The sequence below is a fragment of the Polypterus senegalus genome, chromosome 6 (genome assembly GCF_016835505.1).
Source record: "Polypterus senegalus isolate Bchr_013 chromosome 6, ASM1683550v1, whole genome shotgun sequence".
In the NCBI taxonomy this organism is placed as follows: Eukaryota; Metazoa; Chordata; class Cladistia; order Polypteriformes; family Polypteridae; genus Polypterus; species Polypterus senegalus.
The window spans coordinates 103,640,079-103,712,167 of NC_053159.1; the positions used below are offsets into that span (position 1 = coordinate 103,640,079).

The window sequence follows — 72,089 nt, forward strand, 5'->3', positions numbered from 1 at the left end:
GCTTCTTTATAGTGCTGGGATGCATGGAGTTTTGGCCTAACCCAGTGAGAAGCACAAACATCCAAGTAACCAGCCACAATTACTCCCAGTAGGCAGTTTAAACTCACCACTCAGTATGCTTTTGAACTATAGGAGGACCTGCAGATCCCACACAGAAGGAACCAAACCCTGCACTGTGAGGTCCGACCATAGAACCATTGAACTCATCGTGTTAATTTTTCTTTCAATATCTAACACTTTCCAGCAGGAATGGATGTAATAGAAAGAACTTTTTGTCTGGTCAATATGTTGATGCTAAGGAAGTCAAATTGTATCACTGTTGTCACATGTATGGTGAGGAAACAGAGTCAAAAACAAAACTCCATCAATCAATATCAGCAAAATGAAGGAGATAATTGTAGACTTCAGGAGAATTGTAAGGGGCTGTGCACCTACTGACATTAAGGGGGTTGCTGTACAAAGAGTGAGACACTTTAAGTTATTTTTATTTAAATAAAAAAAAACTTATCTTGATCAAGAGGCTTGATAATCCTTACATTTTTTGAAAAAGATTAGGAATTTCATTCTGTCTCACCAGAGATAGTAATCTTCACAGAGACACAGTGGAGCGCTGTCGGTCAGTAGGCATCTCTGTCTGGAATGGGGACAAAAATGGCCAAGTTTGTAAGCTTCCATCCGCACAGAACATTTATGACATGAGATGCCTGAAGAAAATATTTTTACTTTTATTGCTGAATGTCAGGATATCCTTCTATATAAAAGCGGTCGGGATTGTCCTTCCATCCCGTGAGTGCTACGCAGGCGCGGAGTTTCACACACGCCCCGTCCATTTTGCAATGCACGATGGGATTTGTAGTTTCATTTTTCCAGGTAAAAGATGATTTTGTACTCCAGACTGTGCGATATCTTCTTCTTCTTTCTTACTATATAAAAGCGGTCGGGATTGTCCTTCCGTCCCGTGAGTGGAAAGCGTAGCGGTATTCCGCTTATCACAGACTTACTACTTGCAGCTTGAGGTACGAAGCGACGCGATGTGAGCAGAGTTCTGGTGCTCCCATCATTCCCTTGCTTTTGTGCACGATGCGCTGGAAAAATAGACAAAATTATGTCTCTTGAAATAATTAATGTTGATGGAGTACAAATGCCTCACCGCGTAGTAAATATCAGGGGGGTTCAAAAGGGCGACCTCAATATAGAAAAAAAGTTTAAATTTCATCATAAAAATAACAGAAACTACGAGTATTAAAGTAATAGCGCTCAAATGCAATATAACGAAATTAATGAGTTTGTATAAAATATCAAATTGATCTACATATTGAATTGCCTTAAGAAGTGGTCAACTTAAAAGGCAGGTCAGCCTAGTGTAGATCTAAAATCTGTACATATCTTCCTGCGTTAATGGCACCCTCAAAGATGTACAAGTTACCCAAGCCACAGGCACAGACACACTCCCATACCTTTACAAATGCTAGCTTTTGGACCTGATGCTGATAACTGCCTGGATGGTCCTTTTCCTCTTTGGCCTGCAAGAAAAAAGTAGTATTTAAAATGAAGGTGCTACTGTCCATCTCAGATGAATCCAAGCCCAGAGAAGTTGTTGGCACTTCTGAACAGTTGTTATGTGCTTTGCACAGTAAAGCCTTAACTTGAAACTTTGGAAGCAGCTGTGACTCACAAAGGTACAAGAAATTATTCTCGAGTCCATGTCATGATGGCCATGTGATGACTAAGGTAGCAGAGATCACATGCATTCAGAAGTGGTTTTCAGCTTTGGCCTTAATACACCAATGTTTGACCTGATTCCTTGAATCTTATATTTATATTGAGCACTGCAGAAGGCAAAATTCCCAAATTGCTGCAGATTTTTTTTGGTGGAATGTTGTTCTCAAAGTGCTCGATTATTTACTGGTGCATCTGCTGGCAAGCATCGACTCATCCTTGCTCTTGAAAGACTAGGCCTTTTCTGGTGGCTCCTCACTGTATATGCTAGAGCACTAGTTCTAGTTCTCAGCAGTTTAACATCTCCTGGTAATTTCAACTTGTCACATCATCATTAGTCCTAAACTACTGTGCCCCTACATTTTTTGAAACGTGTTACAGGGTTCAATTTCAGAATAAATGTCAGTCACTCAGTCATCATTCAACCTGCTATATCCTAACACAGGGTCACGGGGGTCTGCCGGAGCCAATCCCAGCCAGCACAGGGCACAAGGCAGGAACCAACCCCGGACAGGGAGCCAGCCCACCGCAGGCCACATACACACACACCAAGCACACACTAGGGACAACTTACTGACTGTGGGAGGAAACCGGAGCACCCGGAGCAAACTCCACGCAGAGAGGACCTAGGATGCAAACCCAGGTCTCCTTATTGCGAAGCAGCAGCACTACCGTGCCGCTCCAGAATAAATGTACAGAGTGGTCCAGATTTAATTATGCAGATCCATATTGTCTGGAAGACTTTGATTTATGTGGGGATGATTCCAGTTTGGTGCAAATATGATTCTTCATGTCGTCAGTTCGCACACTTCTCGATGGTCCAGGATTTTTCGAGTGATTTTCTACGTAATAAACTTAATAAGTTATAGCGTAATGAAAATTGTATAATTAGATCTGGACCACCCTATATATCTTCCAAAAGCAATGCAAGAAATATCTTGTCTTAATACTGTTTCTGTTTGAACACTCGTCAAAGTAATCTCACAAATCGCTCCTTTTTGTTTTGATCTGCATTTTCCATACCGTCTAATTTTTTTTGGAATTAGATTTTTTTGTAATGTGCTGTATTATGATTTCATTTTTGATTTTTCCTGCAGCAGCTTGACTACCAAAAAACACTTTTTGTTGTGCTCAAGTATAATGATAATAAATTGAACTAATTTTAATTGAAAGTGAGTTGTGGTGAGCTTTGTGGTGCATATTCTAAGAGCCCTAGGTGCTGTGCCATGCTGCCTGCCAGGAACTGTCCTAGTCTTACTGCAATGAGAGACTCGCTAAATTCTGAGCTTCAATGCTTCATTGTGGCCTGCATATTTCAAACCAGAGTGCTGCAAGACAGGATATGCATACAAGGTTGGGGATTTTTTTTTTCTATTTATTATTTACAGTTGATCACTTCCTCAGACTTTTTTCCTTCCAGCTGAAGCTTTAATGGGGCTTTATTACAAGTAGTACTAGTCATAAGACATCTAGTGAGTCAAACCACTAGAGGCCTGGAAGTTCCCAACTCAAGTCTTCTGAAATTAAGGGTCAGTAAAACAAATGGCTGACATTTTTTGTGTTTCCCATGAGAAATTGATATTAAGCAAATTCAGTGTTTAGCGTACTAGGCAAAGCCAATTAATATTTTCTGAAAGTTATTACAGTATCTCTTTTAAGAAACTATGAACATATTGCAGAAATGTTTGTGTTCACTTTCATCAATGTGTGTAACCAGAGAGTTTATATATATATACTCAGCAAAAAAAAAAATGTCCCTTTTTCAGGACTGTGTATTTCAACAATAATGTTTTAAAAATCCAAATAACTTTACAGATCTTCATTGTAAAGGGTTTAAACAATGTTTTCCATGCATGTTCAATTAACCATAATCAATTAATTAACATGCACCTGTGGAATGGTCGTTAAGACCTTAACAGCTTACAGAAAGTAGGCATTTAAGGTCACAGTTCTAAAAACGCAGGACACTAAAGAGACTTGTCTACCGACTGTGAAAAACACCCAAAGAAAGATGCCCAGGGTCCCTGCTCATCTGCGTGAACGTGCATTAGGCATGCTGCAGGGAGGCACGAGGACTGCTGATGTGGCTAGGGCAATAAATTGCCATGTCCGCACTGTGAGACTCCTAAGACAGCGCTACAGGGAGACAGGAAGGACAGCTGATCATCCTCGCAGTGGAAGACCACGTGTAACAACACCTACACAGGATCGGTACATCCAAATATCACACCTGCGTGACAGGTACAGGATGGCCACAACAACTGCCCGAGTCACACCAGGAACACACAATCCCTCCATCAGTGCTCAGACTGTCCGCAATAGGCTGAGAGAGGCTGGACTGAGGGCTTGTAGGCCTGTTGTAAGGCGGGTTCTTACCAGACATCACCAGCAACAACGCCGCCTATGGGCACAAACCCACCTTCGCTGGACCAGACAGGAGTGGCAAAAAGTGCTCTTCACTGATGAGTCACGGTTTTGTCTCACCAGGGGTGATGGACGGATTCGTGTTTATCGTCGAAGGAATTGAGCACGTCTGGAACCTGTTGGATCGCAGGGTGAGGGCTAGGGCCATTCCCCAGAAATGTCCAGGAACTTGCAGGTGCCTTGGTGGAAGAGTGGGGTAACATCTCACAGCAAGAACTGACAAATCTGGTCCAGTCCATAAGGAGGAGATGCACTGCAGTACTTCAAGCAGCTGGTGGCCACACCAGATACTGACTGGTACTTTTGATTTTGAGCCTCCCTTCATTCAGGGACACATTGTGAAACATTTTTAGTTTATGTCTTATGGTGTTGACTCTTTTAGTGTTCATACAAATATTTACACATTAAGTTTACTGAAAGTAAAAACAGTCAGAGGACGCTTCTTTTTTTGCTGAGTATATATATTGTGAACGGAACCTGGGCTCAGACAGGCAGACATGTTGTTTTTCTACCACCACACGTTTTTTTACAATATATTTCTAAGTCAACAGTGCACACAAACCCCTTCAAGTCCCCAAAAGTCCAGGCCTCTCTCACACACTGCCTTTCTTCGGGCCGCCTCCACTCTCGCTTCTCCTGCTTCGTCCTACTTCCACCCGACTCCAGCCCCGAATGAAGGGAGGCAGCCCCTTTTATCCACACCCCGATGTGCTCCAGGCGCTCCCCGCCAATCTCCTACCGACACGCCCCCGTGTGGCAGAAGTGCTGGCTGTATCCCCGGAAGCACTCCTGGTGTCCCTGCTCCTCTTCCCCCAGCACTTCCTGGTGTGGCAGAAGTGCTGAGGTCCAGGGTTCCCAAGGCATCGGGGCGCCCCATGGCGGTGATCACGGGCCCCTACAGGGTTGGGCTTTCAAGCCCTCTACCCGTGGCCCCCAAAGCAACCAGGGTGGCAGCCCCCATGTGGTCCAATTATATATATATATATATATATAATTTGCTAAAAAGCAAATACAAATGCAAGGATACAGTACAACCATCTAGCTACCCAGCTGCAGGCACTGTGTTAACTTATTCCATCATATGTTACTGAGTAAAACAAAACACAGAACAACACACTTTAAATACATTAGATGAACAGTACAATAACATCACAGTCAGTCCAATTTGACAGCACAAGGAAAATGCTGGAAAAGCAGCCAAGGGAATCCAGATAACTCAAGGTGTATTCTGATCTCCTTTCAGGGTATGAAAAGAAGTCATCTGAAAAAAGACTGACCTACTTGGAGGCACAGACCTCTCAGTCAAGATCAAGATCAGACACAGAAGTCTCGCCTCTTCCAGTTACGTATTGTTGGAGACCACAATAAAAGAGGAAGCCTGATGCACTTCCGTACATACCAAAAACTGGACCTTCATCTGAAGTTAGTAATAAGTAATATGAACTAGAGTAGAGGATCCCACCCCAAAGAATGTGAGATGGCATTTCAGGGGGTGCAACAAAGATTTTATGCACAGTGTTAAAAGTTTATTTTCTTGAGTTCAGTTTGGCTGGTTCAATTTAAGATTCAGAAATTAGAAATTTGACTTTTTCATCTTCAAATATGATATTATTTTTAAAGGGGGGTGCAAAGAAAAATCAAACATTTTTTAGGGGTGTGAGGTATAGAAAAGGTTGGGAACAACTGAACTAGGGAGATCTAAAAGCACACAAGTTCCTAAATTACTCAAAATGCCCACTAGAAGGGGAAAAAAAACATCAAAACCCAGCGATTCATACAAAGGGCAATAAAAAATCTTTATAAAAAAATAAATAAATAAATAAAAACATATTTAACGTATATAAATTCCTTTTTAACAATAAGCTCAGAAGAGTACAAAGTCGCAAAAGGCAATATGACAAATATGAAATCCAAACTGTATTCGAAAAACTGAGCAAAAAAGGGTCAAAAATTCAGTAAATTCCCAATAAGCACAATAATCACAAGAAACACTCTCCAACACCAGTTCATTGACAATGAACCGCAAGGGACTGTGGGTTTTTTTAAGCCATTATAAGGCTGAGGGCAGCCCCTTTGACAGTGATGTGGAGGAGACCCCATCTTAGAACATAAAAGAAGATGCACAGGTACACAGAAACTAAATGACCAACAGATTTAACATAAACAAAGGAATAAAAGATGAACAAAAAACACATTCAAATATCATTTGACCCCTAGCCAGGGACCAGGACCCCCATCCTGACAATTGAAGAAGGTTTCTGCTGTACTAAAATTAGAAAAGTTATAGGGGTAGGGGACAGGCTGGACTCAGTAAGCTTAAATTAAAGATAAAAGAACCTTGAACTGTAATCATGAAGCACCCCGGACTCTGGTAACCTTGGTCTGTTGATTTTGTAGGATTGCTGTTTGGGGTTTAATAACCGCACACCCTCCTTTTTACACTACCCTGACCCCAAACACTTGCCAATGACTGAATAAAGCTGCACTTTATAATCAACAGAAAGTTTCCTTAGAAGTAAAAGGCCACAAAAAGAAGTCAGAATCCCACCTCATGCAGCTGTCACACTTCCTTTTATACCATTGTGAATGTCAAAAAATGGGCATGGCCAGTTATTTAAAACAAGCATAACAGGATCCACCAGGCATGTATGACTTTAGAAATGAAAGGGAACAGACGGCAAAGGAGGCGCGATCAGCACTGCATGTCAAGCCATCAGTACAGAAGAAACTGGAAGAAGGGCTTTGTAATTTCAAGACAGGCGAGTCATTTTGCTCACAAGATGGAAATGGAAACAGTTTTAGTTCTGATGACAAAGCTTGGGCACAAAGAAGCAATGCAATTTAATTTTCTATCAAAGAAACAGACATTTTCAAGTTCAGGTAATTTTATGTATAGCGCATGTATAAAACAACAGAAGTGCTGCACAACCCCCAGAAAATGACCATGGCCCACGGTGATTGTGCTTTAGGCCTTCTTGAAGACCAAGCCAGCATGTATGGTGGGAAAGTGGTCTGGAGGTGCATACGCCCAAAAACCATGATCTTGAACCTGAAGGGGGTCATTTCTGTTAACCAGCCGAGTACATTTAAGAAAAAAGAAACCATGGAACATCATTTCGTCTCCTTCTGCAGCCTACCTAATCTAATTCAGAGTGCAAGGGGGGCTTTTTATCCCAGTGGGACTGGGTACAAGTCAGGAACCAACCCTGGAGAGAGTGCTAGTCCATCACATTGCCTGTTGAATGCTGTAAATTAAGGAAGCTGTGTGATGGTGCAGCTCAGAAGGGACAACTAACAGCCCAAGTAAAAGACAAGCAAGTTAGGGTCAGGTGTACCAGATTGCAGTTTAATGCCCTTTGCCATTTGTATCCTCTAATAAGCACCTTGAGATTGAGAAAGGCGCTATATAAATAAAATGTATTATTATTACCATTACTATTAAGAATCAAATTAGTATTAAGGAGATAATTATAATTTGTGGGTAGTATATATGTGTGCCTAATTATATGTGAACATGGGTAGAGGCACCATGGGGAGAGTTGCTGCTTTACAAATCCTGTGCTGATTGTTATCCTCATGCATTTTCCTCCAGGTCCTCTGAATTTCCTTGCATAACTCCGCAGATGTGCCTATTAGTTTAACTGGCAAGTCTGAATTGGGTGGGTATATGTCTGACTGGACCCCCATTCTGAGTTGGCCCCTGCCAAGTGCCTATTGCTGCCTGTCATCCTCAGTCCTGAACTGGATGTTACAAGTGGATTTGAGAATGTTATGGCAACATGTTTGTATTCACTACTATGTTTAATTTAACCTCTGCTTGTCATCAAGTATACCAAACTGGACTTGTCAATGTATTTATATTAAATACATTTTAGGAACAATGTTGACTTAAGGCAATGTCAATTGTTGCGTATATCAGATTTGCAGACTGCAGATGCCGATCACGTCACTGGACCATGTTAATTTACACGACTGATAATGGCTGCTTCACATCACCATTAACTGACTTCATGATGACATAGCAGCACAGTTGAGCACGTCCCTTTATCTGACAACCAATAACCTTCAGCGTGACAGAACCAGTGCCGTACAAAGGGTTAAGTTTGGCTGCAATCCTGGCCCTTTGTCTATTCTATCGAGGTATGTAAAACACGAGATACCAAACAAACAAGCTTCTCCTCTCTTAGTGAGGTCCAAAACACCAGGGTTCCTCATTATTGGTTGTGCATTATGCTTCCCGATGAGCATTAATCGGCTGTCAGCTCTCACACACCCAGAGTCCACCCTACACCTAAAGACACAGTGAAACCTGTTTGATTTTGTTGGAGCAAGTTGTGAATGAGCCGGAGTGAGTTGCTGGGCACGTCACATTAGGTGAGAGCTTCACGGGAGTGTGCCACCACCTGGCTGAGACTCACTAAGATTACATAAATGAAGGCTATGACTGGAAATCACCTGACATGGCCACACTGAATTGCTGAACTAGTGTGGTGCTGAGGTGTCACCCGTTGCATGGCTGTTGTGTGGCGGGTGCGGCAATGCGCTATATCTGCACATGATCCTATCCTCTCTCTTAGTGCTACCAAGCAGTATGCAAAATTGAAGAAAAGACAAATTAGAGCATACATAAAATACAACCATCCATTTTTTGAGCTGTTCTATAGAGTGCAGATTTTCTTTACCTACTTGGGACAAATTTTGAAATGTGGTGAACCAGACGCCACTTCTCACAGTGCCAATAAAAAAAGTATTCGCCCTGTTGAAGGTTTTCACATTGTTTCGTTATACAACAGTGAAGAATACGGTGTCTGCATACAGACGGTGGCTGGACAAGAAGAGTTCCATCATACATTACCCCTTAGGTGAATTCAGACTGAGTAGACACCATGATCCAGGCCCTTCCAGCCTCAGCAAGTTTGTGCAGCCCTCTGCGTCAACGGTTGTGCATCACAGGCAGCCACACCAGATTCTTTGTTTGTTATACAAAGAGTGATGGCCATCTGTGTGCAAATAGGACCCACCCATGACACCTGCGGGCGAGGAGCTGCGTCAGATCACCAATGGTGACAGCTGACTGATAAGCTGCAGGTGAAAGCTCAATAAGCCGCTGTTTAAATGGCTCACTTTCACTGTATTCTCTCCCTTTTTTTTACCTGTGACATTAAATGGCAAGAACACAGGCAAACTGACAGGCTGGTGAGTTAGGCAATAAGCAATAACCAATAAACAAAACCAGCAGAGATAGGGCAAACAGCGAGAGACTGAAGGACATCTCTGTAGCAAGTCACAATCATTAAAATGCTTTTCCAGATGAGGGATGCAGTGAGACCAGGCTAAACAAGGCAGATGACACTTCCCTCTCTGCAGGAACAGTCTCCAGCTCATCCTGGAGAATTCCCAGACCAGCATATCTTCCGTCTACACAAAGGACTGGCCTAAAACTTTACAATGAATACGACTAGCTGCGTGGAACATTAGTCTTATGACTTATAAAGTGGTAATGTGCGTAATCAGAAGAAATAAAGAGGATGAGGATCTGGTGCCCTCCGTTGGCCAAGACTAGTACTACTGTACAGTATTTCTCAAATGGCAGAGTGTACAGTAAATATCAGACTCTTGAGATTCAGGCAGCCTTTGTTGTGAAAGTAAGCAGGAAACTGTGGCTGAGGCGCTCGACTCTAAAGCAGCCTCCATCTGCGTTTCTGACACTGAGAAAATCACTGGATGCGCCCATTTTTGTTTTTTTTTACTTTAAAAAATAATCATAAAAATTACAAGAACAATTGCACACAGTTCCATTAGCTTATCAAATGCCTTATGAAAAGGGTTGCTCATATTACACTCACATATTACACTCACATTTTAATATATTCAACTGAACCTGCCCATGTCATGCATGAGGTCCGGCTTGATTGAAGAAGCAGCTCCGACATTCTCTACATTATAATGCAAGGAAATGAGGTCAAGAGTCTTGACTCAGAGAAGCAGGAAGTGGACACAATTACAGGAACACGGCATGTTAATTTAAGAACTTAACAGATTTAAAGGAGCACCAAGTCTCTACTCCACTTGCTCATCTACTTCCGAGAGCATTGCAGTGGTGGTGGAGCATATTGATTATGAAGAAGGCCATTAAAGTGCTAGCCTGATGAATCCTGCATTAACCAGAACAGCAATCATTCTGTACCAGTAAAAAGACAAACGCTAGCTGCACCAGGCAATGCACTGATGCAAGTTATTATCTTTAATAATTGTCCATCACTTTTAGTGGACTTCCAATTACTATGCAAGGCAGAACAGCTAGAACTGGACACCTTAATGAGAAAGAACCTACCTGAGGAAAGAGCAGCAAGAGATGCAGAATGGTAAAGCACAACTGCCAGTCAATCATAGTCCACACACTTCCATATTGATTCATATCCATATTAACTTGAACTGTATATCTTTGGGATGTCGGGTGGAAGCTGCAGTACCTAGAGGAAAACTGAGTATTATTATGAAGAATTCTGCACATCCTCTCTCTGACACACAAATACTGGGGACTTTCAGCCAATGAATTATTCTGTAAAAGTGTGCCAAGAAATGCAATGGAGGCTCCTTTATACCAACAGCAATAAGTCTGCATAAGGCCTCACTGTAACTGCGACAGCCAAGTCAAAAGTTTTCTTTCTTTTTAATTTTCTTCATTGTTCAGACCTGTGTGTGTTTATTTACTTGCATACCTACCTATTGTTTTTTATTTAATTACAGAGCTTCTCTAGAAAGCCATAAAGCTCCATCTATCTATGGATAGTAGTAGCCATTTAAACGTAACTACAAATCTTTGGGAAGGTGGAGCCCCAAGACAGGTTTTACAGTAAATATGTGACTCTGGGGCTGTGGAGCAGGCATGCAAACCCTGCACACCTCCACACCCTGTGTGACCTGAAGCACTGGCCAGCAGGAATCATCTAAACTGTGTAAAGAACAGGAGAGCCACACTTAAAATGATAGCAAAACTACAGAGTTTTGAAGAACTGGTTTGTGCCAAGCACACAAAGTTGGTTTTGGCTTACCTACACAAACACACACACACACTGCTCTCCTTCTTCTCTTTAGACATGTGGATCAACGCAGCACACTATAAAATTGGGTCTCAGGTAACTTCTTTAGTACTTAATACTTAAAAATGAGAAAGAGACAAACAATTGTTTTACTAATTGCATCAAAAGTTCAGTTTGCTGGAGCTCATTTAGGCATTGCCAGCTCTTAAATATTTCTTCCACACTTGGGAGTGATACAGTTGACCTTATTTTTTTTTTTTTGCGGGGATATTGATTATAAACAACAACATAAGTGAAATGACAACCCTCAAAATTCATTACACAATGGTTCCCAGTAACTCCTGCTCTTCAGGTCCAGTCCTACTATTAGAGGCACTACTCCAGACACCAGTAATACGTATGAAGGCATCAGTGCATGCATGGGTGAAAAGGCAATGAGACCCATAGTACCAATTGAAATGTTCATTAACATTTCCAATACAACTAAACGGAGTCTCCAATGTTGGCATGAACACCTTCAGATATTACTATCAGTCCTGATCCCACTTCACCAGGATACAGTAAATGATTGCTGGGATACTTCTATTCAAATATCCTAAATTCACATCAAACAGAATTCCCATGAATGGCATTCAGTGTTAAGGTAATGGCTACATTTTACCAACCTTTTTTTTACTTTAATCATAACACCACAAATTGTATGGCCAGGCTATCCTTTCACACAATAGTTACAGCTTTTGGCCTTCATTTTCCCTTTGCAATTGGAAAAGCTCACCTTAGAACAGTGACTAATCAAAATGTTATTAAAACCTTGGGGAGAAAACCCAAACTAATTAAGTTGTATTTCTGAACTTCAAAATTACAACTGCTAGCAATCTCATCTAGGTGAAGGACTGATCCAGAGATCCTACAATCAGAAATTGGACCAAATAATCAAAAGATACATTAAAACATTAACTGAGGCACCAAGTGCATCTCAAAGTGCACCTGAAAGTGCATGGGACATCTTGTGTCAGTAATTGCAAGATACTGAAAAAGTGGCAAACACTCTGGTTACACTACTACATTTTCTTTAAAGGAAAACAAAAAAAATCAGACATTAATCTCCACTCTCATCTTTTGTCCACAATATCCTGGCACTTTCAAATCCCAAATTCATGGAATTCTGAAAGCGACTGTGTGTGGACAGGTGGTAACCCAGACCTTGAGGTTTGTACATACTACGTAGTGCTTATGTGAGTGGGTATTGCTCATTATGGCTAATTCCCTGACTGATCATCTTTCATGGTTAGGGGAGGGGGGTCACATTCCCAACATAGCAGACAGAGAAGTTTGCTTTCCACTGCACCTGTGTTATGTACCACTATACGTCAAAAGTGCATTTTTTTACCATTTCAATGCTGCATACATGTTGTGAAAAGGCGCTATATAGCGCCTGACCCTGCACAGACTACGCAGAAGCACGTGTTCACACTCAAGGGTTTTTTTTATTTTTAATTCTTCAGCCGTGGGCACACGTCTTCCCCGTGTCCCACAGGCCCAACACAGTCCAAGCACAAAAACCCACACAAACCAAACTTTTCCTGCTCTACCACTCCTCCCAGGCAACCTCGTCCTCTTCCTCCCGATTCTGGCCTCGAGTGGAGGTGGCTGGCCCTTTTTATACCCCACCCAGAAGAGTTCCAGCTGGTTGACCACCTGGTCCTAACTGCCCTTCCGGGTGGGGCGGAAAATTCAAGCAGCCAGGCTGCGGAGTCCATACAGCTCCCCCTAGCGGCCACCCGAGCCCCCAACCAGGCTGCGGAGGACTCCATCTCCCATGGAGACCTGCGGGTGGTTGGGGAATCACCGTCCGCCATGGAGGCTGCCACCAAGCATCCCGGGGGAGGTACTGAAGTGTCCATGGTGGCTCCCCCAGAATATACACAAGAGGGGCGTCCCGGCCGGGCATGGGACCCGGCTGTCCGTCACAATGTGCAAAAGGAAAATAATTGAGGAGTCTCTATAAAGTTTTACAATAATTCCCAAGATTGATAGCATTACCGTTGTAGTCAAAAGTGCAGACCCAGTGGAAAACAGATTGTAAATGAAAATTGACACACACACACACACACACACTTTTCCCTAATAGAGTTAGTTTTACAGTGTGCTCCAATTGCTGTGGACAGCATTTTATCATCCCTCTCACAAATGAATATAAAGCTGATCACGATTTTTAAATGTTGCTTTAACATTTCCATTGTTTTAATGGCAAGATGACCACCACCCGTTGTGAAGACTTACTTTCAACTGTAATCTGGGCATTAACAGGACTCTGGTGCAATTCACTCTGGCTCCTTCAACACTGTATTTATGCTGTGACTGTGCAATCAGAGCACCAATAAGTCCTGAAAGCATGTAAAGTACAATGGATTTAGATTTTCATCCAGCTCTAAAATTTTCACTACATCATTTTTCAAAGATTTTCACACCTGATGAACACATGTCCAGCATATGCATGTTTGTGCATTTCAGTGTTGACTGGGATACCTTTGTAAACTATGTGAAAATGCTAGTATGAACTATGATCATTTTTGTTTAAAAATGCCAGTTTTAAATGAAAATGAAGTAGTGAGGACACAGCATACAGTGGGTACGGAAAGTATTCAGACCCCTTTCAATTTTTCACTCTGTTATATTGTAGCCATTTGCTAAAATCATTTAAATTAATTTTTACACAGCACCCCATATTGACAGACAAAAAAAAAGAATTTTTGAAATTGTTGCAGATTTTTAAAAAAAGAAAAACTGAAATATCACATGGTCCTAAGTATTCAGACCCTTTGCTGTGACACTCATATTTAACTCCGGTGCTTTCCATTTCTTCTGATCATCTTTTGAGATCACCTTCATTTGAGTCCAGCTGTGTTTGATTATACTGATTGGACTTGATTAGGAAAGCCACACACCTGTCTATATAAGACCTTACAGCTCACAATGCATGTCAAAGCAAATGAGAATCATGAGGTCAAATGAACTGCATGAAGAGCTCAGAGACAGAATTGTGGCAAGGCACAGATCTGGCCAAGGTTACAAAAACATTTCTGCTGCACTTAAGGTTCCCAAGAGCACAGTGGCCTCCATAATTCTTAAATGGAAGACGTTTGGGATGACCAGAACCCTTCCTAGAGCTGGCCGTCCGGCCAAGCTGAGCTACCGGGGGAGAAGAGCCTTGGTGAGAGAGGTAAAGAAGAACCCAAAGATCACTTTGGCTGAGCTCCAGAGATGCAGTCAGGAGATGGGAGAAAGTTGTAGAAAGTCAACCATCACTGCAGCACTCCACCAGTCAGGGCTTTATGGCAGAGTGGCCTGTCGGAAGCCTCTCCTCAGTGCAAGACACATGACAGCCCACATGGAGTTTGCTAAGACTCTAAGATTCTCTGGTCTGATGAGACCAAGATGGAACTTTTTGGCCTTAATTCTAAGTGGTATGTGTGGAGACAACCAGGCACTGCTCATCACTTGTCCAATACAGTCCCCACAGTGAAGCATGGCGGTGGCAGCATCATGCTGTGGGGGTGTGTTTCAGCTGCAGGGACAGGACGACTGGCTGCAATCGAGGGAAAGATGAATGCGGCCAAGTACAGGGATATCCTGGACAAAACCTTCTCCAGAGTGCTAAGGACCTCAGACTGGGCCAAGGTTTACCTTCCAACAAGACAATGACCCTAAGCACACAGCTAAAATAACGAAGGAGTGGCTTCACAACAACTCTGTGACTGTTCTTGAATGGCCCAGCCAGAGCCCTGACTTAAACCCAATTGAGCATCTCTGAGAGACCTAAAATGGCTGTCCACCAACGTTTACCATCCAACCTGACAGAACTGGAGAGGATCTGCAAGGAGGAATGGCAGAGGATCCCCAAATCCAGGTGTGAAAAACTTGTTGCATCTTTCCCAAGAAGACTCATGGCTGTATTAGCTCAAAAGGGTGCTTCTACTAAATACTGAGCAAAGGGTCTGAATACTTAGGACCATGTGATATTTCAGTTTTTCTTTTTTAATAAATCTGCAACAATTTCAAAAATTCTTTTTTTTTGTCTGTCAATATGGGGTGCTGTGTGTTCATTAATGAGGGAAAAAATTAATTTAAATGATTTTAGCAAATGGCTGCAATATAACAAAGAGTGAAAAATCGAAGGGGGTCTGAATACTTTCTGTAAGTTAGATACTGTTTTAACAGAAATACTTTTCCACATTTTAATACTAGCATTCCACAGCCATTTAAATTTGAGACAAACTTCACCAACTACCAACAAAAACTAGACATGACACAAGATCTGTTCAACAGCTTTCTATGAAAGTCATTGCTCTACTCCATTTTGTGCATTTACATTTATTTGCTTGGCAGACACTTTCATCCAAAGCAACTTACAAAAGAGGAAAATATAATCAAGCAACATTAGGATAGGGCCTGTTTGTTCAGCAAGTGTAATAGGACAGGTATCAAAAGTTGATTGCCACATGTGAAAATATGTAATAACTAATACATTTACAATCAGATTTAAGAATCAATAAAGCAGTTCAAATTTATTGCAAATTACCTAACAGTATGAAAGATCTCATCAGCATAACACCAAGAAGAGGTGGTGTACAGATTCTACAAGAAAATCTAAGATGATGAATGATGCTTTTGCAGCTATTTCACAAAGAAATATTGGCAATTAATAAAAGTCAATGAAAATGGAAACATTTTGGTGAAAAAGTTTAATGCAGAAGTCTTGCAAATTACACATCAGATCTGAAATAAAGTACAAGGAGACTTCAAAACACAAAAGGTGTGTGTTTAATTGCAACAAACCATAAAAATATACATCTCTCAAGGAGCATTGGTATATTACAAGATTTAATGTAAATTAAGCTTCACAGAAACACTCCAGCTTCTAGGAGTAAGGCAACAGTAAAGAATTCCCACCCGCAGACTGAAGTCACAGTTTATACATTCAGAGCTGAATTAAGCTTTTCATTGTAAACAAAAGCTATAAATATACAATGCTCATAACTTCAGCTAGTTTATTGCAGATGCTTCAAGCAATGTACTTAAAATATATGTAAAATACAAGCAAGTTTCAAGTAACTGAAGATGCCAGAGTTCAGAATATACATATATATATATTTTTTTTTCTTTCAAAAAAGCATTTTGCTTAATCTTTGGTGGCTGTGCCAACTGAACATGCTGAACACTGAAAATCTTGAAAATGGAGAAACCAGTAGATTCCTTGTGTAGCTTTACAATCACAAGTAACATTGCCCCCTACCTCCCAACAGACAGGGGGTTTTTTTTTTTTTTTTTAAATACATATTAAGCTCTGAAGTTTAAAGCATGATATGGAATTAGTAGCTGAAACATCTATCCTCTTAAGTAAATGTGGATGACCATTTACACAGTTCTTCCAAACACTGTTTTGCTGCCAAGAAAACTTCTTTGGTACCAGCATTAAAGAAAAACAAAAAAAAAAAACAAAAAAAAACAAAAGTTCAATCCTTCACATAAACCACTAGATGCTTTTTTTTTGCAGGAGGTTTTGGGGGGTGGGGGTGCCTTTTGGGCTGTGCAAGTGAAGGTGTGAGGCTCACTAGGTGTTAACTGCCACAATATGACTATCCCACTTACTTCCAATTGTAGGAGCAGCTTTGCTGAAGCATGACCAAATATCATCCAAACTATTCTCACATAATTACCCAAAGCTTTTGCAAAAATATTTACAGCTCAGTACAGCTTTAAACCAAAAAAAAACACTTAGAAGTTAACATAAATATAAGTAAACAAAAATGTTTGATATGAAAATTCAAAGAGACATTATAGTCCAATTGTGTTTCGATTTGATAACCATTTTAAATGAATATATTTTAAGCATGTTCAAAACAAAAAACGAAACACTATAAAAAATTCAAAAAACCTGAAGAGATCTCCAAGATCTGAAAAGGCCACCTCAAAAGTAAGAATTTCATGACCATCTTTACAATGCTTGACATTGTCAAGTTCCAACACTATTTGTATTTTTATTTAAATTACAAGTGCTTTAAACTCTATGTACAAACATATACACAAATAAAAATGTAACAATGTGTTCGGCACAATTTTCTTTGATCAACTTGGAACTCCACTGGCTTAAAAACTTAAATAATCCTGTAAGACAGAAATTGCACCATTCTTGACGGGACAGGCAGTTTCTCAACCTCTTGTGTAGATAACACTCTTCTAAGTGACATTCGGCACAGATGCTGGAGACTAGATATGTTCCGTGGAGTTGCCCAAAAGTGAACACTGCCATCACGAGTCCTGATTAAGCATTGTTGGAGGGTGGAGAGTTAGGGAGAATTGGAGGGAAGGGAGGTTTATAAAAAAATATATATATATATTAGCAATTTACAATCATCTTGCATCAAAATCTGACTAATTAAAAAAGAATATTTCCTTTAAAAAAAGAAAAAATCCTAAACCATAGTAAATAAGCCATCAAAAACTGCTCATGATTCATTATACTCATAGGAATATACTGTAATATTTCAAGATCTACACCATTAGACTGTTCTACAATGCATTAAAAATCCTACATCACATAGACTTAGGGTAACAGTGGGCTAAAAAAGCTACACATTTGTATATTGGAAAATGTTTTAACTTAAAGGACCCTTGGGTATTATACAGTGTGTTCTGCTGTTAATGCAGAGGTCCAGATCATATGACGTATGAAAAACTATCCATTTCAAACACAAGAGGGAATTTGCTAAATTAATCTTGTACATAGAAGCAGCAGTTAAAATAATAAAAGCAAGAATGGGACAAGGAAAAAAAAAATCAACTGCATTTGGTTTGGGGTAACTTGTTAATCATATCCAAGGCACAGTATTAAACTAGATGGTTCTAAATTAATCACATGAATTTCTGTAACTTGTATAAGTGCATTTATTTATTTTTGTTACATTCTGGAAAGTATACATAGTAACATGTTTGATAACAATATTCCTAAATGATAATTTGTCAAATTTACAGATATGCATGATACATATTATCTTTTAGGAAATCTTAAAACTGTACAAAAAGTCATAAATGCCAGAGAGACTCTGCAGTGCCACCTCTTTTTCAATCTACACATTACAACAAGCAATATCCCCAAGAGTCTACAATTTTAAAACACCACTTGGTATACTGAAAAAATTACAACATGGACTAGGGGATTCCATTACATAATGTATTATGGCTATTGAAAAATGCCAGACAAACTGAAAAGTGCTGACACCATATAAAGATTTCTACACAGCAATCAGACTGTCCACATAAAAAAATAAGCTTCAAAGTGCATCAAAGTACAGCTGCTGAATTCCACTGTGTAGACTACCATTGGCTCATGTGAAGTTGTAACAGCAACACCCCAGTGGAACAAATCCAAGAAATTTAGCACTGTTGAACTTACTGGAATGGCAAGACACTGTTCTAATAATAAACACAACTTTAGAGAGGTATTGCGTAACTTTCACATTCCTCCTCCACAAAAACCATGTTACTTATAACCAAAATTTGAGTAGTCAGCCCAACTAATGAAAATTAAGCCTTCTGAACAGCTGTAATCAATCAGTATAGCATGTACTATTAAACTGCTAGCCTATGCAATCTTATAGATGGAGGCACATCCAGCAATACTTACCCAGCAGCTAAAACGCTACCATCAGTTGAAAAGGCACAGCACAAACCATTGCTCAGAGATGCAACTGCTTGAGGAGAGGTCTCATTAATGCTCCAGAACCTCACCATCCTGAAAGAAAATTAGTTAAGAGGAATATTCAGTTGAAATGAACAGTCCGATCCAATCCTATAAAACACTTAATTCCAAAACACTGTAAATTCTCATCTCCTTCACTGCCAAGAATTTTGCTAAATGTATTTCAGTTTCTAAGCACACACAAAACAAACCAGGGCTTTTATTCCAGGCTACCAAACATGTGGAGTGCACAGCCTCTACAAGTAGCCATACAGAACAGGGTAACTGAAAAAATGAACTGCTTAGCTGCCTAAGATCCTGTCATATGATGCTCTTTTCAGTGTCTGTATTAAAAGTTAGCTCTCCAATTTAAGATTTTTGACATAATGAGTACATTATAAATCTGTCAGGCATACAGCTCTACATCTTGTTCTATTCAGGATCAATTTGTCTTCTGCCTCATAATTGCATTAGTCTGCAAAATAATAGACTGGCATATGACATCACAGTTAGTGTAACCCAATAAGGGACAAATTCTTGCTTTTAATGTACACAAAAAAAGAACGTTAGACATGAAGGGATTAGCCCAAGGTATTTGGCAATGTTAAAATTTTACTACATAATGCATTAAGACAGGAGTCAACAAAGTGAAATGTACAAAAGACCAAACATTACAAACAGTTGCAAGAATGTGAGCAACTATGAAGTGTCAAATTTTGCTTTGAAATGTCTGATGAAGTGAAGTACACATTGTAATTGTTGTAAAGTGTCAGTTCTTACAACAGGCATTCCTTCATCTTCATATTCCCAACCTCTCAAACTACCATACAAGAAGGTAAGCAGTATGTCACGTATTTTGCCTCATGGAAAGAATCCAAGTCATCCCCTTTATGGTTCAATGAATTGATGGCACATTCCACGTATAGCTTGTCGCCAAACTACAGAAATAGTCATAACCCATCGTTCAGCAAATAAATGATTGTATTCATGACAAATTCCCCTCAAATACAAAGAAACCCTAAATCCAAATCTAAACCCATTAACTGCTGCAGATCTCAGGACAAGCAGTCACAACACAAATGCTTTAGTGTGAAAGAGCCTAAAGTCTCTTTATAAATAAAAACTACTGTAACAATTATATTTGCATTTATATTTTAACAACTCACACAACTTAGCTGTCACACTGACTAGTCCCAATAGGAATCTGAGCTAATTTGTTCGGACTTAGCCAATACCAAACCATATATATCCCATCGCTTCTGCCAACAAGGACAAAATCTAATACAATGAAAGGAAAAAATAGATAAGTAAAGATAACTAAGTTCCAGTTCTTAAACATTTAATGAAAGAAGTAGTTTTACATTTGTTTGAAGTCTGTAACTTAAGTGATGGTAACTGGATGAAAAACTTAATGGCAGATAGTATAATCCTAAAAAAAAATTAAAAAACCCAAACCATAATGATTATATTTTAATTGTTTGTTTTGTGATGAAACAAAGGCACAGGAAGCACTGCTGGAAATATTAGGTAGCTTCTTTATTGACTATGTTTAATCATAAATCAAATAGGTGAGGTTAACAATGGTAGGCTCCTGGGATATGGATGGCTGATACAGTATCTTTATGCTTGCCAACTTGAAAACTGGAACAAAATTGTTGATGTAGGGGTAAACGGAAACCAAGAAAGGGGGCCATCCTTTTCATGTTTTAAACTCAAATGACTGGAACATACATATACAGTAAGACCAGAAGCTCCATCACCAGAAAGGGTTAAATGATGCATGTCACCACTGTCCCATTCTACCTTCTGTTAATAGACAATGTGCCTTTACATATAAACAAAGATTCATTTACATGTAAAAGGGCAGCTGTAAGCAACACTTATAAATCATTGTTTATCTGATGTATATTTATGTAGCTCTACTTCAGTATACAGTGAAATATCAATACAGGGAAAAGGTTACACAAGTGGGCTGAAAAATAGGTATATTTCACAAATAAATCAAATCCAATGTTATAATTTTGAAATATTAAACTATACACTGGTTTTCTTTTTCTCCTTTTTCTAATTCTTTATTTTCATAGACCTGGGGCTGAAAAATGGCCAACCGAATTCCCAGCAAGCCCTGGGTTAATAAAGTATTACTGGAGATGTAGTTATACTGTTTGGATTTATTCTAAATAAATTGTATTATGTTTGTTGACTTATAAATTATGCTGAATATTTACGTTTCTGCAGTTATCGATTTACATTAAAGTTAAAATATTTAGGGTTAAATGTTAGAGAAGACTAAACCTTCTGACTGGCATATGTACAATGGAATGTTTCATTTTATTGAAAAAGTACAGAATGACGAAGGTTTCTAATATGGACTGACATTTAGTATCTTAAATTTTCCCCCTTTTATTTAGGGAAACTTTTGAAGATATTCTGGTTGGTCTACTCCTGGAATTCTTTACCTGTGGTTGAGCTGAGTGAGAGGGGAGAGAGCGCTGCCCATTGTGCAAGAGAAAAGCACACAAATCTTGCAGTAATCACTGTTAACATGTATGCATCCGGAATATGTTCAGAAATAAATATTATTTCAGCTTCCTTTGAGAGCACAGGTGTGTTGGGATGGGGTTGTAAAGAATATCACCCCTTTTGTAACCACACACCTCTTTGTAACACAGCAATGTACACGACTTGAAAAAGTTTTAGGATTGGACTTAAGTTCTAATACAGAGTGAATAATAAACTAGTTGTCCATAACTGTTTACCCAATTAAAAAAAATAGTAATGGATGTATTCATAGAAATAAAGAGCAAACATGCAGGCAAATATTTACATTTTAGAGGTACACAAGATTACAAACATGAAATTGGGAGGAAACCCACTGCACTGATATAAAAATTAGCTATATGAAGATTTTAATTTCAAAACAATCCCAATACTGAACTGTTCTTTAAAATCAACATATAAAAAATGGACCAAAAAAAAAAAATAGGAAAATGGTCAAAATGTGAATTGTGTAAACTAACACTGATTAACCTGCCAACAATAAGGAGACCAGAGCTGACAAACCAGAAATTACAGAACCTGCACCTTTTGGCTTTATTTAAACAGAGTCTCGTTAAACCCTAAACTCTTTAACCCCTATTCTAAACACTATGTATATTTTTAAAGACTGTTATACATGGATTTTAAATTGTGCATCTTTACTGAATTGAATCTTTTATCTTTTAGATCATCCTTTTACAATATTAAGCAAGAGTGTTAATCTATTAGATCTGAGGTAATCAGGACCCAAATGGACAAACAGCCTGAGAAAGGCAAACATTTATTGATTACTAGCTGTGTAAACCCATGATGTAAAAAGCTCGGGGTCCTAGAAACTACTGAAATCATCAGAAAAATATTGAAATGTAGAGATGTCAAGCAATTGAAAGGAGCTATTCTGGGCATCTCTCTCCTAGGACATTTCGTTTTGCCGACGTGCTCGCATCACTTGTGCATTAGCAGTGGGAGGAAAAGTAAAAGTGACACCATTTTGCCAATGTTAGTGGTTAAGCGACTGTCTTTCTGCCTAGGTTTCGTTTTGCTGATGTGCTGGCCACACTTGTGTTATTTTATTAGCAGCTAAGCGAGTGTTCTATTTCCCTTACCCCGACTCCACCTCTCACTTCCGGGTCGGACAGACACACACACTTCCACGCATAGACGTTTATATACAAGATTCTTGTAAGCATTGTTAATTTGACAAAGTTAGGACTTAAAGTTGGGGACACATGCTGGGCAGATCAGAAAGGTAGAGCAGGACAGTGAAAAGCAAGGAGAGCAAATAGTGAGACAAGCCCAAAGAAACTGACAAGGACCTCTGCAGACTGAACTGTAATCTGAAGAAATTCTGCGCTCAAACTTTAAATACTTACTTTCCATTACCTTTATTTTCTGCATTTTTAACTAGACTTTTTTTAGATACATTTCTTAACCTTTAAAGTCTCAAATTTCAAATACACTTTGTACTTTTGCTACCATCGGTTTTACTGTTTTTGGTTTTCTTTTTTTTTTTTTTTTAAATGTTGCTTTATAATATTTTATACTGTCTGACTAGGTCAAGGTATAGTGTTAAGAGCACCTGGCGTGCATGTCTGCCATATTCCCATAAAGGTACAAAGTGGAGAACAGACGTCTCCAAAAGACAGCAGCACAGTGAGCAAAGCACCTGTTTCTCGGAGTAGCATAGGTATAGCACAGATCTGAAGACGACCATTTGGTTTGCTTGCACAGAAAGCTTGTAAGTCTAGTCTAAAATTCGACAATAATACAACCACATATAATGAAAAATAACCAAAAATCAAATACAGTTCTCTGAAACTGCAAGTTAACCACATTAACCCTTAGCTGTACTAACCAAATATCCCCTGCCCGACACCTGACATATTTACATTTCAAATGATTATTGTAAAGTAAAAACACCTCTCAGTATACTTCCGCATTTTGTTGCTTTTATTTTAATAAGGGTAACCATTGAACTAAAAAACGCACAATATTTGTGAAACTGTTTGGTTGTCAATTGTCTAATAAATCTACTAGGACACACATCTCCTATCCAGTGGCGTACCTAGCTTTGCTGAAGGCCCCTGTGCAGTGCCCTGAGGTGGGCCTCTCCTGTCTAGCATAACTGCAAGTAATTTATTTGCAACTAGATCTTAGGGGCCGCCTAGGCAGTGGCATCCGCGATCGTGTCACTATCAGATCACACACTGGTGAAAAACAATCCACCTCTCTGAATGGATTTTGTAATAAGTTTTTTAATTGCTTTATTACAGCCACTGTAAGTTAGCAAAAATAAAAAATTGTGGGAATTGAATGTGGGAAGTGTGGGTAGTAGTAGTAGTAGTACATAAATATGTAAAATGTGGACCTGTTTACTTTCAAAAACAACTTTGTGAAGGAAGATGATTAAAACGTAATGTAAGGTAGAAAATAGAAACTGTTCTAGGCTATAAAATGAAGCAATTTCAATTTGTAACAAATTAAAGCAACACCACCAGCTGACAGGATACAACAATCGACCTGTTTTACACAGGTTCTGAGAAAATGGATGTCAAAGTGGTCACGCTCACAAATCCTCACAGTAGTGACACTAATGCACTTAAGCACATTAAGTTACACAATAAAACAGGGTACAGACATGTTAAAACTGTTAAATCTTACAAAAACTGAACTGACTGACAAGTCACAAATCATATTACTTATAATATCACTAGTACCTTAAAAATACTTGCGTGCCTTCTGTTGCACGAAAGTCCACAATCGTTTTCGATTGAGAGTATAGCCAAGCCACTAAGTTTGTTGTGCTACATGGTGCTTCTGAGGTAATTTGAGGAGTTTAACTTGGAGAATGATTGTTCACACGCTGCAACAGTCACTGGTATGGTCGTCAGCAGTAACATGTAAGCCGTGCAAACATCACTGAAAGTAGACAACAGTGCACAGTGATCTATCAGCAACAGTTCAGCTACTTCGAAAACAGTCGACTTGGTTGACAGGATGGATTGAAAACATGCACGAATTGACAATTTAGTGGAAATCGCTGATGAAACGTCAGTGCTATAGCATTCAACGAGAAGATCGGCAGCAACAAACAATTCTTTGTCAGCCTTCAAGATCAGAGTTGATGGTAACAAGACATTGAACGTTGAAGCCACTGTATCGAGACTATTAAACTGTTGTTTTAGCTAAGTTATTAAAAATTTAAAAACCTACATGGCCCTGAGTGGGCCCCCAAGCTCATAGGCCCTTATACTTTGCACAATCTGCACAATTCATTGCTATGCCATAGCTCCTACCTAAACAAGGATATAGATTAATGGTCAGCACTTCATTTAAAGCCAATACTTACTTCAATTAAGCACATTAACTGCATACAAAAAGCCACTGTATTAGAAAAGCAAGCAGAATAATTACAGACCTCACCCATCTCATAAACAGACATATTCACTTTTTTCTTCTGGCAAGCAGTATAAAAACCATTGGCACTCACATCAGTAATTTCAGAGACAGTTTTGTATCCATGGATTGTGAATTTACTATACTAAAAACAATGAAAGCTGAGGAAGTGAAAAGTTTTTATATCAAGCCATTAAATCTTTTCTTTATTGTAACATTTTTAAGCTTATTAAAAAAGTTCATGTAACAAATTTGTGGATTTGTTTGTTAAATACAAGCAAAACAACTCTTATTTAGCAAACTAAAAAACAAACATTTCCCAAAATCAAGTAATTTCTTGACAAGGTAATAAAACTTACAAAAATAAAGATTTAATGGTTTGATATAAAAAAACAAAACTTTTTACTTGCTGAGATTTCATTTTGCAGTATGAACAGCCAATCAGAAGAACAAATATTGTAACAAACACTTTGCATAAATATACTGTATATAGAGTGCATCCAGAAAGTATTCACAGCACATCACTTTTTCCACATTTTGTTATGTTACAGCCTTATTCCAAAATGGATTAAATTCATTTTTTTCCTCAGAATTCTACACACAACACCCCATAATGACAACGTGAAAAAGTTTACTTGAGGTTTTTGCAAATTTATTAAAAATAAAAAAACTTAGAAATCACATGTACATAAGTATTCACAGCCTTTGCCATGAAGCTCAAAATTGAGCTCGGGTACATCCTGTTTCCCCTGATCATCCTTGAGATGTTTCTGCAGCTTAATTGGAGTCCACCTGTAGTAAATTCAGTTAATTGGACATGATTTGGAAAGGCACACACCTGTCTATATAAGGTTCCACAGTTCATGTCAGAGCACAAACCAAGCATGAAGTCAAAGGAATTGTCTGTAAACCTCTGAGACAGGATTGTCTCGAGGCACAAACCTGGGAAGGTTACAGAAAAATGTCTGCTGCTTTGAAGGTCCCAATGAGCACAGTGGCCTCCATCATCTGTAAGTGGAAGAAGTTCGAAACCACCAGGACTCTTCCTAGAGCTGGCCGGCCATCTAAACTGAGCGATCGGGGGAGAAGAGCCTTAGTCAGGGAGGTGACCAAGAACCCGATGGTCACTCTATCAGAGCTCCAGAGGTCCACTGTGGAGAGAGGAGAACCTTCCAGAAGGACAACCATCTCTGCAGCAATCCACCATAAAGTCTGTATGGTAGAGTGGCCAGATGGAAGCCACTCCTTAGTAAAAGGCACATGGCAGCCCGCCTGGAGTTTGTCAAAAGGCACCTGAAGGACTCTCCGACCATGAGAAACAAAATTCTCTGCTCAGATGAGACAAAGATTGAACTCTTTGGTGTGAATGCCAGGCGTCACGTTTGGAGGAAACCAGGCACCGCTCATCACCAGACCAATACCATCCCTACAGTGAAGCATGGTGGTGGCAGCATCATGCTGTGGGTATGTTTTTCAGTGGCAGGAACTGGGAGACTAGTCAGGATAAAAGGAAAGATGACTGCAGCAATGTACAGACACATCCTGGATGAAAACCTGCTCCAGAGCATTCTTGACCTCAGACTGGGGCGACGGTTCATCTTTCAGCAGGACAACGACCCTAAGCACACAGCCAAGATATCAAAGGAGTGGCTTAAGGACAACTCTGTGAATGTCCTTGAGTGGCCCAGCCAGAGCCCAGACTTGAATCTGATTGAACATCTCTGGAGAGATCTTAAAATGGCTGTGCACCGACGCTTCCCATCCAACCTGATGGAGCTTGAGAGGTGCTGAAAAGAGGAATGGGCGAAACTGGCCAAGGATAGGTGTGCCAAGATTGTGGCATCATATTCAAAAAGACCTGAGGCTGTAATTGCTGCCAAAGGTGCATCGACAAAGTACTGAGCAAAGGCTGTGAATACTTATGTACATGTGATTTCTCAGTTTTTGTTTATTTTAATAAATTTGCAAAAACCTCAAGTAAACTTTTTTCACGTTGTCATTATGGGGTGTTGTGTGTAGAATTCTGAGGAAAAAAATTAATTTCATCCATTTTGGAATAAGGCTATAAGATAACAAAATGTGGAAAAAGTGATGCGCTGTGAATACTTCCCGGATGCACTGTACATGTTTCATGCTATGCTAATTGTGTGTTGTTTCTGTCTTTGTTGGTATTGCATTACTGTCACTGTTCTCAGGAGACATGCACATATGAGAAACTTGAATTTAAAGTTGAACTTGAGTCATAAAAATAAGGAAAGTATGACCAGATACAATTATTTACTTACACATACTACACTTAAATTGTATATAAAAGAAAATCTACCACAACATCCATGAGACTGGATTAAGTTTCTTCAGGAAATAAATGGAGAAAGATCTTGATCAAATGTACTAAGTAAATATTTCTTTAAAAAATGATGTGTACTAGCACAAAGTAAAATAGACTATTTACTGCCCAGTTATTTAGTACTGGGAGTAGTGGAATGGATATCAGATTTGTTATATAAAAAGTCTCAGCCAGTAACAGCTACACACAGCACAGAACTCTTCCATTCAGAAAATTAGTTTGGTGGCAAGGTCATTAAGATGATAAATGGAAAAAAGCAAAGCCACTCCTAGTCAGTTAGAAAGTGATTTGCCTGTCGGGCTCTGTGACAGCAGCTTCAACTCTGATCCGTCGATAACAAAACTGAGAATGAGCTGGGAAAATAGGGACACAGACACAAACAAAACAAACACACGCTTTGTGCTTTTATTTAAACCAATAAGGTGCATTGAACTTCTTAAAAATAATCTATAAAAGCATAATACATGGTGAAAGTTAAAAATTAGATGAATCAATTAAGACTAGATTAAAATTCAGAGACTGTCCTTTCTTTAAAGCCATATAAGCCCCAATGCTTCCTTCACACAGGTGGGCAGATTCAGTCCTGGAGGGCCGCAGTGGTTGCAGGTTTTTGTTCCAACCGAATTTCTTAATTAAAAAACAATCCTTGTCAATTGTTTAATTTCATGGCTTGCTAGTGCTTTAACTCTGCCATGTCAAGTCATTCTCATATCCTAGATTTTTTTTCCTTTCTAAGGATATCTTCCAAATGATTTGAAGTCTAAAACAGACGAGTTATTCTCAGTGCTTCACTTTTTTCCCTTCACTTTCCTTCCAAGTATTTAATTAAACCCAATAGTGCATAGATGGAAACAAGCTAAATGGAGAAATGCTGGTTTCTTTTGTCATTTGCATCTTATTGCTAATAAGGAGCAATTAAAAACCAAGACTACAGCTGTTCAAGACTAAAATAAGCAACAAGTGTTCAAAATCTTAACGAGTGAGACAACTAAAGTGAAGCAGAAGTGTAACTTGAGCAATAAGTGCTTCTTATTAAGCAACTGGGTTGGAACAAAAACCTGCAGCTACTGTGGCATTCCAGGGCTGAATTTGCCCACCCCGTTCTAAAATCCCATCAGGGCCATGTAGTAAGAGGAAACGCCCACCCGCCGGTACAGTTAACCTTTAGTCCTGGTTCCAGTTCTTGTTCATCTGTGGGGTATTGTGCCAAACCAGAGACCAGTCTCCTTCTGCTAGTCCTTCAGCTTCATAAGGAGAAACGCGCACAGTGGACTGCTCTAAAGAAGCAACTTTCAACTGCCCCACATAAGCAACGGCATTATGCTTAGTCCCTAGGAAGCTCTGTCTCCCGATCACTTGCCTCCACAAAAAAAAGCACGGGCTCCTCTTCAATATTTATACACATTCCTTTTAATCTCTGTTACATCTTGACTGCTTCAATCGCATTTCTTCTGTACCCTTTAACTAAATTCTCTGCTCAAGTTCACTTTCAAGGGATACAAGTTTGTTGGCACAGATTACGCTTGTGATACAAATCAACTGAATTTCCCAACACCCCAAAGTCCCGCTGACATCCTATCACACACACCTACACCCCCAGAGTGCACTTTTAACGTTTTATTAAAATACCCAACGCCATGAACTCCTCTTACAACAGGCCCAAAAAGGCAGAAATATTTTGTTGGGAACAACTGATATTAATAATGGTATCCTCCATGATTACCTATAATATATTTGGAATACTAAATTGAACATTCAATATATAGGCCTAAGGGCTGACACTTGTACTGTCACAATTGATGGCATTTTATAACACAATTTACGGTTAATAAATATTAAGTTTAACAGATTGTCTACTACATAGAGAAGCAAAGCACAACACTATACTTACCGATCATCACAAATGCTTGCAATATGAAGGCCATCATGACAAAAGGAGACTGACCTCACCCACCGATCATTGGCACCTCCAGCAAATATTGGAGTTGGAGGAGGGAAAAGGTGTCTTTAAATAAAAAAAATAGCATTTATTACCTTTTAATTCACAAAATAACATGAAGGCTAAAACTGGTTAGTGAGTAGAGAGACATAAGAACTGAAAGATTTTTTGAAGAGATAATATAGCCCAAATAGGGATAAAAAAAGCAGGCTTGTGATCATTCCATATTGAGAACAGATAAAATACTGTCATTTAATCAGCTGGAATAAAGAGAATTTAATTAAAAATTAAAAATATCTTTCATTACTATAGTTTGAAAACAACTCCCTAAAATGAAGGCATTAAATAATTAACTCCTTATCAATTTCCCATTTTACTCATGTTGTCCCAAATGCTACTATTTTTTATACACAAAAAAAAAGCATCTTCTTCATCCTTCCAAACACTGTTAAAAAAGTGAACCGCTCCGTGCAAAATACTGGCATTTAACTTACTTACTTAGTTATTGCTACTTTGTTTCAGCCATGCTTTGTTCCATATATACACAACCCCCCCCTTTGGAGGAGTCAAACCTTAAAAGTAACTCCCAACAAATACACTTCACTCTATGAAGTCAGACTTTCATTCTGGTTTAGGGTACCCAACCACTGGAACTTATCTTTTTGTTGAAATTAATTTCTACATGATTAAATATAAGCAAGTGAAGTAGTCATGCAGACAAATTATGGACACATGTAGCTGTCCCAGTATAGCTCTGCTTGCATAACATTTTTTTATGGATCTAACCAATGATTATGCTATGTTAACTGGGTTAATTTGTTTTGAGAAGAGCATATCTATTATTTCAGAGTATGAATTTAAAGTCTAAATATTTCCATTCCAAGATCCTTTGCATTTCCCATTCCACTGTTTAATAGCATAAACAGATGGAATTACAGTATGGCACCCCACTTCTTGAGAGAGCCAACTCTAACTTTGGTTTGGGGAACTTCTAATGTCAATGAAGTGAAAACTTTATCCTTATTAGAAAGGGGGCGAAAACGTTGCATCTTAATACTAATAAATATTTCAAAAAAACTTTACTGGACAACACTTCAAAAAATACATTAGATATGGGAATTTGCAAGTTAAACTATACTAAATACAAATTTCTTTGAAGATCTGAAGAATATAATTAAGTACATATTCATTTTACATTGACTAGGCCATAAACAAAGTCTCTGGCAAACAAATATATACCTAGGAATTAAACATTTCTTGCCCTAGACAAAAACTTTACAAGCAGGCTCACAACATATATATTATGTGACTGCAACTACTGAATAAATGTCCAAAGTTTAAGAAACGTTACATGCAAATAAGCTAAATTTCCACATTGGCATCCACATACCCCAACTCTAGTAATACAACGCCAATATGAGGATCCCAGACAATAACACGTGTGTCATAGGAAGCAGTAGCCAATAAGGCACCATCAGGAGAAAATTCACAACAAACAACATCATTGTGATGGCCTTCCAGTTTACGAATCATTGTATATTTGTCCATATCCCATAAGAACACCTGCAAATTAAAAACAGAAATGTTAAAAGTGCCTCAAAGAAACTAATGTAAAATATAAACTTTTACTAAATGAATCAAATGATTGATAAATCAAGCAAAATTAATTTATAATTAAAATGCTCAGTGTCATAAAATTGTATTTACATTAGTGTAGCAACAAAATACATGCCAAGTGTTACACTTTTCTCTTAGTTGTTACTTTACAGACTATATTTGGCTTTAGTAAATATGTTATTTTACTACAAATATATACATATTGTAGATTCAATGTCCCCAAAACAACTACATAAAATGAAGAAAAAATTATACAAACAAGTAACATATTGTTACTCCAGTTGCAGATCACCTGTGATTAACCTAGACTCTCACGGGCCTCTGGAGCCTACAAAGAAAAACAGATACTGCAAGAGAAGAGAACAATTCATGGCCAAAAGGTTCATGCCTTTGGCAAATATGCAATTAACAAAAAGTTTCTGAATAAAAAATACTCCCCAATCTATTCCACCCTCCCCTCACCCAAATTGTGCTCCACTATGACTCTGGTTGGAGGTCTTACAATTACTACATAGAATTTAAAAAAAAATACAACATTCTAACAAAAACACTAAACAAAAATAACTTAATGGAGCACAAGAATTTTAAAAACATTTAGGTGGCACTTAAGAGTCATTTAAGAGTTGTGTGCAAATTTATTAAAACATGTTAAAATGATATGCAAAATCACAGTAGTAGCTGCAATTTCCGGAGTTTTCATAAAATAAGCTAAAAAATTATAACTTTGTATCAATTATGTGCAATGAACTCAAATTAGCAATATGCCTCTACTTATGTATTTATACAGTAGCATGCAATGTAATTGGTCCTTTTCTAAGCGATTTTACTAACTGGATTGCAATAAAAGAGTTCCTGCTCATATAACTGCTTGCACATTGTGATTACTTGAAAACGTATTACTTTGAGTCAGGATAAGTTTTGAGAATTAAGTGTAGAACTCTATGGGAAATAGCTACATGAAAACAGTTTAATACTGTGTCAAAAACAGCATCTTTCAGAAAATATTACAGCTATAGTTCATACATGTTAGTTATCCTTTTATGTAAGGTGACCAACATTTACACTTTACAAGAAAAAAAAAAAAGAAAAGCCAACAAGGGCTCCGTGGCTGCTCTCTTTCATTAACCAATATTCAGAAATGACTGACACTCTATTACACAATTTTGGCATCAGAGCTTAAAGCTTGGCAAGATATAGCTTGCTTTGTAAGCTTAATTTCTTACATATTTCAACTGAGAAATCTTTCAAAAGAGCTCTTTCAATTAATAATGAATTTCAAATTACTTAAGTAATTCATAAAGTTTAAATTGGGTGGAAGTGTCACCAAAGGAGATTGCACCCAAGAACAGACACAGACTAATACCAACTGATAAGCTTTTTAATTGGGGAGGTTAAATGAGAGAAGCAATATATAATGTACTTTTCACTGATAGCATATTTTACCATAACAGTAGTAAGTGGTAACTTGTATACAGATTTTTAAAAAATGTTAACATTACTTTGTAAGGAACGGGAAGAGAAAAATGAAAATCTTTACATTCAAAAATAGAAAGAATAAGTGCAGAAGTGGACATCAACCAGCACCTACGTACAGTAAACCCTGCAGCCAGTTGCAGAGGCTACCTTCCTGGAATGGGCAAGCTCGTCCCACGCCTGAAAGCCAGAGATGCCACTGATTCTGCCCCCGCTAATCTAAGCGAGTGTGGTGCTCCCATCAATACCTCACTCACCCCACTTTGCTGCCACGACCTGTGACAGGGAAAGCAAGACACTTATGGAAAAACACAACCAAAGGAAAAAAAAACTCAAGATATTTTAAAATTACAACCCACATATAATTATATAAAGAGCCTTAATACTAACATCTGATACAAGTTGTTTAACCATTAGTCAGTTTTGGACAACTTTCAATCAGAATCAACAACACTGATAGCAAATTGCCCAATAAAGTAGCACACTTATTTCATTCCTCATTTATGTTAAACTAGTTTGACAAAAGAAATTTCAGCTATAAAAGACATTTCAAAATATGACGCGGTTTAAAAATAAGATCTAAATTAAATGTCTTTAAAGTGCTACAGGCATTAAACTTGTATTGGAAAGACCTTGCAATTTTAAAATAAAAACTGCTCTCAAAGCTTAATATAAGCAGACCAAAGTACTAAAAGACGCTTATCAAAAGTTTCACAGGTAAAAATCAAAACTTAGTGCAACCTACTGATAAAAATCAAACTCACTGAGTTTTGGATAAATTGTCATATATTAACATATTTAAATATTATTATTTTCCCTTTTCCTTAAAAGTCAAACTACTCCTAACATACTCACTGGCAGCTGTTGCCGGAACTGCTTTTCCTTTCCTATTCTACACCTTCATATTAGATACTCTTTACATATGAAGAAGAAAAAACAATTAGTGATCATAGTTTCTTTTCATTTCAAGTTTGCCAGTTTAAGAAACGGATTTCCAAAATTAAACAGATACGAGTCCATTCAAAAAGCTCTGATTTTATTTATATAAATGACTAATTTTCTATGCCTACAGAGTGGTATGCCTACCACTATGTGTGGTAAGTGATTGTAAATCACATAAAATCAGATGAACAGATACACCTGCATCAGTTCCTTCCCAACATTTCAAAAAAATGTTGAGTAAACAATACAGGTCATGTTCAGTTTATTTCTCAATTCACAACAAATAGGAAGGGGAAGGGAGGGGAAAAAAAAAACCCAAAAAGGACGATTAGTTCTGAATTTGGTGCCAGTTTTAATTATCTGTGTACACTTTTTACTTTTAAGACTTCCAAAAATACTTCAAAAATCCTGTTTTCTTAATAACCACCCGTACAAGCAAGTTTCTGAACAGTTCATGACACCGAGCAAAGGCTGATAGCTATGATTAGAAAATTACACTGCACCTTATGCATCATAGCACCATGCCATTAAAAAAAGAACTTCAATACGTACTGCTTTATTGGCTCCAACAGAGCACAAAATTGAGGAATCAGGGGAGAAGGAAGAGGAATACACCCAGCTTGGGTGACCCCTGAGAACTTTCATCATGTTTCCTGTTTAAAAAAAAAAAAAAAAAAAATTAGCAATATACAAAAAATGCTAAATTCTTCTTCTTTTGGCTGAATTAGATGGTAATTAAGTCTACAAATGTATACAATTCTGCATACTGCCACCATTTGCTGGAAAAAAACTGCCCAGAAGTCTTTAGTTAACATAGCTAACAGTTTTGTTTCCAAATTATACCTATACACCCTAATACAAAATGTCTATAATGTTAAAATTAAATAAAGGATAAACATACCAAGTATCGTTAATTGTTGTAGAGATTACTAAATAACATTAAAACATTCAAATTATCTCTTTAAACTTGACCCTACTTACCGTCATCTTTAAGATCCCAAACTCTCAATGTCTTATCTCGTGATGCAGACACCAAAATGAGACTGCCATCTGGAGCAAATGTTAGATCACGGACTATTTCAGTGTGATCCATTAAATTTAGCAGCAGCTTGCCTTGGAGAGGACAAAAAAAAAATACACAGTATGTAACAAATAAAACTGAGAATAAAACCAAAAAGTACCACTCACAGCAAAATAATTAAAACAAAAGCATAAAAACACTGACAAGACCAATAATAAGAAGGTCAAAGTATATACTTTGCAAAATCTTTAAAAGTTACTGGTACAGGTTTTTACAGCTACTTCAAAAATTTATTTTCTTTGTTGTACACCTGAGCACACATGAAACCATTAAAGAAAAATATTACAAGAACGGCATATCTGGAATAATTAATTTCCTAAGCAAATGAAAACAGACAAAACAGTCAAGCTAAAGAACGGAATAGGTTTATTTCAAGTCAGTAAAGAACAGGTGTGTTGTGAAGAATGTGTGTCTTGACAGTAAAATCAAAACAAATTAACCATTTATTAAAAACAGCATTTTTCCATACAATAACAGTGCTCTTTACCCTTTGTTGGTATAGCACAGGTACTCGCCTGTAACTGTTTTTGGGCACGCTAGCAGAATTCTTCCAATATGTTTTTTTTCCATACTGATCAACTACCTTTGCTTATACGCTAACCACTCAACATAAAGTACCACAAAGACATGGCTCCACCAATCTAGATCAGCAATCGCCTTTCAAACATCTTTTCTTTAAACACAAGCTTAAATTTGTTTCTGTGGATAATCTGTACATGTCTGTAACTAACTGATTATTATATATTCACATTGAAAAGGAAAACCGTGCTAAGGTGGCCCTTTTTGAAATGTCTTATTTATGTTATTTTTAAAAAACAAAAGGTAAGGAAAGTTAAAGTTGCAGCATGTTGTCATAATTTGCACCTGTATCTGTTCCCTGTTAATCAGCACTTTCAGAATATGATTTATAATGTCCACTTTGAGGAAGACTGCTCAAAACAAGTCAACTATTCAATAGATAGCATTGCAGATTTACTTTTTAGTAGCTCAAAACCACAGTAATTTTGTTTATAAAAACCGCCTCACCCAATAGTTTGCAACCCTCATTATATATAGATTGTTTACCTGTATAAACATCCCAGATCTTGATTCTGCCATTGTTAAGTCCAGTAGCAAGCAGGAGTTGGTCTTGACCAAACTTGAACCGATGCCATTCTATGTTAACACATCGACTTTGTTTCTCAGGAACAGAGGAACCAAATGCCAGGCCCCAGACAATATCCCCACAGTCTATTGTGTGCTCCCGAGGAACATTCTTTTGCTGTCCATCACTGTTCTGTCGTGACAGTCTTCTGTTTGCAACATTGTTGACACTGTTACCAACTAGTAAGCTGTAATTAGAATAAGGAGTGGGAGTAAATGAGAGATTTTTTAATGAATCTAGCAGAAAAAGAATAATCCGAAAGCTCTTTATTATGCATGTTTTTTTTTTTTTTTTTTTTAACTTCACAAATGCAAAATCTGCTACTGTTGGGAAACAAATATAGCCAACTTAACCTTAAATAAATTAAGCATTAACCACAGTAAGAGGTACAACCTTAACACTCTCACATTACAATACTCATTATGGTACATATCAATATTTTAATTTTTTGTTGTTGCCTGTGCAATGAAATGCTCTTGAATAAGCTTATGTCATCTCAATTCATTGTAAAAAAGATCCAACACTACACTCATTTCAGTGGCTGCATATATTTGAAAAATATATAAAATAACTAAATATCAAGACATTCCATCATTAAAATGCTATCAAAGTACAAAACAACAATTCAGGTTACAAACTGAAATCACAATTTAAAAAATGCAATTAAATTGCCCCTTCCCATGGGCGCACTACCTGTAGGAAGGGCCAAGGAGGTCAGGTGCAGTGCGAATTGGATGGTGGCCAAAGGCGGTCCGATCCTCACCTACAGAAGCTGGCTCTTGGGACGTGAAATGTTACCTCTCTGAAGCGGAAAGAGCCTGAGCTAGTGCGCGAGGTCAAGAGGATCCGACTAGATATAGTCGGGCTCACCTCGACGCACAGCTTGGACTCTGGAACCAATCTCCTTGAGAGGGGCCAGCCTCTCTACCACTCTGGAGTTGCCCCTGGTGAGAGACGGCGAGCAGGTGTGGGCATACTTATTGCCCACCCGATTTGGAGCCTGTTTATTGGGGTTTACCCTGGTGGACGAGACGGTAGCCTCTCCCCACCTTCAGGTGGGGGGGACGGTTCCTAACTGTTTGTGTGTATGTGCTGAACAGCTGTTTGGAGTACCCACCGTTTTTGGAGTCCCTGGAGGGGGTGCTAGACAGCATACCTTCTGGGGACTCCCTCGTACTGCTGGGAGACTTCAATGCTCACGTGGGCAATGACAGTGAGACCTGGAAGGGTGTGATTGGGAGGAACGCCCCCCCCACCGATCTCAACCCGAGCATTTTTTTGTTATTGGACTTCTGTGCTCGTCACAGATTGTCCATAATAAACACCATGTTCAAGCATAGGGCTGTTCATATATGTGCACTTGACACCAGGGCACCCTAGGCCTCAGTTCGATGATCGCCTTTGTGGTCATGTCGTCAGACTTGAGGCCACATGTCTTGGACACTCGGGTGAAGAGAGGGGCGGAGCGGTCAACTGATCATCAGGCTTCGATGGTGGGGGAGGATTCCGGTCAGGCTTGGTAGGCCCAAACGTGTTGCGAGAGTCTGCTGGGAACGTTTCACAGAGTCCCCTGTCTGAAGTAGCTTCAACTCACACCTCCGACAGAACTTTGACCACGTTCCAAGGGAGGCGGGGGACATAGAGTACGAATGGGCCATGTTCCATGCCTCTATTGTTGAGGCAGCTGACCGGAGCTGTGGCCGTAAGGTGGTCGGTGCCTGTCGTGGCAGCAATCCCCGAACACGTTGGTGGAAACTGGTGGTGAGGGATGCCGTCAAGCTGAAGGAGGAGTCCTACCGGACCCTTTTGTCCTGAGGGACTCTGGAGTCAGCTAATAGGTACCAGCAGGCCAAGCGGAATGCGGCCTCGATGGTTGCCGAGGCAAAAACTTGGACGTGGGAGGAGTTTGGGGAAGCCATGGAGAACGACTTTTGGATGGCCACCATCCGGCATCTCAGGAGGGGGAAGCAGTGCAGTGTCAACACTGTATATGGTGGGGATGGTGTGCTGCTGACCTCGACTTGGGACGTTGTGGGTTGGTGGGGGGAGTACTTCGAAAACCACTAACATGCCTTCCAATGAGGAAGCAGAGCCTGGGGACTCGGAGGTGGGCTCCCCCAGCTCTGGGACTGAGGTCACAGAGGTGGTCGAAAAAATTCCATGGTGGCAGGGCCCTGGGGGTGGATGAGATACGCCCGGAGTTCCTCAAGGCACTGGATGTTGCAAGACTGCCTTGGTTGACACGTCTCTGCAACATCGCAGGGACATCGAGGACAGTGCCTCTGGATTGGCAGACCAGGTGGTGGTCCCCATCTTTAAGGGCCAGTTTATACTTCATGCTCAGAACGCGTACGCACCCGCATCATGGCTGCCACGCGTTCTCTGAGCAGGTCCTCAGAAGTTAGCGGGACGCATGCGCGAGTTGCGGTACCAGCAAAAAGTCAGGGTGGTGGGGTGGGGAATGCAGTGTGCTAAAAGTCGGAACGTGACATCAATGTCTCTGTTTACTATCTACATGTGACAGAAAGCCTCTATGCAGATCCTACGGGATGAATGCTTCGATGTGGTGAAGCAAAATGCCGACATACAGATGCATTCGTGGTGCTTTTATATTCAAGCATCGCATATTCCCGATCGTAATGACACGATACAATTTAAAAGCCTCACATACCATCTTTTTTTTATGCAACTTAACAGCAGCAACATAATGTATAGCGCTGTATTTCAGCCACTGAGAAAAAATTAAAAGGACACGGTGAAAACGTGTATTTTGTGATGAAAGTAGAAATTTCGGCTTTAATCTCGAAATGTCCACTTTAACCTCGTAGTTTACTTTATCATTAATGCAGACCATCGTAAACGTCATCCCAGTTTTTAACCGCTACGAGCTTCTTGGACCTGACAGCAGCGGCAAGTAGCAACAGATCAGCAAAGAGAACAAATTAAATGTACTACCCAAAATCGCGGCTTAGCATACGCCTCATAATCAGGCCGCTGTTTAAATGATTTTTAAGCACAGAGAAAAAAATAAACATTTGAAAAATCCGTAATTTAATAAACCACCAAGAAAAGTAACATTGCAACAATGCACGCTATGAACCAACATACAATTGTCCGTGACTGAAAACCGGAGCTCGTTCAGTACGCACTGCCCGCCCCCAACTCCCTACCTGAGTCGCTTTCGTCTGTGTACAGTCCACACGCACCTGTGAGTCACGCTGACTGTTAATTTTCCAAATACCACCTCAGTCGGTTTCCACGTTGATTTTTCATTGTTCTTTGCGATTCCGGCTGCTTTTTTATATATAATCCACCAAGTCACCCAACCATGGGGGGGAAGGGACGTAATCAGTGCGAGCGTATGACCCGCACGTACTGGGAATTTCTCGTTCGTGGGGAACAATTGCAAGCCATGGTCTCCATCGCGAATGGGGTTCAACGGCTTACGCACGGCTCTCCGCGCCAGGTAGACACACGTTGATCCATTCAGTGTAGCGCGCGTGCAGTACCGGACATACAAGTGCATCACAGACCTGTTAATGCTCAATCTCACATGGCTGAAAGCCACTTGTCTGTCTAAGAATTTGGACGCCAACCGCTGTTGGGTCGTGTAACTATTTGGCAGGTGGGAGTCTCGTTCGTTTTCGGAAATAACCAGCCAAATTGTTCCACCAACTAAGAACTGCCATGCACCACCACCCACAGAATCGAGAAAGAGCTATCAATCTGTCAATCCTCTCCGTGTCCGGGCCGGGTGAGGTTTCCTGTGTCGAGTCAAATGAAGCGAAAGGCTTTACACCTGGTGGTGCCCTTCCGTCAATTCCTTTAAGTTTCAGCTTTGTAACCATACTCCCCCCTGAACCCAAAGACTTTTGTTACCCGGTTTGCTGCCCTGTTGCGGGGCCTGCATTGGTGAAGCAGGTGAGACGGTAATGAAACAGAGGCACAGGGCTTATTGGTTTTTAAAGACTGCTTCCTTCATTGGGTTTTAACCAATGCACTGAACGAACCAACACACAATCGTCCGTGTGGCGCGGAGGGAGGAAGAAGGAGAGGAGAAGGACATCCACTCCGCTCCCTCCGTCATGCTAGTCTGCCGATTTCTCGTTCAGTATGCACTGCTTGCTCATGTGCCCACCTTCAACTCGTTACTTGAGTCGTTGTCGTCTTTGTACAGTCCAGATGCACCTGTGACTCATGTAGACTTTTAATTGCTCTGTGCGGTTTTGGCTGCCTTTCTATATATAATCCACCAAGACACCCGACCACGGTAGTAGCGAGGTGGGAGGGGGGTGTGTACAAAGTGCAGGAGCATCTAAGAAGACGCATGTTTGTCGCGGATGTGAATTGCTGTATGTAGCGTGTAAAACAGTTTGCCAGGGTGCACGCGGTCGTGCGTCGTAACCGAAAACTCATTTTTTAAAGACTGTTCATTGTGTTTTAACCTCAGTTGTAAAGGAATGTTTTAAGGATCCCATGGGATACCCCTCACAAACAGTTTTACACGCTGCATATGGCGATTCACCTCCACGAGAAACATGCCTCTATTAACAGTCAGTGTGGGTCGGAGCTGCATGTTGCCGCTACGGCAGACGAATATAAATGACGCAATTTTTTCTGTGTCGTCGCGTCTGAGTTGGCGGGCGTGGCTCTGCGAGTTGTCGTCATAGCCAATGGTCTTGGAGTTGGTGGGCGTGGCTCCTTCCTGCGTGCGCCATAGGTGTCTAACTTGTCGGGCTTAGTGAATCCACGCCCCTTCCGGCGTGCTTTCCATGGTCGTCTTGCCTTAGTGAATATATATATATATATATATATATATAGATGATATTCCAACTCTCTGCACATTTAGAATCTTTAGATTTGTACTTGATAGCACTTTCATGATGAAATGCATTAAAGTGTGTATGTTACATTTTACATATAATTTCATTTAAATAATGAATATTGTTAATAATTACACACATGGGGGGAATAATTACACACATGGGGGTGTCACAGTGGTGGAGTGATAGCACTGCTGTCTCGCAGGGAGTTATGTTGCTGGTATTTCCTGCTTGTATTCCACACGGTGCTCCGGTTTCCTTCCAAAGATTTGGGGATTTGGTGCCGCTAAAATGATGCTAGTGTATGCGAGTGCTTGTATTCACCTTGCGAGGCCTCGTCCAGGGCTTGTTTCTCACTAGTCCCCAATGCTTGCTGGAATGGACACATCCCTGGATTGATGGATTTAATCAATAAACATAATTTTCAGAGATATTGCGGTAAGGTGTCATCAGAATTTAATGAATGTTCTAGACAATTTACAACACAGAGAAGCCGAACATGTTCTCACTGTGACAATATCTCGCACTGCCACCTGGTGGATTCCTCCAGATTTACGTAAAGTACGCACGCAAGTATAAACACTACAACGCTTGCGTAGCAGGAGCCTCCGCTGCAGCATGTGTCGCGTGAAGTATAACTCCGGCCTAAGAAGGGGAACCGGAGGGTGTGCTCCAACTACAGAGGGATCACAGTGGACCAGTACTATACCCTTAGCAGGGTCCTGGAGGGTGCATGGGAGTTTACCCAACCAGTCTACATGTGTTTTGTGGACTTGGAAAAAAGTGTTTGAAAGTGTCCCTCGGGGAATCCTGTGGGGGTTCTCCGGGAGTATGGGGTACCGGATCCCCTGATAAGGGCTGTTCAGTCCCTGTACTTCATTAGGCCGTGATCTTCAGCTCTCTCTGAATCGGTTCGCAGCACAGTGTGAAGCGACTGGGATGGGAATCAGCACCTCAAAATCTGACACCATGGTCCTCAGCCAGAAAAGGGTGGAGTGCCCTCTCAGTGTTGGGAGCGAGATCCTGCCCCAAGTGGAGGAGTTCAAGTATCTTGCGGTCTTGTTCACGAGTGAGGGGAAAATGGAGCGCGAGATCGACAGGCGGATCGGTGTAGTGTCCGCAGTGATGCAGGCTCTGCATCAGTCTGTCTTGGAGAAAAAGGAGCTGAGCCATAAGTCAAAGCTCTCAATTTACCAGTCGATTTACATTCCTACCCTCACCTATGGTCATGAGCTATGACTAGTGACCAAAAGAATGAGATCGCGAATACAAGTGGCTGAAATGAGTTTCCTTTGCAGGGTGTCTGGACTTTCCCTACTCAGTCATCCGGGAGGGGCTCAGAGTAGAGCCGCTGCTCCTCCACATCCAGAGAAGTCGGATGAGGTGGCTCGGGCATCTGATCAGGATGCCTCCTGGATGTCTCCCTGGTGAGGTGTTCCAGGCACGTCCAACTGGGAGGAGGTCCCGGGGAAGACCCAGGACATGCTGAAGGCACTGTCTCCCGGCTGGCCTGGGAACGCCTCGGGATTTCCCCGGAAGAGCTAGAAGAAGTGGCCGGAGAGAGGGAAGTCTGCCCCCGCGACCCAACCTCGGATAAGCGGCAGAAGATGGATGGATGAATTAAATTGCAAAGGCCCCAAATTTAGGATATACATTAATACAAGGTGTCTGACCAATAGGCCTGTCGAATCAAACAGAACTACCTGAATGAAATTCAAATTTATTTAAAAAAAAAAGTCTTATTCAGAGGCAAAAACTGACATTTGATTGCAAAGGTGGGGTTGTTTACTTTAACCACATTAACTTTGGCATTAAGTACTCCAGATGTGCTATGCAAAGCTGCAGTACTTTGTAGATCTGTTTTTACACTTCACTTCCACTATACAGTGATCCTTCGCTATATCACGCTTCGACTTTCGCGGCTACACTCTATCGCGATTTTTTTCTCATACACGCTTGCGTCACTACACATGCGCTTTCTGAGAACTTTTATCTAAGCCCTACGATGGCTCCTAAACATGCTGCTTTTTCTAAGCCTTCTGACAATAACACTAAGCGCCGGAGGAAGATGCTTACTATCCAGGAGAAGGTGAAACCCTTGGATATGATTAAAGATGGCAATACCCTACAAAAGCCTCCTCACGCATATGAAAAGACAGTGCCAGCAACTGCCTATCAAGATGTTCTTCAGCCGTGCACCCAGACACCCACTGCCTACTCCTAGTACTTCTTCACTGAAGACAACGCACCTGCTGAAGATACTGCACCACCTCTGAAGACTCTCCTACTGAGGACGTGCCTCGGAAGACTCTCCTACTGAGGACGTGCCTCGGAAGACTCTCCTACTGAGGACGTGCCTCGGAAGACTCTCCTACTGAGGACGTGCCTCGGAAGACTCTCCTACTGAGGACGTGCCTCTGAAGACTCTCCTACTGAGGACGTGCCTCTGAAGACTCTCCTACTGAGGTCGTGCCTTCATAGGTTAGTGGTTGTGCGCAATTAAATGTACAGTACAATAATCTACTATATAAAAGCGTTCAGGATTGACCTTCCGTCCCGTGAGTGCAAAGCATAGCAGTATTTCGCTTATTACAGACTTACTACATGCGGCTTGAGGTACGAAGCGACGCGATGTGAGCAGAGTTCTGGTGCTCTCATCGTTCCCTTGCTTTTGTCTTGCGATTAAGCTGGAAAAATAGGCAAAATTATGTCTCTGGAAATAATTAATGTTAATGGAGTACAAATGCCTCATCGCGTAGTAAATATCAGGGGAGATGGTGCTTGCTTATTCTCATCTATAGCTTATTTAGTGTATGAAACTCCATCTTTAGCGGTACAGATTCGGGCTGACATTGTACGACTTTGGACAGGCACTTGAGGGGATAAAAAAACTTAGGTTTTCGGGAGATGTTATGAATGGGCACTTTGATGTTCTCATTCCCTACACTTACATGCCTAATGTACACATGGAGCGCACAAAAATTGAGGATAAAAGTCGGTCGCCTTAAAAGGCGAGTGCGCCTAGTAATATGATATTTGTAACGTCTAATATGTCTTATTTTCTCTTATTTTGTATAATATATTGGGTAATACGAGTGTAATGGTGACAAAAGTGTGTTAGGGCTCTAATAATGTTAAACTTATTTAGAAGGTCGTAAACAGGTTTTCTATACTCTAACTGCAAAAATATTTGATTTATAAATAAAGAATCCTACTTCGCGAAAATTCATTTATCACGGTAGAGTCTGGAACGGATTAACCGTGATAAACGAGGGTTCACTGTAGGCCTTTCTGTAATTTTGAATGGTTAGCTTGTTTTTCCCCCCTCATTAGTAAAGCTTACAGCAAGATCCTTTAAAAAGATTTTTTATTAGCTCCACTGCTGTGCTATTTAATTCTCAAGTCAGACTTATCACTGTGGGTGGGCATTAAGGGGCATTGCCTATCCAAACAGACCACTACGGTCATCCATCTATAATTTATTTTTGTTAAAGAAAAAAAAAAAAAACTTTTGTACATAATGTACGTATTGTATTGTGTGTACTTGCAGATTCACAAAGAAGTGAAAAGGGGATTTTTTTTTTTTTTAATGTTAGGTGCCCTTCTAGCGAGTATGAACGCATCTTACCCAAACTGGTTAATTGGTGCATACACTAACTCGGCATTACCTTCGACAGGAGGTTGTGCATACATCTAAAGATAGCAATGTGGACCATTAATAATTACAAAGCATAGCGCATCGTTTACATTAGATATTGCAAAATGCCAGACATTACCTACACTCCCTAATTACATGTCTACCTGATATTTCACCAGAAGATCCTCTTATTATCAACAGAATTCAGCTATCAAATGGTATGAGCAAAGACACTGAACTGAGTCAGACTGAACAACATGTGGGCATGGACAACCCTAACCAAGTTGTACTGAGGGACCAGTACAACCATGTGTCATTACATCCATGTGTCAAGTTTTTACTTTGATCTCTTTCTTTGCTTAGCTGCATATGGGTGGATGTCGAGAAGCCACGGGTGTTGTCTCTTTTGCTTTATACGAGGGACGTTCACAAAGTTTCCGCACTTTCATATTTTCATTGGAAATAGTGAAGGCAGGAGGAGTTGTAATTGGGCATTACAAAGTTGGTACATTGCTGGGAAAACTGCATTGCAAACAAAGGTGACTATGTAGAAAACTGACGTAATTGGTTTTCAAAATTCTTAATAAATAGAGTTAAAAAAGCGCAGAAACTTTAACGTCCCTCATACATACATGCTGTCTGGTTTAGTGATGCACTACTTTAATGTATAGGACGCATTGGTAGGGAGAGTTTGGTGATAATGTACTTTTGTGCCAAACAGGCTGTGCGTTTTAAACTTAAGCATGTAACCGTTAGTAATAGACTAAAAACAAGACGGTGGTGTTGATGCTTCCCTTTTGTAGGGTGCAGATGCTTGGAATTTTCATGGCTCTCATTTTTAAACAGTTGCCCAAGTAGTGTAAGGATTTTTTTTTTGATGTTTATGTTTGTTCTTGCTCTGACCACTACTGCAGCCATTACCATAATAATAAAGTATATAAAAAAGCAAGTACCAAAGTACATATAACACCCAGCATCATTAAGTTTGAATATTTTAATATGAATATTCAAACAATATTTCTTGGTTAATTTGACAGCCCAAGCATACAATGTTAACTTTCCGATGCTAAGCAAACTGCCTTGCAAATTCCTATGAGGGTAATGTGATCACAGGTTAGCATTCATTTCTGAAATTAGCAAAAGACTGTCATGCCTGTGTTCTTCATAGACAAAAAAAAAAAGGGCGAGGCCCAAAAAGAGTGTCGTGAACAAGTAGTTATGTCAGGGAAGCAAGTATTGTGTAATTATTCTGTTTAAACTAATTAAGCTTATTTCTGTGTACTTTAATCATTAGTTGAAACCTCTGCAAAAAGTTAACTGCCGTTTCTTTACCTGCCAATAATATTTGATTCAAATGTGCAATATTTAGATATTTTGTGTAATATTTATATTCTATTTCTATTATATTAAGTGATAATTCTTTTGATAATTATTCAGTGGTTTGTCAATTTAAAATCTAAATGCTGGATATCAGTAAATAATGTTGTACTGATTGCAGATTATGCAATATTTAGATGCTGCTCCTGAGCCACAAGTCACAGCTTTCGTGACAACTTTTTTTTGATTGTTCTATGCCAGCTACAAAATATAACACAAAACGTCATTCTTGTATTAGACTATAAAGCAGTTAATATTTTGATGGTATATCATATGGTTATGCTCCATCACGTTTTAAATGTATTACACAGTGAACTTTGAACTAGAGCTTGACAAAGATCGCAAATAAAATTGCGGCATCTGTCTCAAAAAACACAATTAGACATTTTCTCAAAATCGTTCAGCCCCAAGTTATATTACCACAGTGTGATCTTTAGTTTCCCACCTTAACAACCAATAAAAAATAAATCCTATATATCTCATCTGGAAAGTATTCACAGCGCATCACTTTTCCACATTTTGTTATATTATATTGTGGGGGAAAAAAATGAATTTAATCCATTTTGGAATAAGGCTGTAACATAACAAAATGTGGAAAAAGTGATGCGCTGTTACATACTTCCCGGATGCACTGTGTGTGTGTGTGTGTGTGTGAGAGAGACTGAGATATATATCTTGTATACCTATATGAAAGTTCTGATTTAGGAATAGCTATTGCATAAGCATTTGGATATAGCACAAAACAGAGAAGATAGCCTCAGAAACCAAGCAGCATGCACATTCATCCTTCCACAACAAATATATATGCTCTGCTTATTTTGGGTGCACCACTTATTTTCCAATACAGCACTGCAACTGCATTCTTAATAACCTAGCTCCTAGCTACAAATCTTTTAAAATAATCGAATAGTTTCATTAGGCATTTATATATATATATGGACATTTGCATATTCAACATAGGTCCCCATTGCTGCTTACTGTATCATTTTCTTCTCTTTGTCCTCCAAAAAAAAAAAAAAAATGCATTTTTCTTAGCCACAGCTACAACATGGAGTAAGTTAACAAATAAAAACATTACATACAAGGGTAAATCAAAATGTAAAGGCAATTTGAAAATTGCGTAATAACTGCAACAGATAGTGGCTGAAGCAATACAGTACACACAGCACGTTCGTGTTGGCTTATGGGTAGTTTTTCACTGATTAATGCTATTTTCACTTAGAACATCCTTCAGTGGATTTCAACAGGTTTTGATCCCTCTGGCCAAAGAAATCTCACTCTGGCATGTTGTTCAACAATGCTGTAATCCTGCAGTGTAGCACCCATGCTGATTTTACCTTGCCTTCAACTGAAGTAATAGAGCAATGCACTGTGCATGTTCAAACTACTCATAGGCCATTGTGAATACATTCAATTTCATTACCTTTTATCTGTTATGGTTACCGCATAATTTTCAAATTGCTTTACCTTCATATATACAGTACATATACATACACACCATATATACACACACCCATTTTTTTGTCAGGAGTATTCTTTAAACAAGCATCTTCAATCCAATGATGGAAAAACTTTATAAAATCTACAAACCCACAGAGTAACAAGATGCATTGATACATATTCACTAATTCTCCCTGTATCTTTTATTGAAGATGCCAGCTCAAGATAAATTAGTACAGATTTCAGAGTCACACTAGAATGGTACATCATACCTTAAATAAGTAATCTAAAAAGAAAATGTGTAGTACTCAAGAGCTAGTAGAATTAACAAATATTAGATAAACAAGTGTGGAACACATCTCTTGCAATAAATTTATAACAGCTCACCAAAAATAGACTTGTATATCAGTAAATCACAAATGATACGAGTATTTAAAGGTGTCAGATACCGTTAACATTTGATACTCACAAGCTGCTAAGGCACTGGGACCAAGGAACAAGCTTCACTATACGATGACCCTGAGACCAAGCAAAGTAAGAACCATCTGGAGCAAAAGCAACAGTCCACGTTTCCCGGCCAGACTTCTGGTCAAAAGGGGCAGCCGGTGTTAAGAGATCTCCTACTGACCGGGCCTTTGCTGGAATAAAAAATATATTATTGAAACACACTGCAAACATCAGACAGTTGTCTTTGGCACATAAATGGAAAAATGTAAAAAATAAAAATAGACCATCTAATAAATTCCCACAAATGCAATAAGCACCACAGTTAAATAACCTAAACATATTAAGTAGTTATATAGGAAAATAACAAGGTTAACCAAGTCATGTAACCAAGGAATTAAATAGATAATGTGTATTCAGAATTATTTACAGCTTTGAGCTAAAATCATTTAAATTTCCTCACATTTAACAATACTCAAAATCCCAAAATGACAAAGTGAAAACAGGATTTTAGAAATCTCTGCAAGTTTATGAAAAGAAAAAATAATTGCACAAGTATTAAGACCCTTTACTTAATTGAAGCATCTCTAGCAATTATTACATCCTGCAGTCTTCTTGGGAATGCCACAACAAGCTTCACACATTTGGATTTGAAGATTTTCTGCCATTCTTCTCAGTGGATTGCCTCAAGCTCTGTCTTATTAGATGGAACGGTCGGTGGATAGCTAATTTCAGGTCTCTCCAAAATGATTGATGGGGTTTTAAGTCCGGACTCTGACTAGGTAACTCAAGGAGGACATTCCAGGAGTTGTCCTTAGCCACTCCATATTGTCTTTGCTTGGTGCATAGGGTCACTGTCCTGTTGGGAGTGTGAACCTTCATCGCAGTCTGAGGTCCAAAGATTTTCATTATGAATATCTTTGTAAGCTGCTCCATTCAGCCTTCTCTAACAATCCCATCCATTCTCCCAGTCCCAATTGCTGAAAAACAACCATGTCTTAACATTGGAATTGTATTGCACAAGTGATGGCAGGTGCCTAGTTTCTTCCAGACATGAAGCTAATCTTTGTTTGACCAGCCATAAAATGTGGATTCTCACAGTATGAGACTCCTTTAGGTGACAAGCAGTATGCATTATTTAAACAAAGTTAACGATTTAACTGTAAAACGTAATATACGTATTTTAATGCATGTTATCATGAAAGTGATATCAAGTATAAATCTAAGAATTCTAAATGTGCAGAGAGCTGGAATATCATAAATTTAATGTGTTGTGTGGCAATCTATTGCTGCTCGGTGCTGCTGTCAGATCAGGAGCAAGCCCCAGCGATTAACAACTGGGTCGGTTTTAAGATGACGTTTATGACTGTCTACTTTAATGATAAGGTAAAACTATGAGGTTAAAGTGTACATTTCGAGTTTAAAGCAGAAATTTCCTCTTTAATCACAAAATAAACATTTTCATTATGTCCTTATTTTTTTTTTTTTCTCTGTGGCTCAAATACGCCGTCATACATTCTGATGGTATTGTGAAGGTGCAAAAAAAAAGGCACAGAAGATGGTATGTGAGACTTTTAAAATATATTGAGTCATTACGTTGGGGAATATGCGACGCTTGAATATAAAAGCAACATGGATCTTGTTGTCACCAAAATGTACTGCTACTACATTTATGTATTTGCTCAGACCTGACAGATCGGGATAAACAACTGTAGGAGCTTAGACAAGATTTCATCAGACAAGGAAATACTCCCAAAACAGACACTCAAATAAGAAGAGCTACTGCAATACCCAGAGACAACCTTCTGGAATATAAAAAGAAAGACAACAAGAAACGCATCCCCCTTGTTGTCACCTATAACCCACATCTTAAAGCACTTAAAAAAAAATTATAAAAGAACTTCAGCCATTACTAACTAATGATGAAACGCTGAGAGATGCATTTCCAGAACCTCCCCTTCCTGGCATACAGACAACCACCAAACCTGCAGCAACTAACTGCCTGAAGCACCCTGAGTGAACCAGCAGAAAATGGTACATCCCCCTACCTACATAAAAGATGCAAAACGTGTGATCACATTTATAACACAGAAGATCATGTAGTTATACCACACTTCCGACTAGAACATTGCATTAAGGGATCATATTCCTGCAGATCACCTAATATTGACTACCTAATTCTCTGTATGAAATGTATTTACACTTCAACCTATGTGGGAGAACCGGACAAACACTCTGCCAAAGAATGAATTTAAACAGGTTCCACATTAGGCATGACAATAGGGATGTTCATGTAAGAGATCACTTCAACAGCCATGGACACTGTGAGAAGGACTTTAAAGTCACAGTGCTTCTGGGCAACTTTAAAACAGAGAGAGAGAGAGAGAGAGAGAAAAGAATGGGAAGTTAAATTCATGCAAAAATGTAACACATTACAACATAGTTTAAATAGAGAAGAGTTTTATAACAAGGTATGAAGATTGTTTACATCTCTCTGACTGACCCAGACAACCTGCCTACAGATCCACATTGTATGTAAAAACTCATCAAAAACAAAGCCTTTGTTGCAACAGTTATCTTATCAAAATATCATGTCTATACATTGTTTTCCTGTGTTGCTAAATGAAGTTTGGCCTGGAGTGGTCTATTAATTTTTAACATCTAAAATGTCTCACTTAAAGGCTTCCCAATGCTGTGTCTTTCCTAGTGTCTATATAAACTCAGGGGATTCCAGTTTCTGTATTACATCTTGCCTGAAGAAGGGGCCTGAGATGCCTCAAAAGCCTGCATATTATAATCTTTTTAGCCAATAAAAGGTGTAATTTTGATTGACTTCTCATTGAATCCACTGTAAAAGTTTACTCTAGATAAACACCTCATACAACATCTTTAGATTTACTGCACAGTTTCAATTGACTAGGTACGAGTGAGCATTCACAGCACACCAAGAATATTTTGACCAGATAGGTGTGAAAACAACTGAATACCTGTTATGGACAAATATCACTTGTCAATTTAAAACACAGTGGCATATGTTTTAAACATGGATATGGAGGTGGAATAATTCAGGCCACAAATGCTCTCATAACAGCACAAACATACAGTAAGTAGGATCAGTAGTCTACGACCACTATGAGATAAACAGTGTGATATGCCATCACAGCGCATACCACTTCTCTGTGCTGACACAATGCGCCCCAACAAATCACAGACCAACACCTTGGGATCATAGGTAGAAAACTCTCAGAAAAGATAACATAGCTGACTGTGAATCCACTAGTAATAAGATAAGTGAACTGTACCTGTTGAGGACTTGCATAATGTCGTTTTTAGTAATGGGACCGATTTCTGCCTTGAAGGAGACATCTACTGAATTCACACATGGTTGACAACAGCAATCCAGAAAGCAGTTTCAGGAAGCATACTACCTGAAAAATGGGTGCCTTGGTTTTGGCCTCAACACTTGCCACATCGACTGCTTTTAGTTGCAGTCCGTAAGCATACAATAGGTCAAGGAATAACGTCATTCTTCATAAAATCATTCAAGGCAGACCAGACCAGAACCATTTTCCAATAACACAATGCCAGAACCAACAGCTGCAATATCCCACAATTATGATGCCAGCACCACTGACTATGATACTAATCGATGGCATTTAACTTAGTATTAGACATTTTGTGCTTACAATGGCAAAAGTGCTTACATACAAGACTGGGCACTGCATGTTCTTCTTTGCTAAAACATACTGGCAAGAGTTTCCAGAAATAAAAGAATGCTACTCAATGGCAATTAGATCTGCTTAAGATAATATTTGTAAGCTTAATTTTAATATTTTGCTAGACATTGGTAAATAACGAACGCGTTTGCAATAATTTCTGACCTATAAGGAATTTAGGTTTAGTTAAAATGGCATGGACAAAATTTATTGCACCAATAAAATACAAATATCTGTGCGTAAAAACTTGCAAAGATACGTTTCGACCATTTTAAAAGCGAATACGGAAGATTACTAGACTGTAGAATATTGTAATCGGGATTCCCAACTCTTATTCCTCATTAGCAAATCCAGCAATGTAAATGGCGCATATCTCAGGCACAAGACCTACGGGGGCGTGGGCGGCTGGCTTGGGAAAGAGCAGCTACATGCGAAATTGAGCGTCCTTCATGGCAGACTGGCAAAGAGAAAAATTACCATTTGAAAGCTGCTTAAAAAACACATATGCTGGTTTATTATTCCTTAAAACATTATTTCTAAATGTATAAATACATAATACAGGAAAATTTCCAGGTAGGTTTAATCAAATATGAACAAAAATAGCTCTGCCAGATTTTTGATAGCTATTCGGTAAAACTGGGGACACAAAAAATATATAAAGAAAAAAACACGATTTGCCCCCCCCCCTAACATTTTCACCTGTAAAAAAAAAATAAAACATTAGGTTATCATTTTAAAATATACAACAAAAGCATAAAATTAACAAATTATAAGGGTGCGGTTCTTAGTATTGCAACGATTAATCTATCCATACAAAACAATACTATTGACCGAGACCCAAATAAAATACATGGCCTAGTTTATTTGAAAAATGACTCACGAATCAGTTGGATTTTAAAAAACACAGACACAATTAATAAATGCGGTATTTTCACACAGATGTGCATTTCTAGCTCTTGATGTCATTAGCCGTTGTATACAAACTAGGACAAGATTAGGTTTTTAAAAATGAGTAATGTTAAAAGTAATATTCCTGATCAATTATGAATCAGACTGTCACGATCGAAAGGGTATATAACAAAACGTAATCCGTTTGAAACGGTTTTCTTAACTAAAACGTTAAGTAAATGTATTTCCAATGCAAAAAATTACGTAAAACTAGATTCTCACAACAATTAGTTTAAAGAACATTCTGGAAAAATGTGAAACGGCGCATTTACAGTGGGTGTGGCAAAATGTTCAGCGTGTAGGTGACAGATCGTGGAGAATACAGTAATCAAAAAAAAAATTAAAATGACTCAGATATCAAACGATTTTGAGATAGGGAGTGGACCCCAAGTCAATAAAAGAAAACAATCGGCATTAACTGTGCGACGTAAAACTCGGCGCATAAAACACAACATGAACAACAAAGCCAAGCCATTCAATTCCATTCCCCGCCACAATATCAAGCGATGTCATCCCCCGGTTGCTGCCGTGTCCTTCCCACAGTGCTACTCACCTATATCATTTTCGTTGACAAAGTCTGGGAAGCTGGCCATCTAAATTGACACAAGCAGCAGTGAAAGTTCACGCGATGCAAGCTGACACAATCGGACTAGATAACCACCGCCAAACGAAACCTTCGAGGCGACGTGCTTCAAAGCCCCTAATACTATGTGCAGCACTGCAATGAAGAAGAAGAAAAAAGATATCTGTAAGTTTTGCGGTTACAGAAAAAAAACAAAAGACGCGATTCACTGCATCAACATGCCACCTAAAATCTAACGCTACTCCTACGTTATTCTAATATGGCGGCCGCATTGCCGACCACATTTGAAGACGTGTGAGGAGGTGTGGCATTTGGTGACGTTGGGACGTTACCTGGGAAACAGTCTCTAATTTGAATATCGGGGGCAGAGGTTGATAGCGTTGTGCATCGCCAGAAGTCTAGCTGGGAGGTTCTATTGCGAAAAAGACACAACTGAAATGTCACATTTTAGTGTTCTTGCTACGAGTGATTAAAAGCAGTGAGCGTTCTGCAGCCCGGGGATATCACGTCAGTGTAGGAGGTCAGAAAGGCAGACAGGCCAGTAATGAGCAGACCCTCTGTGGCCAAATTTACAGTAGTGAGTATATTTGGAATACAACTCAAGGCTGTCGTTTAAGCACAGGCGTACAACACAAGTATGTAATCGTTTTGTATCACGAGAATCCATGACTCGTGTCAGCGCATTAATCAAGGTAGTTTGTACAGAACTAGGGTAGTAAGTGAACTGTAGCTCCTGGATATAAAGTATTAACAGAATGAAGCAGATTAGAGTGCTACAAAAATGGGCACAAGATAGTGAATAGTTCACAATTTATAACACTAGGCTGAAAAAGTGAGCTACAGCCTGGACATATTTTATTTATTCTGACATAACCCAAGAACACGAGCTGCTGACTGGGGCATTCAGCCAAAAAAGCAAGCAACTAGTCTGTATACAGCTAGAGAAGAATAAGATGAACTGTGAACCTAAATCCAGATAGTGGAATAGTTAAAACTAAGCCAAGTGGGTTTATAGTGCATGCAGATCAAGCCAGTAGGTGAACTAGACCATGACCTCTAAAGTGATATTCCTCACACAGTTTCAAGATATTAGAAGTACAGTGTATTGCACATGCTTTAAGATCATTAAGTAAATACGCATAGCTCAAAAGCCCAAGAAATAAAACGACAGGCAACCTGTGGAAACCATGGCTGTGACTGTTTTAAAACCCATAAAATCAAATTGGTCTATAATAAAGCAAACCAGAAAATGACATTAATTAGTAGGCCATAATCTAAACTATGAGGCATTTCACAGGCCAGTTCCATAAAATGTCAGAAGTCTTAAATTCATAAATCAAAGCTAATGAGTGGGCTGCAACATTGAAATAAAACTATTGACTGGGTCTTTCATAACCCGTGAAACTAAAGTTTATTGGATGCAACCAGTAAAACAAAGATTAGGACTTATGTGAAACTTCATAGTGAAATCTTGTGTGCTATGTGCATTAATCTTTATTTTGAGTCAACTACACCACTGGTGACATACAGCATTTTAAAAACTTGATAATGAATGGAACACTAAGCAAGAATTTAGGCTAATCGTAGAGGTTCAACATAGTTGTAACTCAGGCACACATTGTGAAAAGACCATAGGTTGTAACTGAGGTACTCATGGTGAAAAGATCATAAGCAAAGGCCACTTAACTAGCTCATGAAAATAGCTTGTGAGTGGTCTTGAAGGTAGGCATTAATATGAGGGCTGAAAATAAATCTGAGCCTAGAACTCAGTCTAAGAGTTCAAGTTGGTGAGTGGCTGTCAGAACTGTTAACTCTGTTCAGTAAGTCTGCCCAGTTATAGGTAGCGTTGAAATTCCAAATAGTCACTGAGCCACAAGTCAGCAACCTAAGCCACTGAGTGATCTACAACCCAGATAGTCTGGTAAGTAGACCCCAGTAATGGGATACATGCTAGTGAGCAGATCACAGCTCAGGAACAAGCGAGCAGATCACAGCCTTGCAGTGTTCAGTACAGGAATGTTGGACAGTAAATGTGTTGCACCTCAAGGTAAAATCACTTGTAAGTAAGCTACAAGTTTAAGTCCTGCTATCAGTTGATTAAAATAATTTATTCATTCATTTTCAGAACTTTTTTATATCACTAGAGGGCACAAGACAAGCATTAACCCTGCATGTAATGTCAGTCTATATCAATGGAAACTCACCACTACACCCTCACTACTTTTACTTGTAGAGTTTATTATCATTAATCAATTTATACTTCACATGTTTGGGGAGTGGGAGGAAACAAGAGTACCTGTAGCATATACCACAGGCAGAAAGATAATTCATACACCCCCAAAGGAGTCAGCAAATCATACTGTAGATGCATAGACATTAAGGGAATAACACAGGCAATTTACCTTATGAAATTACGAAAGATTTTCTAATATTGAATGCACTTACAGAGAATTATGTGTAAGTGCCTTTGGTGGTGTAGGTACCCATTTTCATGGTAAATGTAAAGCAACTCAGATCTCATATCAAGATATTAATTGTGTACACTAGTTGACAATGATAAGGGAAACATGTAAACCTAAAGTAAAAAAATGAATATGGCATATTATTTAAGTGTTGCGTATAGTATGTTAGCGCACAAATTAGCAGGCCACAAGTCTGATATTCAGACTTCCTTATCTACTAGGTCTTGTTTCCCCTCTTTATCTAATCTAAGTCTGCAAAAATAAAATAATACAGACATGTGAGTATATATTTAGATTGATTATGAGCTTTGTCTGGAGTTGTTTGCTTCCTCAAGGATTGTAGCGTGAGAAATTCAGGCTTTGTACTTCACTTATTTCATTCCACTGTAGCAGTGTGTACTTTAAAGGATTATAGATAAACTACTAATAACATAATTTCCTTTGAGATATAGTATATATTTAACACAAACCAGCAATCTTATTAATAAGAATTTCTTCTGAAACATTGTGTGTTGGACAAAAAGTATACTAGAATGATTTTTTATTTTTATGTTACCTATACCAAAAGAAGCAAGGAACTATAAAACACAAGGAGGTCAGCAAGGGAGCAGGTATGTCTCTGTTAGCATTGAGCCAGAGTACTTTGCACATTTGTTTGTAGCAAATTAAAGAAGCAAGAATGGTAGCATGGTGGTGAGTGTGTCTGACTTCACATCTCAAGGAGCTGGGGTCGCTGCCTGTGTGGAATCTGCACTGGGAATCTTTTCTTCCCTTTAGTGCATGTGTTTTCCCTTAGTGTTCCCATTTTGTTAAACATCCCATGAGAATAGTATGACAGTTTATTTGTAAGTCTTAAATTTATCCAGTTTAGGTGAGTGAGTGACTCACTAAACGACTGAGTGAGTGAGAACGGGGCATATAGTTGGTTGGTTACTGATTTATGTCTGATGCTGCAGGACAGTCTCCAGTTTGTTGCAGATGTGTAATGTGAAACCAAGTTTAGAAAATAAGAAAAGGAATGAAATGTAAAAAAGGTGTGGTATGACTTCTATATATACATAACAGCTTGAGCAATAAGTACATGCTCCCTGCTCAGAACATATACTCGACATCATTTTCTATAAATTTACCACTTTAATCATAATCATGTTGCTTTACCTGAAGGCAGATTGTGGTATGAGGTTTTATAAGTCTCTCTACCTGTGTGTCATTTTCTATTATATTACTGAATTCTTTGTTTTTACCTGGCCTTTTGCTATCTCTCCATCTCATTAGCCCTCAAGCAATACCCTTAACAAGATTACTCTTGTTAAAATAGGTCAAAACCATATCTTTTTAAAATCTAGAATGGCTGTCTCAAGCTTTGCCTGCTTTTTTTACAGTAGGTAATTTATGGTCTTGCCACTATTACTCTCATTAAAATAAGTCAAAGCCATATCTTTTTCGACCCAGAATGGCTGTCACAACCTTTGCTTTATGTTTGCTAGATATTTTATGGTCTTACTGGTTGATTTCCTCTGTGCCCGTATTTTAACTGGCTACCACCTGCTTCTTATCATCCTTTTTCATTGTCCACATCACTGAACCATATAATACTACACTTCACACTAGTATCTAAATTTTCTCCCTGAGCACCTTCTTCAGATTCTTAATGATAGCTTTCCTGTCTTGTTGAACACATCTTTTTCTATTCGAATTCATGTCTTAAACATACTTTCATGCCTCCTGTTATTTGAAATGAACAAAGATGACCAATGAATTTGTTTTGCTTCCTGTTTTCACCCCAGTTCCTGTGACATTTTGCTCAATTTGCCTTTACTTTATGGTACCATTGATATTTTTATGTTTTTAGTGTTGATATTCATGTGTATTCTTATCAACAGTACAGTTTTTCCTTCAAAACTGCCAACACTGGTTGTTTGATTCCTTGTAATGTTTACTTTGTAATTGCACTACCTAACTTTCTATATTTTTGTCATCCTCATTTCACAGTAGTATATCAATAAAATTAATGCCATAAGCAAACATCATTGTCTCACACAATCAGATCTGATGCTGCACTTTGTTTCTGTTGAAAGTATAATATCAACATCAAATGTGAAATTCATTTGGTCATGTGCAGTACAAGTAAATAACAAAAAATACCAGGCAACAAGAAAGAGAAGGAAAACAAAAAGTAACTGTACTGTATGTTTCCACTGAACTTGGTATCATCTTATTGGCACACTTTCTTTTTTGACTGGGCTTGCATTTAGAAGGACAATAAGACAAAGCAGGGCAGCAGAAACAAAGTTAAATTGCCACATCTCTCTTACAATTATGAAGCAGTCTTATCCAAGGGAGAACTAACGTAACCCTCCTTCAATGTTGTCACTCTAAAATCTATAAAAAAAGAAGTTTTACTTCAGAGCCTCCAGGAATTTGCCCCCAGACACAATCTCCCCAATCAAATTCATTCAGGATGAAGTAATATTGCCAAGACTGGACACTACTCGCTAAGGTAAATGTGCACTCCTTTAGGCATACAGGAAGATCTATTCTTACAATTGCCCTTTGTTCAGTTACTGTGGCTCAGCACAGAGCATGTATTAAACCAAAAAGATTTAAAACATGTATAGTTGCAAGCACAAAACCAAAAACAATTATGTTTTCCTGGAATGCCCTAAATCAAAAAAGGAGCTTTATTCAAAGAGGTATCAATACTATTATAACAGCTCCCTGTGCCTCAGCTGATCAGTTGTTATATGGGTTCACTGCTCCATTTAAACTCAGGGTATGCATCAGTTATTGAAAATGTGTTGAAATTCACAGAAAAAAGCTTGCTTCCACCAGACTAGATTTTTCCTTGATATTTGCTGTTGCTGTGGTTCTACAACTATGAAGCAGTTGAATCTTTAGCATGGACTAAGCAAACCTAGATATATTGAGTAAACATGCCCTTTCAAACTCTCTAAGCTGTGATAAAATCACTTTGTTTAAGTAATACAGCACAATCATAGCCTTGGAAGTTGTAAAGTTTCTCGCAGCTTCTAGTTTAGTCATGATGTTCAACATCAGTAATCCTTTTAGACCCTAAAGGGTACAATCTGTTTACTTTTGACATTTTGCAACAGGTTCATCCACTTTTTTGTCAATATGATGAATGATTGTTTTTTTTTCTGTATACTCTACAGTATATCAGGATACACAAATTCCTATGCAATGATCAAAATATTACTTTCAGGTTTTCTTTGATATCCTATGGCACCTGTCAGTCTAATTTTGATTTCTTCTTATGCTAAAAATTCAGCTAGTTTTCTTTGACTGGGATCATTTGTGCTACAGCTGATACCTAATGAATTAGTTCAGTTTTAGGTCCTTATTACAGCAACTTCTGTCTTTCATCTTGTCTTTACATGGTATTGTTTTATTATATTTTATATATTTGTGGTAGTGTAAATATGTTCAATAAGAGAAATACTATGTAGTGACACAAAGGGCAATTGTGTATGCTACTCTGCCCCAAAATGAGCAGTATCATAGTCAAAATATTACACAAAACACAAGGGAGGAGTGATTAAAGAAATTAAGTGAAACAAATTCTAGCTACCCACCTCCCAACACACTTTTTCATATATATCAAGTTCACTCCCAATAACCTCCAAAACACCCTCTTTCTCACTTTCTACTCTCTTGCCAGTCAATGTTTTCCTCCAACTTACCTCCAGATTTCAAGCTCAAGGTTGCAATAGGTAAGAAGTGGCCTTTCAACCTCATGTTGTTTTGCCTTCCAAGGTATGGAATTCCTCTTAATATCATGAGACTACCCCAAAAGAGGTTTATCTGGATGCTCCAGGTATCTTTGTATTTATATGCCCCATTACCTGTTTAAACAGCCAAGCACCCTTGGTAGTCATAGGCTGTCTACCCTCAGCAATAGTAAAAAAAAGTTCTATTTGTTCTATGTGGACAAGATCTGTTTCCACTTGAAGGTTTAGAGGAGTTCTCTAGGTCTTCTGCCAGCCCAAAATAACCTCACTCACCCTTCAGTGCCCAAAGAGTAATATCTTTCAAAGTACCCTTTAAATAAAATATGGCATATCAGAATCTTGTGGCTGTTTACCCACATAGGCAGTTGGAGGATCTCCACAATCTGTAAACTAATAACCATGCCTGCCTTATATAACTTATGCCTGTGACAACCCCACAACAGCCCTGTTTACTGTTGTAATATGTATCTTTTGGGCTAATTTCCTTTCTTGTTCAAATGAAATAACTAACTTGTAATGAGATGATATAATTACGACATCTGAGTTTATTTTTTTACACACCATTTTGAAGGACAATTGAAAATCCCTAGGGGTTTTATTTTAAATGTATCGTCATCTTGTTTAAGATACACTCAGTCCATCCTTAGATTGATTGGTATTCTGTTTAGTTTTGTCTCCTACTTTGTGCCCAATGCTGTTAAGATAGGCTCCCTCCTTCTGTGATCCTCATGTGAGTTAAACTGAAGAATAGTTTACTATTAAATTGATCTCTGACCTGCTTTCTGAAAATAAATAATTTTGGCCCCAAAAGGGCACCCTTTTATGGTTGACATTGCATTACATGAGGCATTTATATTGAGCAACAATGATTTTTTATATTATTGTACATGCATTATTCTTTGTTTCATACAGGTTCACAAGTATTTGGACAGTGACACAATTTTCATAATTTTGGCTCTGTACACTACCACGATGGATTTGAAATAAAGCAATCAATTATGTGATTGTAGTGTAGACTTTCAGCTTTAATGTAAGGGGCTTGCCAAAAATATCATATGAGCCATTTAGGAATGAAGGCCATTTTTCTGCATAGCCCATCCATCTCCAAGGTCTTAAATGTATTTGGACAAACTAACATAATCATGACTATAATGATCATTTTCAATATTTGGTTGAACATCCTTTACAGTCAATGACAGCCTGAAGTCTGGACCCCACAACCTTCTTCAAGTAATAATTTTCCACCCTTGTGATACTTCAGCTGTCTTCAGTTGGTGCTTGTTCGTTGGACTTTCTGGCATCAGTTTTGTCTTCAGAAAGTGAAATACATGTCTAATTGGGTTGAGGTCAGTTGATTGACTTGGCCAATGAATACTATATCATTACTATGCATTGACAAGCATGTGTTTTGCGTTTGCAGTATGTTTTGGCTCATTGTCCATCTGTACTGTGAACCATTGTCCTATCAGTTATGCAGCATTTGAGTGAATCTCAGCAGACAGATAGCCATACACACTTCAGAATTCTTCCTGCTACTTCTGCCAGCAATGATATCATCAATAAACACGAGTGACTGACTTCCATTCGCAGCCGTGCATGATCATGCTGTAAAACTGCCTCCACCGTGTATCACAGATGATGTGATATCCATCAGTTCATGAGCCATTTCTTCTCTTTTCCATACTCTTCTCTTTCCAACATTCTGGTATATACAATACAATACAATACAATTTAGTTTTTGTATCGCCCAAAATCACACAAGAAGTGCCGCAATGGGCTTTAACAGGCCCTGCCTCTTGACAGCCCCCCAGCCTTGACTCTCTAAGAAGACAAGGAAAAACTCCCAAAAAAATCCTTGTCGGGAAAAAATGGAAGAAACCTTGGGAAAGGCAGTTCAAAGAGAGACCCCTTTCAGGTATGTTGGGCGTGCAGTGGGTGTCAAAAAGAAGGGGGTCAATACAATACAGTACAATATACAGAATAGAACAAATCCTCAATATAGTATAAAAATAAAAATTTTAGAAGTACGAAGTAAAATTTAACAGTACTGTAGATGATATCACATAATATGATTTGGATTTGTTTAGAGTCCTGGAGACCTCATTCATCAAGCTGCCTCCCCCATTTGGCCATTCCACAGCTGAAATAGTGCTAATGCAATGAAAGGACCCATCTTTCCCACGATTCCTGCGATCCTCCATCAGGGAGAACTTTACCTTACAATACAATACAATACAGTTTATTTTTGTATAGCCCAAAATCACACAGGAAGTGCCGTAATGGGCTTTAACAGGCCCTGCCTTTTGACAGCCCCCCAGCCTTGACTCTCTGAGAAGACAAGGAAAAACTCCCAATAAAAACCTTGTAGGGAAAAATGGAAGAAACCTCGGGAAAGGCAGTTCAAAGAGACCCTTTCCAGGTAGGTTGGGCGTGCAGTAGGTGTCAAAAGTAGGGGTCAATACAATACAATATACAGAACAGAACAATTCCTTAAGACAGCATAATAATAAAAATTTTAGAAGTACGGTTTAACAGTAGATGATATGACATAATTAGGTTTGGATATTTTTAGAGTCCTGGAGACCTCATCCATCTAGCTGCCTCCCCATTTGGCCATGCCACAGCTGAAACGTTGCTCCGATGAAAGGACCCCTCTTTCCCATGATTCCTGTGATCCTCCATCAGGGATGACTTTACCATAGGCAGGCAAACAACTTGGCAGGTGGGCCGTGGCACCAATGGCCACATTTGAGTACCGAGAAAAGAAACAGAATAGGTGAGGGTTAGTATTCAAATATAATTATCATGTTACTTATGTTATAGTGCTAATGACTAACAACAGAGATGCAGTATGTACAGTTAATCAGCAGCTCTAGTCAGGATATGCTAAACTGAAGTAGTGAGTCTTCAGCCGGGATTTAAAGGCTGAGACTGAAGGGGCATCTCTTATGGAAGCAGGAAGACCATTCCACAGTTTAGGGGCCCTGTAACTAAAAGCTCGACCTCCCACTGTTATTTTATTAATCCTTGGAATCCTAAGCAGACCGGCATCTTGAGATCTTAATGTGCGCTCAGGTTTGTAAGTCATGATAAGTTCAGACAAGTAAGCCAGACCTTGGCCATTTAATGCTTTATATGTTAAAAGGAGGATTTTGAAATCTGCCCTAAACTTAACTGGGAGCCAGTGTAAGGATTTAAGAACTGGAGTTATGTGTTCATATTTTCTTGTTCTTGTAATAATTCTTGCAGCAGCATTTTGGATTAACTGGAGGCTGTATAAAGAACAGTTTGAACATCCAGTGAACACCGCATTGCAGTAGTCAATCCTACTATAAATGAATGCATGAATTAATTTCTCAGAATCCTGTTTATTTAGAAAGTGCCTTAATTTCCCAACATTTTTAAGATGGAAGAAACATGATTTGGACAACTTTGTAATATGTGCTTTAAATGACATGCTAGAGTCAAAGATAACTCCTAGATTGCAGGCTGATTCAGTAAAATTAATGGTGATTCCAACTGAGTTAAATGATGACAGAATATTGTTGTGATCAGCGTCATTCCCTCCAACAATTAACATCTCTGTTTTATCTGTATTTAAAGACAAGTAGTTCTCATCCATCCACTCCTTTAATTCACTAACACAACTAATTAAAGACAACATCGGAGAAACTTCATTTGATCTAAATGAAAGGTATAACTGGGTGTCATCTGCATACAAGTGAAAATTAACATTATGTTTCCTAATGACAGATCCCAGTGGAAGCATGTAAATTGAGAATAGTAAAGTTCCCAGCACTGAGCCCTGTGGGACACCATATTCAACTTCTGTGTATAATGATGGAGTACTGTCAGCACATTTCTGTACATATTGGAATCGATTTGATAAATAAGAACTAAACCAAGTGAGCACAGTGCCTGTAAGCCCAACATCATTTTCTAGCCTGTGCAGTAAAATAGAATGGTCAATGGTGTCAAATGCTGCACTTAAGTCTAACAACATAATTACAGTGGAGTTTCCTTCATCAGAGGATATCAGAATGTCGTTTACAGTGCCGTTTCTGTACTATGACCAGTGCGGAAACCAGACTGGAATTTCTCAAATAAATTGTAATGCGTAAGGTGTGACTGAAGCTGACTGGCGACTACTTTTTCTAGTATTTTAGAGAGAAAGGGTAAATTTGAAATAGGCCTATAATTATTTGGTATGTGTGGGTCTAGGTCTGACTTTTTAAGTAATGGTTTAATGACTGCCTCTTTTAGTACATCAGGTACTGTGCCATGCAATAATGAACTACTGATAATATTTAGAATAGGCGCTGTAAGAACATCCACTGAACTTTTTACTAGTTTTGTTGGCACTGGATCTAGAGAACAAGTAGTGGGCTTCATTTTAGAAATTAAAGTTAAGACGTCCTACTCAGTTACAGAATTAAAATTACTAAAGTGCTGAATGCAATGTGAGACAGGGTCTGCTAAGCTAGTATTTGGTTTGTACTGTGATGCTGAGATCTGGGATCTTATATTTTTAATTTTCTCATTGAAAAAGTTCAGAAATTCTGGGCTGCTAGTATCTGTTGGTATTTTGCGCTGTACATCTGAATTTCCATTTCTTAATTTAGCCACTGTTCTAAACAGTACCCGCGGATTTTTATTATTGCTGTCTATCATTGTAGAATAGTATTCTGAGCGAGCTTTAAAGAGAGTATATAGTGATCTTATTTTCCTTTGTCCAAAGGAAGTTGTTCCAGAACCAAACATGTTTTAAAAAATGTTTTCTGGCATAGTCTAATCCGTCCTTACTATGCTTGAGTTTTACCAGTGGTTTGCACCGTGTGGTAAACCCACTGTCTTTACTTTCATGAAGTCTTCTCCTGATTGCCGACTTTGGCAATGATAGGTCTACCTCTCAGAGAGTGTCCTTGGTTTGGCTAAATGTTGTGAAGGGGTTTTTCTTCACCAATGGCAGAATTCTGCAATCATCCAGCACAGTTGTCTTCTGTGGTTTTCCAGACATTCTGGTGTTGCTGAGTTCACCAGTGTGTTCCTTCTTTTTAAGAATATACCAAATGATTGATTTGACCACTCCTCATGTTTCTGCTATCTCTTTGAAGGGGTTGTTTTGTTTTCTCAACATAATGATGGCCTGTTTTTGCTTGCATGGACAGCTGTTTGGACATATTGAGAGGTCATAGTGACAGCTTCCAAATGCAAATTCCATACCTTTTACCTTTTAATGAAATAATGAGGGGACTGTGCCCCTGAAAATGGGGGACCATGTGTAAAAATGTCAGTCTTTCCTAAGCGGCTCATACAATATTTTTGGTAAACCCTTTAAATTAAATCTGAATGTTTACACTTCAATCAGATAATGATTGCTTTATTTCAAATAAATTGTGGTGATGTACAGAATCAAAATTCTGAAAATTGTGTTACTATCCAAATACTTATGGAACTAACTGTATGGCAGCTAGTCTTATCTCCCCTCACAAGCTTTGAATTCTTAAATAATAATCATTTTCATGCCTGGAAGTAAATTTACTTGACTGTCTTTTCTACCAGCATGTACAAATATGACTTTATTTCAGAGTAATTTCTGACTGCCATCAACAAACCATCATTGTGTAAAAGGGTAATTGACACTGAAGGGCCAAACAAATACTCATATTATTCCAACATGAAGAAGAATCAGCCAGCAGATGAATGAAGCCTGACAAAATGGATCTGATGTTGATATTCTCAGCTTCATATTTCATACATACATGTATGTATCTATTTAAAATTTTCTACATCCTAGTCGACATTCTGACATGTTTTATCAATAACTTATTGCTAATGTCTGCTTCTGGTCCATCAGATCTGATTATTTTTGCTGCTAATTATGTGATTACTTCTACATATTCAATTTACACTTTTAAAATTTTGTGATTTACCCATTTTGTTACTGAATTGTGATACTTTATTCTAGTGACATTTACTGTACTTATCACCTATTGTACTATTTGCCTGTTTTATTTATATCTTGTATATGCAGCCTTTTGCCTTTTGAGGTGTTGCTGTGTAGTCCAATCATTGTTATGTGCCTTAACATCTTTAGCCAAAATATCCATCTCTTCTCTCAGATTGAGCCTTAGAGGATGAAAAGGCATGGATGACTTTTGATAGAGAGGAAAGATGAAAATTTCTAGTGATGTTGTTTAGAAAGGAAATACAAAAAAAAGGGTTATAAAAGAGGAAACAGAAAGCTAGCAAATACTGTATATCATCAAAAACACTGGCAAACCATTAAAAATACAAAACTGAGTATAAAAAGCAAGATCAAAAGCACAAAATGCATTAACTAACAAAGCATTGGAAAATCAAGCGTATGATTCAGTACTAGGAGGCCATTCAAATAACTTCAATTCATCTTCACAGGAGACACATTTCCCATCCAAGCATGACATTTATGCAAGAGTAACCCCCATCAACCCAAAACATTTTTGGTAATCACCAATCTGTAATACTTCAGTAAAAAGTGGCCCTCCTGCAATCCACCAACGAATACTGCAGCTTTTGATGTTGTACCATCAGACATGCAATTTTTACCTCAAGGCCATTTCATCATTTTTATTCATTTTCCATGATCTCTTTGACTTGTAACTAAGATTGCACTATGGCAAGCATTTACCTTACCAATCTGCATGCACATGTTCTGTCTGGAACTTTGCTGCATGTTTATATCTAATATATTTTATGTGATACAGTGAAATATTTATTGCTTTTGTTTATTGTGATTGTTACTGTGTTTATTCATGTACATGACTGTTGTTGCATTTTCAGTATTTTCACACCCAAGAGAGTGACCATTAGACATATTCCATTGTTGTACAATGTGCACAAACCAACTTAATTTAATTTAAGGTCATGAGGAGGTTGAGGGCCAGGGCTTCTGCCAAAAGGTGCCAGTTCAGAATTGGGATCCAGTTCATCATAGGGCTATAATCGTAAATTGATAATAAATTGAATTGAACTGAGCCCTGGATAAAGTATTAGTTAAAGAAAATTCAGCAAAAAGGTAAAAGTTCCAAATTAAATTCTATTAATTAAGTCCAGTTCTACTTTACAGCAGTTTGTTCATTTGTTTCCATCTATCTACTATTATTCTAACTGTGCCATTAGCAGTTCTTTCCTAGACCTAGAGGATTTAATTGTGTTTTTTTTTTTCTGTTTTCAAAATGATTGCTTTCACCACTCATTTGTGGAATAGTAACATTTTATATTCATAGATTTTATTTTTCAATATTGTAATAAAAGCAGACAGGGTAGCATATCATTTAAGGACATGAACTCTAAACTAGAAGGTTTTAATGCTTGAGCCACATCAGTGACTTGCTACCTGTACATGATCATAAGCAATTTACTTAACCTCCTTGAGCTTAAATAATACATTAGATGCCATAAATTGCCAGGGTTGGAACTTAATTCTCATTGTAATTTATTATTTTTATTCTTCTGCTTCCTTTATGACTGTATCTATTTTAAAATAAAAATGAAAGCGTATTATTGTCTGGAATTTCAAAGAGAAAAACAATGTGTAATGCTATTTGTACTGTATATATTAATGTTTTGCATATAATTCCTGTTACTGTTTAGAGCATCAGTGAGATTTTGCAAGACAGTAGTTATACATGTTATGATAAACATTTGATACCTTTTGTGTTATGGCAGCCAGTAGAGACAACAGGTGTCCAGACTCCTGTTACTGTTTTAGCTTTGTGTATTTTCTACATGTGTAACATTTACTTTATTTTTTGCAACCTCCTCTATTTCTTCTACTTTGACTTCTATAGTTGTCCTCATCTCTTGTTATTCTTTTCATTGTATTGCCTTGTCCTTTGCAGTTTTAATGTATTGATTTTCATCCGCGTGATACATTGAATTTAAACCCCCACCTCCTACTGTTCTCTTCTTAACTCTAAGGCTGAATTTTGTGCTTGGGTGGTCACTACCGGTGTCACCTCTTCACTTGTCTTTCATAAATGGCTACTTGTAATATTTAAATTATTATACTTTTTTCCATTTGGAATTCATATTTTCTATCACAGAAAAGCTCAACTACTAAATTAAATGTTTATGTCTTGCACCTCGATGAAAATTTCAGTAACTTCATTTAGGTTTTCTGCTACATTGTTCTTCTTTGTACGGTTTTTGTTCTGTGTTCACGTTTACAGTATATTATGTATTGTAATTAGCATGCTGTATTTTTGTATTACATCCTTCAATTGCCCATCAGATTCTTTGTCGTTCATTTACAGTGTCATCAAATCCCAGAAAGATTATGTTTTCAGTTACTGTTGTTTATTAATTCTGGTAATTTATCCAAACTTGTTTTAAACTAGATTTTTTTTGGAGGTACACTATAAGCGCAAAGTAGAAATCAATCAAGTTCATGACAGAGAAGATACACGAGCACACCAAATTTTTCAGAGTTTATTTATGTAGTCAACTTATCAGCACATAGGGTAGGACTGCTGCAAGGTTATGAATTTAACTGTCCCATTACGGTAGCAGCACATTTGTCAGATTATATTATCCGTATTTTATTTTACTAGGGGGCTCTGCCCCCCTGCTCGCCCACCCCTGGTTTTGGTTAACCAGATATATTATTTAAAGAGATTATTATTTTCATGGGAATTGTTACATATGCATTATTTTCACTTTTACTTTAAAACTTCAGTAAAAACAATGTTTGGAATGAACTTTTCTTCAACATCGCATTGAATTTTGTTTCTGTGTTTGCACTTACATCATGACAACGCAATGTATAACTTCCCGTGAGTGAATATCCTTTCTTTCTCTCTAATAAATAAACTGACATTTTCGAATGTTTGTCCATGCTTTTTCTTCTTTGCTTAGTCATTGATGTGTCATCCAGAGCGTATCAAATTCTCCTGATAAAAATTATGAGCTGAGAGTGCAGGAAGTGTGTCTGCCAAAAGCATTTGCACGACTGAGGTTAGATGATTGTGGTCTTGTTTGAAAATGGTTGTAAGTAGGGAGTGACTTGAAAGAATCTAATGACAAAGGTGTCCATCTCACGGGACTTCATTCCAAAGTCTCTTTGAAAGTCACGTCTCATCTCCCAAGATTTTTTTATTATAATAGAGACCCAAGATTTTTTATTATAATAGAGAGATGTGTTATAATTACTCTAAGTTCTTTACATGTTTTTAATCTATGCCTTCAAAGTTTAAACTTATTTCTTTATAGCATAACTATCTCTTTACATTTAGGCTGACATTTCTATGAACACACACTGGAATGACTACAAAGCAAGAAAATTCAGAAGAAAGAAAAATTTGCTGTCATTATGCAGACACACAGTATTGCTGTTAGTATAAAGGAGCACCAGTAGCGTTTTGTAAAAAGACTAATTTCCCCTTTAAGACAAATAAAGTTCTATCTATCTATCTATCTATCTATCTATCTATCTATCTATCTATCTATCTATCTATCTATTGTGACAGATAGGGGGCGCTCTCGCTCCCTTAAACCCCTGTCCACGACTCCAAACACCAGGTAAAAGTCCTCAAATTGACTTTATTTTTATGCCACAGTGTACAAAGCACACTCTCCACCACTATACTCATAAATTAACAATAATCACTAACAATAAACCAATCCTCCAGCTCCCAGATGCGTTGCCACCCTTCCACCCAGCTCAGCTCTCCGTCTGGGAGCTCTCACAGTCCTTTTATACTCCCTGACCTGGAAGTGTTCCCAATCCCCAGTCCATATGATCTTGTATCACTTCCGGGTCAGGCACCAGTTGTTTTCCTTCACCCCGGAAGCACGCCGCTTTTCCTTTGACACACTTTCGGGTTATAGGGCACAAAGTAATCTTCAGTCCTCCCTGCAGCTCCCTCTTGCGGCCCCTGTGGTATCCAGCAGGGCTGAGGATAAAAACTACAAAGTCCGCGACTCCCTGCTGGTCTTCGGCGCACCTCCATACTGCAGGGAGGGCTCCATCTGGCGGCCTGGGGGTATTGGCCGGGATGACAAACTGGCCAGATACCACACTATCTATCTATCTATCTATCTATCTATCTATCTATCTATCTATCTATCTATCTATCTATCTATCTATCTATCTATCTATCTATCTATCTATCATCTGTCCTTTCTTTACCTTCTCCTTTTTTACTGTATTTTTGAGCTTTGCATTCCAAAAATACATCTTAGTTATATATTTCTTAAAATGGTCTGTTTTTCAGTATGTTTTCTAGGTAGCCTTAATTTGCAAGGTGGTTCTGCCATTGAACCTTTTAATACAGGCAATATGGTGTCATGCTAAACATTGGAGATTACTTTTAGCTTAATAAATGCAGACCTCTTGTCATAGCTAGTCTGTCTTAAGGCAAAATCCTTATCCATTTGCGGGATGCCCAGTCTGAAGAGAATGGCTTCACTATACAGATTTCATGTGGTCACTTGTAAAACTGAATCATAAAAAGCAATTCAAAAGTACAAATTTTATTGCTCACATAGTCTTGTTTTGTCATTCATTCATTTGTTTATTATATTCTTTTAAATGCCTTCTGACTAATCAACAAATTTAGGAGGAAAACCCAACAAAGATAAATAGCCAAAGATAGTCTTTAATGAATTAAAAAGGGGAAAAAAGAAAGGTACAAGATCAAAAAAAAAAAGATTAGACCTGATTTATGAATATGGAATACAGAAATACACACCATTTGCATTCAGGTCTGATTCTAGGCCTCAGGCAATCGATTAAGCTCTTTAACCACAAAAGCTTGGAAGAAAACCAAATTTGAAAATGAGTAATGTTTGCAATTTTTTGATTTTTCACTATGCAGCAACCTGTGGCAATTACCTAAGTATGTGTTTATACACTGTACTGAGATCTACCAGCCAAACTGCACGTCGCCAAAATAACTTCATGTCCTGTACAAGGAGCTTTCTTCCTCATGCCAAAGGTGATCTCTCCTGATGCATCTACTCTTTTTTTCCCTTTATACCACATAAGTGTGGGAAAAGGCATCCTGAAAAATGTATTATCATACTTATTATTAATCAGCATGTGCTGCAAAGCATTTGTGCCCAATGGTTAGCAATGTTGCCTTTGAATACAAGGAGAATAAGGTTGAGTCTCAGCCCAGTTATTATCTTTGTGGACAGTAAATGTTCTCCTTGTGTCTGTGTGATGTTTTTCTGCATGTACCTACCATGATTTCTCTTCTTGCAACCTCTATACTGGCACAGTGTGATGTTTGTGTAAATGCTTGTGACGTATGATAAACTGTTTCCTGCCTTGTGCCTGATGCTTTCAAAATAGCCTATGACTGCATGTGACTATTAACTTGATAAAGCAGATTCCAAAATAATCTAATTTACATGTTTTTGGTGACAAAAAAAACATGCATACAAGGAGAATATACAAAATGTGCACAGACAACAATGGCCAGCTACAGGATTCAAATAAAAGATACTGGATCCATGAGATAGCAGTGCTCACTACGCTGTCAAAATGCCACTATATCATATTAGTGGAAATAACAGCACTCTATCAGACATGCAACACATTTTTAAAAATGTTATTGATTAATCCAGATCCAGTACCCAAAACTGTGTCCCTGATATTTTACTGGTCTATGTCACTTTTTTACAGCAGTGCCTTAATACACTAGTGGCAGTTTTAACTTTTGTAGCTGCCAACTCTTCTATAATGACTTGTTTATGCATTAAAGTCTGTATACTGAAAAAGAGTTCAAGAGAATTCAAACATTATCTAGAAATACTAACAAAAATAGACTATATACTGTAATTGCACAATAATTTAACTTCTCTATTTTCATATATTTGTGTAACCTAAAAAATATCCATCCATCCATCCATCCATCAGGTTTCATTTTTGTTTAATTGCAGGGTAACTGGGATCCAGTGCATTATTCTAGTAGTATGGTAGAGCACACCCTTGTTCACCCATATAGGCCCAATTGAGACTCCACAATTAATCTAACATGTACATTTCTGGAATGTTAGTGGAAAACATGCACAGACACATGTGAAAATGTAACTACCTTGGCTTGAGTCACACTTAGATTTTCTGTTTGCAGATGATATGGTACTGTATATATCAGACCCACAAAATACTGTGCCTGCAGTCTTAACAGAATTTCAAAAGATCTCTGGTCTCAGAATGAATTTGAATAAAAGTGTGCTCTTTCCAGTGAATTCTCAAGCATACATACAATATTAGATTGGACACCTTCCCTTTTATCATTGCAGATCATTTTAAATACCTAGGGTAAATATCACAAGTAAACATAAAGCTCTTTATCAACAAAATTTTGCAATCTGTATGGAAAAAAATTAAGCAAGACTTGCATAGATGGTCAACCCTTCATCTCACTCTAGCTGGAAGAATTAGTACTGTTAAGATGAATATCCTTCCTAAGCGTCTCTTTTTATTTCAAAACATTCCAATATACATCAATAAATAATTTTTTAAGCAATTAGATTCAACCATAACCTCATTTATTTGGAACTCAAAACATCCACGTATCCAAAGAACGACCATACAAAAACCTAAGGCAGAAGGTGGCATGGCTGTACATAACTTTCAGTTTTATTACTGGGCAGCAAACATACAAGCTATAAAATCCTGGACACAAATAGATGAACATACACAGGCTTGGTCAACAATAGAAATAAAATCCTGCAGTACTTATTTATATTCCCTGCTTTGTGCCCCTATAAATGCAAGTTATCACCAATATACTAATAACCCAGTTGTGCTTCACTCACTCAGAATATGGAACCAATGTAGAAAGCATTTTAATATGGAGAATCTTTTATCTGTGGCACCTCTGCAATTAGAACCACCTTTTTAAACCTTTGCAAACATATGCAGTTTTTAATATCTGAAAAATATTTAGGATTAAATTGCTTAGAGATCTTTATACAGACAACATCTTTGCATCCTATGAACAATTACATTCCAAATTTAACATTCCAGCTACACATTTCTTTCACTATCTTCAAATTAGAAACTTTTTTAAACTGAACCTGCCTGATTTTCCTCATCTTGCACCCTCATCCACGCTGGAAAAAATATTGCTCAGTTTCGAGGACTCAGATAGCATTTCTGCAATATACACAATTATTTTACAGTCCTCCCTTTCAAAGATGCAAAAGGACAATGTGAAAAACATCTCTCAATTAATATATCAGAAAGGAGTGGAAGGTAGCAATGCAGAGAATTCATTCGAGTTCCATATGTGCAAAGCATACAATTATTCAACTCAAAATTATATATCGAGCACATCTGTCTCGCTTAAAACTGCCAAAATGTTTCCAGGGCAAGATCCAACCTGTGAACGCTGCAATCAAGTCCCAGCCTCACCATGCCACATGTTTTGGGCCTACACCAAATTAACATCATTCTGGACAAAACATTTTAAGTGTCTTTCAGACGGCATTGGTGTCACAATCCCTCCTGAC

General features: G+C 38.5%; 1 protein-coding gene across 2 annotated transcripts; it reads right to left on the reverse strand.

Moving 5' to 3' along the window:
* Window positions 1–15,916: 15,916 nt before the first annotated feature.
* On the reverse strand, window positions 15,917–52,645 carry wsb1 (WD repeat and SOCS box containing 1). 2 transcript variants are annotated; one of them, XM_039756662.1, is made up of 9 exons: window positions 52,343–52,640; window positions 47,151–47,319; window positions 35,326–35,591; window positions 34,161–34,292; window positions 33,732–33,832; window positions 30,538–30,710; window positions 29,100–29,213; window positions 18,874–18,981; window positions 15,917–17,507 (listed from the first exon to the last, which is right to left on the reverse strand). In XM_039756662.1, exons 1-9 carry the CDS (start codon window positions 52,380–52,382, stop codon window positions 17,345–17,347), a joined length of 1,266 nt encoding a protein of 421 aa, XP_039612596.1. In that variant the 5' UTR covers window positions 52,383–52,640; the 3' UTR covers window positions 15,917–17,344. The 2 variants fall into 2 exon arrangements, 1 of the variants encoding a protein (XP_039612596.1); XR_005634096.1 differs by lacking the exon at window positions 15,917–17,507 and adding an exon at window positions 24,183–24,384 and having other exon boundaries at window positions 18,885–18,981; window positions 52,343–52,645.
* Between the last annotated feature and the right edge of the window lie 19,444 nt (window positions 52,646–72,089).

Excerpts from the sequence above, each read along its gene's own strand:
- wsb1 (XM_039756662.1), bottom strand. The coding sequence starts at position 52,382 with ATGGCCAGCTTCCCAGACTTTGTCAACGAAAATGATATAG. Across the intron at positions 35,592-47,150 it reads TCCCAGTGCCTTAGCAGCTT|CTTACTAGTTGGTAACAGTG; the intron begins GTGAGTATCAAA and ends TTCTAATTACAG. Across the intron at positions 33,833-34,160 it reads TTGGGATCTTAAAGATGACG|GAAACATGATGAAAGTTCTC; the intron begins GTAAGTAGGGTC and ends TTTTTTAAACAG.